Below are 70699 nucleotides of genomic sequence, written 5' to 3'. Positions count from 1 at the left end.
CATTTTTTAACTATCGGGTCACTCCACTAAAGCCTAGTAGCTACCTATCCTCACCATAGATATATTTTTGTCCACTTGATTTAACCATAATCAGTAAGTCGATCCTTTACAAGTTGTTCGTAATAACGGTTGGGTCAAAAGATGTTTTACTCCCGAGATTACATCTTACTCCTTAAGTCCTATTAATCCTATAATGAACAATTGGTTTGTGATCCAATCACCAAACCAAGTTCTTCTTAGACCAATGAGAGAGTGGGGCCCCTTGTTCAAGACCCGGAGTCAGTATTTGAGGGAAAAGCTTCTCTACTATCTCTAAAAGCGGGTAGGAGTGAATTCCATCTTGCACCATATGTCCCTAGCCATCTACCTGATCTTACCTCTGAAATGGCAGGCTTATTGACCCGACGCTATTGAGCCAACCCTCACCTATGCAAATCTAAGAATAATCCCGAATAAATAGGAGTTCATAGTTAGTTCAGGATTAAGGTCAAGTTACTTAGGTCATCGCTCTGAATTATTCAGTCTTAGACAGTAAAAAGCGTTATAAAGTAAGAGTGACTTATTTCTCGGTCTGGTCTTATACAAACTCTTTGCATAGGATGCCTCTACTTGCATGTCTCCACATGAACAATTTAGGATCACATCATTTTGGCTTTTTACAAAGTGGGTCACATCTGATAGTATCTCTAGAATACTATAAGACCAGAATAAGATACCCTTGATAGTATCTCCATATGTGACCCACTTTGTATTGTTTTAAATTCAGATGTGACTTATTTCTCAAGTAGATATACAACATCTGATAGTATCTCCAGAATAAAATACCCTTCCTTATCCGTATACTATAGATCATTTTGGCTATCTACTCGAACTTGATCCACTCTTATGTCTCCACATAAAGTTCAAGTATTCATGTGCCATGGATCTTAGTTTATTGAATTTAATTTTTACAAGTGCAATTTACATATTTAATAATAGTTTTATTGAATAAACCTCAATAACTTCTTTATTGTAAATAGAATATGTTTAATTTTACAAACTGCGAGTTTACGAATAAAACCCAATACATACGTAGTCAGCTCTAGAGCCTGCGCAATACATCGCACCCTATCCTGGAGTCCCTCAACAAATTTCTTAGCCCTCTTTGCCTTTGTGAACACCAAATCAGAGGCGAAACAAGATAGTCTATCAAATTCCTCTTCGTATTCCTCTACGGTTATGGACCATTGTTTCAGGTTCATAAACTCCATCTGTTTCATGTACCTTACACTTGTAGGAAATTACTTATCATAGAACCGTTCCTTGAACTGGTCCCAAGTCACCAGTCCACCATTAATTTGTATCATTCTTTCTGTCGAGCGCCACCAACGCTGGATGTTCTCAGTGAGTAGAAAAAGGGCACAATAGAGTTTCTAATCTTCAAAATGATGGGGTTGATGCTTTAAATCTCATAAGGTTCTATAGTTTGTAATTGTATTGTACAAACATTTTATTTATGTAATAAAATATGTGATATTTTATTTCAAAATTAGTTGCATTAACTACAAACCAATAAACTAACATCCAAGGTTATCTTATAGCTTAAACATGTATATAGAGACATACAAGTGGATCATGTTTAAGTGATAACCTAAATGGTCTGTAGTAAATGGACAAGCCTAGATACCTTATCCTGGTGACACTATGAGTATGGCCCACTTTGTAGATATTATAATTATTGTAAAGTGCTACAAATGATCTGATCTTGATCATTCATGTGGAGACATGTGAGCAGGAATATTATATATAAAGGAGTTTGTATAAGACCGAACCACGAAATGTTTAGTCTCATTATACAACGCCGTTCATAACAGATACTTTTATTTCACTAGGATGACTATAGGTAACATGATCTGAATCCTGAATGAGTTGTGAATTCCTTCCTATGAAAGCGGTCCTTTGATTTGTATGGGTGAGAGTGGCCAGATCACCGACTCAACAAGCCTACCATTTTGGGATTCATCTGATTGGGGAGCTGAGAATATAGTTAGACCAGAAGGAATTCACTTCTTCCCAATGTCGGGGCAAGTAGGGGTGTACATAGTCCGAATTGGGCCGGGTTGGAAGATTTTTGTGGACCAACCCAAAAATTCGGGTTGGCTAATAATGAACCTTATTAGTTCTTTTTTGGAGGGTCAACCCAACCCAAAATTTTCGGGTTGGGCCGGGTTGGGTCACCGGTTCTGTTTTTTTTTTTTTAATTTGACTGTTTTTTTTAACTTTTATATATATATATATTCGGGTCGGGGTCAGGTCGGGTTGACCCGACCCTGAAATGGGGTAACCCGAGACCCAACCTGAATTTAATATTTTTTAACATTTTTAACCCAACCCAACCCTTGCAGTTTGGGTTGGGTAGTCCAGGTTGGTCGGGTTACCGAGTCTTTTAAACATCCCTAGGGGCAAGTAGATAAATTGTTCCCTTAAAGGTTGGCTCCAAGGCTTGAACAATGTGGCGCCACACCCTCTCCTAGCCCGAGAGGGGTTTGGTCATAGTTGGACTATGATTGATATTCATTAGACGGATTAGTGGTACTTAAAGAGTTAGATGTAACTATAAGGGCAAAACGATAATTTTGCCCAATTGTACTTATGAGCAATTTGTGAAGGGTCATCGTACTGTTGACTGGTTAAATCCAATGGACACAAAAATATATCTGAATTACAAAGAGTGCAACTGTCGATCTTTAGTGAAGTGCCCGAACGGATGGTGAATAATTTAATTAAAGGAGTTTAATTAATTATTCACATACCGTTGAAGCTTCATGTTACAGGTCCATGGAGTCCCCTCTGTAGCTTGATGATGGGCAGAAATGCACATCATCTTAGGTCTTTTATTTAGAATTATGAAGGTTCTTAAGCATAATATGCGGCAATTATGTTAGGAATTCATGAGAAAATGAGTTTGCGTCGTTCAGCCTTAAGAATCTCGAGTAATCCACTATTATGCGTTATTATGCATTGAATTGTCTATCTTTATAGTTGACGCAAAAAACGGACGCAGACACGGAAGCCGGGTTATCGCATAGACGATCGCATGCGGAGAAATTCTCCATCGCAAACGCGAACGCATACGTTCAACGCATGGATGTTGTTGTAATCAATCGCATGCGTCCATTATATAGAAGTTACGATCGTCAAGCGATTACGGTCATCATGTAAAAGTTGCGGTAATCAAGTGAATGCAGTCATTGCAAGACTGCGGTTACATGAAGATAACCATAATAGAGGGATGAACGCAAGGTTGGTGGAATGGAAGCATCAACGCATATATCGGGAAAACTAAAAGAACATTTCACCTACCATGCCGTTAGTAGCAGAGATTCAGAAAAGGACCAACACGTCACGAATGTCAAAATCAGAGCAGGTCCATTAATGCTGTCGGTGATCAGACTCTATAAATAGAAGCTACTAAGCATAACTTTAGACCATCCAAGGTTTCCATCCAAGTTTCTACCTTCGAGTGGATCCTTGTGATCCAGACGAACGTGTTAGAAGAAAGCTTGAGAGTTCTTCATCTCCTTCATCCATTCTGAGTGACTACTGGAGCCTTCGACGGAGTTAAATCTCGAAAGAGTCAATTCCACCGCCCTTCCATGGTACAACCGGCGGCCTTGACACACATCTGCTGGAAGCAAGACATTGCTTCCAGCTGGTCCATTCATTTTCTCTTCTTTTCTTATATTATATTGTATTACATTTTGGATTAAGAAATTAATACATTGTTTGTTCAATGCATTTCTATGTTTCCTTCGATTCCATCTCCATCTTTTTTTGCTTAGCATCCTTAACTTTCATTGCATCACTTAGTGAGATTGTTAGAGTATCGTATACTTAATCATGCGACATAGGAATATGAAGCATGTAGCAAACCATCGGGAGGTGTGCGTTGCGTGAGTGTTATGAGAAAACCTTATTTTCTTAGTGTGAAGCTGTAGCAACGTCTGTCTATAGGCGGACGCAACGCTTGTCTATGAGTAAAGTTAGTAACAATTAACTGCCCGGGAGGGTAAATGGTTGGTCGCATTAAGCAATGTAAGCAAGTATTCATTAGAGATAGGAATAATCTTACGTCAGCCAAGTTTATGTGGTTACCTTGTCTTATGAGCACATCATTCATCATTTAGGCATACTTGAAAGAGTAGTCTAAAAACCAAATCTAAGACTTGAGAGGGCGGATTGGAACGCATAAGCAAGAATGGGGAACTTAGGAATAAGCTCTATTTGCTATTACACAACGTATGTACCCTACGGATAAGATATTACATGCGTCCAGAAGTAGGATATGGTGGTATGTGGTCATCACGCTTATGTGTGAGAGCACATGAGCGGGTTATGGAGGCTTAGGCATAGGCCTCTCGACACTATTGCACATACATCGCATGCGTCCTAGAAATAGGCACAAGTATGTGTACCATGATCGCATAGTTTGTGTTGGCTGAGATTTCCCTTGCGGTCAAGCTCAGTGTTGCAGTGAAGACATCCTCACATTTTATCTATTTTTTCATGCATTTACTACGCGTCAACAGTTTTCATGTCTCTACCTCTCATTCATACTTCCAATGCTTTGCCTGTTAGTTAGGAGTAGGAGTAGTTTGTAGCTTAAAACCCCCCATCATTCTTTTATTCATCCGCCGCATACACATTATCGCATACATCTAGCTACAAGTCCCTGAGTTCGACCTCGGTTCACCTGAGAAACTTGTGTTCGCGTTATACTTGGCGCGAGCATAAGAAAACTTGTGACGGGAACGCATGGTCATCGCATACATTCGTTAACGCATAGTTTCATTCCAACACATGACCACCGACGCATGAGTATTAACACATAATCTTAAGACATGCATCGCATAATTGTGTTCACCAAATTTCATCATCATAGCTCAACAGGAATTAATGAGAATCAGTTTTTGGATTAATTTGAATTGTTCAAAATAATTTAGGGAATTAATTATATGTGATATAATTAATTTAATCTAATTATATATGATATAATTACTATAATGTATTTTGATTGATTATAATATAAAAAATATTTGAGAGAAAATAAATATTTGAATATGATTCAAATATTAATTATATAAATTTGATTCACATAATTAAATTTAATATAAATGAGATTTATATTAAATTTCATTGGTGGGAGAATATAACTATAGGTTATATTGTATTTGATACAATATAAAAACTATAAATTATGTGTTATATTTGATATAACATATAGTTTAATATATATATATATATATATTATATGATAAGGTAGTTATCATATAAATATATATTAAATTGATTTATGAAAATAAATTATTTTATTTTATTTTATTTTTAAAAATCATTTTGGGAACTTCCCCTGTTTTCTCTCTAAAACGTGCTAATGGGGCAAAAGAGAAGTGGTTCTTCTCCTTCCTGGTGTGATTTCACAAGGTGTGAGATTGATACATAGAAAAGTGATGAGAAAATCTAAATCCCATCTCTTCCTCTTATCACTTTAAAAATCTCTCTCTTCCAAAATAGTTAGAGCCCACAAAACTTATGGATTCTCACTCAGAGAATACAGAGGTAACATTCATGGTGGTGTCCTTATTGACGGTTAGACGGTTCATGATTGTACGCGAGAAGATTCGGAGAAGGAATCTCGTGAAGAATGGTTCTTCAAGGGTAAGGTTTCTTAACTCTTTTCTATTATGTAATCTTTGTTCTTAAATCATGCTACAATTATCTTTTAAATGCATAATCTGTATGTTTTTGCTGTAAAATTTATGTTCTGTAAATTTTGGGTATTTGATTCGATCTCATGCTTCCGCTCAAGGACTTTCAATGGTTCCTTCACAGAGCACTTCATATAACGAAAAATTGTCTCCACAGTGGATAACCACAGTTCCCCCTTAGTTGGGTTTTTCAGTTGCCCATTAAACGTAGGAGGGTTAAACTTCTTGAAATCCCGTAAATGTTTGGCCTCCACTGAAAGATCCGACATATTCGGGTTCTGTATTTGGTTCTGAGTCTTCCCTTGCGACGTCTAAATCTGTAGGGGTGGTATGTATTGTGTCTGAGTCTGTTGGTGATAGTGTTGACATTCAAAATGCGAAATTTATCAGGATCTTAAGCACTCTAACTATATTAATTTTAGATAACGAACATGCATGTTCATTCATACACACCAATATATTGTAGACTGTCACAAACGTCTTCCCTACTATCCTTTGACATTGGATTGGATTGTGGGATCTAAAATGAGCATCAATTTGAAGGAATTTTCACATCAATTTGAGGAAATTTTCTAGTTTTGGTATTTGTGATGAGATGAAGAACTATTTTTTCATCAAATTCTAATTTTGCATGAATTAAATTTCAGCACATTAAACTTCCTTTTATTCACATATCACATGCAATCAAATTATATGATAAGGTGACACCAAGATCTCTATCAAATTAGTAGAATTTAAGGTGGATTAAGTGGGAACAATCCACTTAATCTAATTCATTTTTTCTTATTGATTTTTCTTTAAAAATAAAATTAATTTAAATTCCAAATTTCAAACTTAAAATGAATTTAAAATTTATAAAATATTGATTCATTAATTAATATTTAAATAAAATTTATTAATTTAAAACAAAAGTAATTCTATTAATCAATTTTAAATAAAATTAATTCTAATTAATTAATTAATTTAATATAAAATATTAAATTAATATAATACCTATTCCAAACACGAATCCCTATTCATGTAATTAATATTTAAATTATATTTAAATATTTTATACTACTCCAATTTCGTTTAATTCGAAAATTAAATGTTTAATTATATCGTATATAATTAATGTTCCCTTAAATCAAATTTGAACGTTTTAAACTTTCTCATCACACTATTCTAAGACTTAGTCCATTTATGAGCTAGTAGGGGGACCTAATGAATCTACAGATTATGAGCTCCAACGATCTGAGATTAATTGACTAAATTCTTTTAATCGAGATAACCAACATTCGTTAACTATCGGGACACTCCACTAAAGCCTAATAGTTGTACTCTCCTCATTGTAGATATATTTCTGTTCACTTGCTTTAACCATGATCAGCAAATCGATTCCTCATAGGTTGTTTGTATTTACAATTATGTCAAAAATTACCGTTTTATCCCTATAATACATCTTGCTTCTTAAGTCTCTACTGATCCACTAATGAACAATTGATTTATGGTCCTACTAATAAACCGAGTCCCTCTCAGTCATAGAGAGGGTGGGACCCCTTGTTCAAGACTAGGATTCAATACTTAAGGGAACAATCTATCTACTAACCCTAAAGTGGGTATGAGTGAATTTCATCTTGTAGGGCTATGTCCCCAACTATCTACCAAGTCTTATCCCTAAAATGAGAGAATTATTGAGTCGGCGCTGTTAAGTCACTCTTACCCATGTAGATTATCCGGAATAAACAGGAGTTCATAGTTAGCTTAGGATTAAGATCGAGTTACCTTAGGCCATCGAATTGAAATAGGCAATTTGACAATAAACGACGTTATAAAGAAACGTGACTATTTCATGGTCTAGTCTTATGCAAACATCTTTTGTATAGGATGCCTCCACTCTCATGTCTCTACATAAATGATTTCGGGATCACATCGTTTGTATTATATACACAATGGGCCGCATCCATAATGTCCCCAGGATAAGGTACCCAACCCTATCCTTATACTTATAGATATTTTGGCTTCAAACTTGATCCACTTTTATGTCTTCACATAAAATTCAAGTATTCTTGCTATAACCAAGGGTTCCTTAGGTTATTGGAGTTAGGCTTTTAAATTTACATATTCAATAACAACTTTACTAAATAAACCTCAATAACATCTTTATTACAAATATATAAGTTTAATGTTTACAAACTGCGAGCTTTAGAACATATAACCCAATAGTTAGGCTATATACTCTACTGCTATATCTTTTATTTATCCCAACAAGACCATTTTAACAATTTCACCTATCACCGCGGCCATAGAAGCATACTTGGCTGGAACAATTGGGGGATTCTGCATCTGCAGAGGCGCAATCGTATCTCAAGTTTGACTTCGTATCTGAGTTCTTTACCACCCAGATCTAGATGGATCTCTGGGCGGCAGGGGATTCTTTGGTACAAGAAGGTCTTGATCTTCTAGATCTGGAACTTGCAGATCCTAAACTGTCGGGTTTCTTCCTTCAGGATTCTGGCCTTTTCTGATAATCCTATGACTGCCTCTTCCTCTATCACGGTGAAGGAACCCTAACGATATGATCCTTGAGCAGAAGTGGATCGTCCTAAAATTCCCAATTTTACTAAAAAGCAGAAAAAATATGCATTTACAGAGAATATACAATAGCATGCTTAAAGAAGAGGATAATAAAAGGTCCAAAAGGACTTACCCTTGAAGATCTCAAAACTTCAAGTTAAAACCCCTTCTCTATGAAATTCACAAACAAAAATCAAATTGCCAAATGGGAACCACCAATAGGAAACCTCAGTATTCTTAGGTAGAGAACCTAGGAGGTGTGGGCTCTGGTGATTTTGGTGAGGGAAGGGAGAAGAGATTAAGAGAAAATAGGAGAAGAGGAGGAATTTCTTTTTCTTTTTCTTCTTTGAACACTCAACTCTATGTGTTGCAGGAAGAAGAAGAAGAAAGCCCATAAACTCTGTTGACCTCCCTACATCAAACGTGGCTGGATAGAAAATTGGGGAGGGAAGTTAATTCCCTCCCAATTAAATCAAATATTAGATAATTAATTAAAAAAATATTTAAATTAATTGATTAATATATATATATATATATATATATATATATAACTAATTTATTATACATATATACATAACTATATGTTACATCACATATAGCATATAACCTATAGTCTATAGTTTCGATTTTCTCTCACCAATGGCTTTTAATATAAATCGCATTTACATTAAATTTAATCCAATTCATATAATTAATATTTGAATCATATTCAAATATTTATTTTCTCTCATAAATACTTAATATTATAATATATCAAAAACATTATAGTAATTATATCACATATAATTAAAAATTAATTAATTATATCATATATAATTAATTTGAACAATTCAAATTAATCCAAACACTTATTCTCATTAAATCACGTTGAGCTAACGAGAGGACCTCATGAACCTGTAGCTTGAAGCTCCGATGGTACGTGACTAATTAATTAAAATCTTTAATTAAATTATTCATCATCCGTTAACTGGCGGGCACTTCACTAAAGACCAACAACTGCACTTTTTGCACTACAAATATATTTCTATGTCTATTAGATATAACCAATCAACAATAAGATGACCCTTCACAAATTGCTCGTAAGAACACTTGACCAAAAATTACCGTTTTGGCCCTATAGTTACATCTAACTTCTTAAGTTTCACTAATCCCTCTAATGAATAATAAATCATAGTCTAACTATGATTAAACCCCTCTCGGGCCAGGAGAGAGTGTGGCACCACATTGTTCAAGCCTCGGAATCAGCCCTTAAGGGTGCAACTTATCTACTTGCCCCAACATTGGGAAAGGAGTGTGGTAGGTTTAAGTTTACCGTCGCCCGTAAACCCTTGCTACACGAATAATATTTATAAGTCATCAAATTAACTACTTATACTAACTAGTAGTACAAGCGGCAACTTCGGGGTCGAACATCAGGATAGCACAAAATATTAGTTCATCAAAGCTCGTTTTTAATTAAAGAGATAAATTAGGGGGGGTGTGGATTGATAAATGAAATTGCATAAAATAAAATGCAAGAAAAGCAAAGATAACAACACAATTAATCGAGATATCTTGGTTTAGAGGAATGGGTTCACCCAATTTAATTTAGATCATTGAACTAATTTATGACTTAAACTTCTTATTTATGCTTAGCCCAATTGATTGGAATCCCAGCCAATGGTCCTAATTATCTAATTAATCAAAATACACAGAAAACGAACTCGCTCCATACAAATTAACAAATCACATTAAGTTCTAGAGATTATGCTAAACTGAGTGTTTAACTTCCAGCATCTAATTAAACAATCAATATGGTTTTTCTCTAGGTTGCTAGGAGCAGTCCTTTTTGCCTAACTAGCCTATTTCTTCCAATGGGATTAACTTATAATTATATGTCGCATATTACAAGTTAATCACAAAGCATTAGAATTACACAACAAAATCATTGGACATCAATCGACAATTAAAATCATGCAATTCATAAATGTAAATTCGGATTAAAACCCATAGACAATTTGTGTACATCAATAAATCAAAATCTCACAAAATTACATCGAGTTCCTCCGAATCCCTAAGCTAAGAAACGAAAATCTTACATTCCCATGGAGATGGAGAAGCTATAATCTGACATCTACTCAATTAACTACTAAAGAAACACCCAAAATACAAAGTGGAAGAGAAAAGAGAGGGAAAATTTGACTGGAGGCCGAATGTGGGCATGAATCCCCCTGACCTAAAGTGAAGAAATGTATATATAGGGCAGCTTCACAGCGTCGCAACGCTACACAAATGAACATTTACATCTTCGATTTGTAGCGTTGCAACGCTGCCCTGTTTTGCCCAAAATAGGTAGCTACTACTTTATAGCAATACGCAATGCTCCGTCCAAGGGTGTTTTCATCCGTTCACATCCTTTTGAAGCCCTATTGCTCAAATTCGCTCCTAATTTCTCTAAATTATTCTCGAATAGCTCATGACTACTAATTCTACCTCCACGATGCTCAATACCTATAAAATCATTAAATAAACACATTAAACATAGTAACGACCTAGAATTAAGAAGAGAAAAATAGCACATTTTTTGTGCTATCAAATACCCCCAACTTAATTCTTGATCATCTACGAGCAAGGTAGAATCACACATTCACACAAAAAAAATATTATGCTTGCTCAATCACATGGGTCGTTACTCTAGTCTCAAAAGTCTATAAGAATGATATTTGTAATAAAAAATGCAATCAAATTACAATCAAACAATGAAGCACATTTAAAAATGATTCTAAACATTTCATGCATGAGTGAGTCAAAAGGCTTACTAATTAAGCTCGTAAAGCCCAGAACGGTTTTATAGAGCCCTCAATTCTTTTTCCCCTACACTAGCTTGAAAGTTCAAGAGCCAAGGTTCCTAGACTCAACTTTGTAAATAACACTCTTAAGGAAACCAAACTTTTATTTTATTTTATTTTTTTTGGTTGTTTTTTTCCTTTTTTTTTCTTTACATAAAAGAGGAAACCTTATCTAGACACATCACCTTCGTTTTAGCTTGCTCACACGGGTGTCATACAGGTCATCCAACTATGAGCAATATCTCTTAACAAGGTGTCGAAACTTACTCATTCCTTAGGGTACTTTAGCTCAAAGGGAAACTATGGGTGTCATAGCCGCCCCAGGTTAATCATAACCCAAGAAAGAGGAGTAATCCCCTTAAAAAATAACATACAAACTTGCTTTTACATTACAACACACTCTGCCTTTTACATATTTTCCTTTTACATACTCTATACTTGGCTTTTACAATACAAAACAAGAGTTTAGCAAAAACTTAGGCATGCATTACTAGGTTGAGCTTTCAATCATTTAACACGTATCACCTAGGACTTTCGGGGTGACAACAAAAATATAAGCCCAATAATACAACTTTAAGCATGTAAGTCCTAATTTCGTTGGACAAATGACTTAAAGATGCATGAGAGATAAGATTTTTTTAAAAAAAAAACGGGTTTAAAATCATGATCATGCTCTTTAAACATAGTTTCATACAAACCTAATCACAAAAAGGGTGTGTCATCAACTACTCATCAGAACAAACCAAGCAAGAGAGAAAGCAAACAACTCAAGCACACAAACATCGTCCAAGCACAACACTCAAGAACCCCAACAGTTACAACATACCCCACCCTCAACTTAAAATGATACATTGTCCCCAATGTATCTCTAATCTAAGCCCAATAAAATAAAATAGTCAAGGGAACAGAAAACCTCCCCTGATGACGTTTCCGCACACGGGACAGTGGTAAGAGGGCTGCCTTGAATTGATCTTCTTCTTATTTAGGGCAGAAGGAAAGAACCTACAAAAGAAAAACAAGAAGTTAAACTAGAAAGTAGTAAACGAAAGTAGTAAATGAAAGCAGTAAATTTTTCACTTGGCTCCCTCTAGGAAAGGCAAATTTTTAACGTCGATTACTCGACGTGACCTGTCCTCTATCAAGTACAAAGAAATTCTCGTATTTCTTTGGTTCTTTCTTGGATGAGTCAATATAGCACGGTAAGGCTATAAGGTTTCTCATCTTCTGAAGAAAACCGGGCAGGTCGAATTTGGGTTTTTTAGAATATGGAAAAAAAGGTAAAAAGAAAGAATCAAATGACTCAAATGACCTAAAAGAGTCGAAAGAAATAAAAGATGCAACAGACTCGTGAGGATTATGGGGAAAAAACTCGAATATATATGAAATACCAGGAGTCGGAACAAGGCGAGGTCTTTTGATCTTTAACTCTATCACTATAATCTCATCAGATTTAGGCTTGAAATTCTCCTTGATCTCACAAACTGGAAAGCATAATGACGTCCTCCTCATCACTAGAGCAGTAGCACTCTGCAAGGAACCCGGCCTCCGAGGTACATACGATGTACTGCTCTGGTGCGCTCGTCAATCTCTGCATGGCCTTAGTCAGCTGGGTAACTTAGGTGATCAATCCCTGTAGTCGAGCTTGAAGATCCTGCTGAGACTGAAGAGTACTATTAGCAAGTTCATAAATTGAAAACTTCAATTTCATACCTGGACACGAATCTCCTGAAAGTGGTTCCTACTCCTCCACCTTGTCGAAATGGACTATCTCATGCCTCTAGGCCTCTGAAAAATCATAGGAATGGTCTGGCAACGGCTCGTCCGACCTCCCAACTGAAGTTGCAAGCCGAGCAACAAGGTCACTCAGGCTTTATGAGTTAGTTCTAGCCTCTGCCTTGGGGCGAAGACTCTCCTGCTAGAGCACTCGAACTCATGCTGCCTACGAAGGTTGTCATGCTCAAACTTAAAAGCTCTGTCAGCAAGCTCAATAACTAAAGCCTCTAAAGACTTACCTGACCCTGAAGATTAAGCATGAGTTGACTGGTGTGGTGTTGTGAAATCTTGGCCGCCAAAGCTCTGTTGCCATCCTGAGTATCCATGGTTAAAGGACTCCCCCCACCAAGAATGGTGAGGCTCATAGTCCCAAGGACCATAATACCCCTCGTCGACGAATCCACATGGTGCTGGCATCCACTAAAACCTCTAGCATGCTTGCGTGGGATGCCCCTCAAGTAGGCAACTCCTACATACCTCTACTTGTTGCGATCTTCTTTTCACCAAGTGGCCAACCAAGGAAGTCAACTCGGAAAGCTCGTGGTGAAGGCCACTTACCTCGCCATCAAAATTTGCAACTTGGCTTTCGGACGTCCAAGATTGATTCAAAATCCTGTTATGCGTAACTGACAATAATAAATAAATAAATCAATCAAAGCAAAAGAAACTTTAATTAAAAACTAACTAAGAAGAACTAATTAGCTTCCCCGGCAATGGCGCCAATTTGATAGGGTCGAGTTTACCGTCGCCCATAAACCCTCGCTACACAAATAATATTTATAAATCACTAAACTAACTACATATACTAACTAGTAGTATAGACAGCAAGTTTGGGGTCGAACCTTAGGGAAACACGGAAGATTAGTTCATCAAAGCTCGTTTTCAGTTAAAGAGATAAAACAGGTGAGGGGGGGCGGGAGTTGGTGTGGATTGATAAATGAAACTGCATAAAAGAAAGTGCAAGAAAAGTAAAGATAGGAGTGCAATTAATCGAGATATCTTAGCTTAGAGCAATGGATTCACCCAATGTAATTTAGATCACTGAACCAATTTATGACTTAAACTTCTTGTTTATGCTTAGCCCAATTGATTTGAATCCCTACCAATGGTCCTAATTATCTAATTAATCAAAATGCACAGAAAATGAATCCGCTCCATACAAATTAACAAAAAGCATTAAGTTCTTGGAATTACGCTAAGATGAGTGTTTAACTTCTAACGTCTAATTAAACAATCAATATGGTTTTTCTCTAGGTTGCTAGGAGCAATCCTTTTTGCCTAACTAACTTATTATTTCTAATGGGATTAACTTATAATTATATATCACATATTACAAATTATTCACAAAGCATTAGGTTTACACAACAAAACCATTGGGCATCAATCAACAATTCAAATCATGCAATTCATAAATGTAAATTTGGATTAAAACCAATAGACAAGTTTGTGTACATCAATAAATCAAAATCTCACAAAATTACATCGAGTTCCTCCGAATCCCTAAGCTAAGAAGCCAAAATCATACCTTTCCATGGAGATGGAGAAGCTACAATCCGGCATCTACTCAATTAACTACTAAGAACACTCAAAGTACAAAGTGGAAGAGAGAAAGAGGGGAAATTCGGCTGGAGGTCAAAGGTGGGTGTGAATCCCCCTGACCTAAAGCGAAGAAACATATATATAGGATAGCGTCGCAACGCTGCACAAATGAGCGTTTTCGTCTTCAATTTATAAGGTTGCAACGCTGCGCTGTTTTGCCCAAAATAGGTAGCTACAACCTTATAGTGTTGCGCAACGCTCCGTCTAGGGGTGTTTTTGTCCGTTCATGTCCTTTTGAAGTCCAATTTCTCAAATTATCTCCTAATTGCTCCAAATTAATCTTGACTAGCTCGTAACGACTGAATCTACCTCCAAGATACTCAACATTTCGTGGCCATCCTGGTGAAATGTAACTCTCTATTATGAACAGTGTTTTATAATGAGACTAAATATTTCATGGTCCGATCTTATACAAACTCCTTTGTATAGAATATCATCACTCACATGTCTTCACATGAATGATCATGATCATATCATTTGTAGCACTGCACAACAATTGTAATACCTACAAAGCGAGCCATAATCGTAATGTCATAAGGATAAGGTATCCAGCCTTATCCATCTACTACAAACCATTTAGGTTATCACTTAAACATGATCCACCAGTATGTCTCTACATACATATTTAAGCTACAAGATAACCTTGGATGATAGTTTATTGGCTTGTGATTAATGTAACTAATTTTGAAATAAAACATCAAATATTTATTACATAAATAAAGTGTTTGTATATTACAATTACAAACTATAAGACCCTACAAGATTTAGGACATCAACCCCAACACAAGGACCATTTCCTAATAACCATTCGTAACCAAACTTTAACAACTACTTCATCAGGAAAACATGTCAATCATGATCATAAATTCAACATAATCTTGTGCATATTATTTTAGAGACTTTTCTTAAGGGACATACTTTGCTACGACGAGGAATCCGTAAAATAGCATAAAGGGAAAACCTTGACTTATATAGTAAGTCAGTTTACAGAACCCAAAACATGGGCTTTGGTACCAATATTAACGACCCGACTTCCTAAGATACTTTATAAGGTCATTACTTTATGCATGCACAAACTTGCACATAAACATTTACATTTAAAATAAGAAAATTGTACTGTTTTATTAAACAAAGAATTCAAACGGAATTCCAATTCAAAATTTCATGACGATTTGGTTCGAGGTACGCCTAAAACTTAAATTTTCAAATAAGAAAAGTTAACTAGAATTCAAAATCTCTAACACCTAGAATTTTTCAAAATCAATTTCATGAAAAGAAAATTGTAAAACATGAAAAAAAAAAACATATGAACCCAAATGCGGAAGCATTTTTCTGGTCCCATTGGCACTATCACAAATTCCTCTTGTCAGTCACCTGCGTATTCTTGCCCTTACCTAAAAAACATACACTGTCTCTACGTTCCTCTCGGTTTTATGCGATGGTACTTGTTGTTCTTGTACTGACTGTGCATCAGTGTGTTCATCAAAAGAATATTTCTATGTCTCATTAGTAGGCTTGCTTGATTTTTCCTTCAGATCTTTCATGATGTGACCACTTGTTAATGTCGTTGTGTGACATTGTCCTTTTCCTGAATGTACTGCATTGTGAGGAATTTCAGTGTTGCTTGGTAGTGAGCCTTGTGGTCTATTTTTCAATTCTCCAATGATCTACCCTATTTGAATTTCAAGATTTTGAATGGATGTCGCTTGATTTTGCAGAAATGCCTCATTTTTCTGTATGTATTCTTTTAACAATTTTTCCAAAGATGAAGTTGCTGGTTCTTATGATGAGCTTAATGCATGTTGGTGTCCATTATTTCTTTGATGGAATCCATGTGGTCTTCAAACCTTATAGGTACTGTGATAATTGGCTTGTGCTTGCTGATTTCCTCCCCACGAAAAAATTGGGTGGTTTCGCCAACAAGGGTTATAGGTATTTGAAAATGGATTATTTTTTACAAAGCAGACAGATTGTGGGTTACGTGCGTATGCCTTAAATGAGTGAGGTTCTTCGCAAAGAATGCAACTCTCGTTGGCCATGTAGGTGACCACATTCACTTGTCCATTTCTGACACCAACTTTTGTCATGGTCATCGCTTGCAATAAACTCGTCATTGCATTTACCTCTTTCTGAAGTGATGCGATGACATCATTTTTTTGTCTTTTCTCGTTTGTTCGTGAACTATATTCGCTTTCCTTCCAATCCTTATGGTTCTTTGAGATGAGATCAAGCATGTTTTTAGCTTCAATATAAGTCTTGGCAGCATTCACGATTGTTTGAGATGCTGAATTCAGGCCATAATAGAAAATCTTCATTTGTAAACAATTAGGGAGTCCATTGTGTGGACAATCTCTTACTAGCCTTTTGAACCTAGCCCACGCATCGCTTAGTGTTTCATTTTCTTCCTATTGAAAATTTATGATCACCCTTCTCCTTTTTGTATTTTATGTAGGTGCAAAGTATTTCTTCATAAACTTCTCCACAACTTATTCCCATGATGTGATTTCACTAGGTTCAAGTGAATAGGCCCACTTTCTAGTATTTTCACATAATGAAAATGGAAACAAGTTGTGCCTAACTTCTTCAGTAGTAATGTTGGGGAATACAAATGTGTGTTGCAAATTTCGATGAAACTCCTCAACTGAGCATAAGGATTTTCGTCTCATCTTCCTCCAAATTGACCAACTGTCTGAATCATCTGAAGCATAACTGGTTTCATTTCAAACCTAGAACCATTTAGTGTTGATCGCATGATCCCAGGTGAGAAATCATATAGGATTGGTGAAACATAGTGCTTGATGGGTCTATTACGAGCATTAGTTAGAAGAATGGGGTTGGTGAGAGCATTCACATTATTATTGATTACTACATGTGGCTCTTCTGGATTATCTCGTTGATTAGCCATCCTTTGAGCTCTATTCCTTTGTCTCTTTTTTTTTTAATTTGCTCTCCTTCTTCTGTGAAAGGTCCTCTCAATCTTTGGATCGTATACAAGCTCAGGTGTAGATTCCTCTCTCATAAAATGTTTGTACCTTTTTAACAAAGAAAGGTACAATACACCAAAAATTGAGACCTTCAAAAATAAAAAACAATAATCTTAGTGCACTTAGTTACCGCAATCCCTAGCAACGGCGCCAAAAACATGATGCATTTTAAATATGTGATGGATTCAGTGCTATGTGGTGTCTTATTAACACATTGTTTTGCCTAGTTAAACCCAAGTATAAGTCTAATTAGAGTCCTAGTAAGTCTAGGGTCAAAATCAGGGATTGCGTTCTATATATGCGATGTCAAATATTGTCTTGATCTTGACGCGAGTTGTTGACTAAATATGCGATTATTTCAATCTTATTCTATTGTTTAAAGAATAGTAAATGCGATAGAAATCACACTTGAGAGTAAAACAATCTATGTGAGAAGTACAAGATCCGAATGAATGAAGGTAGGGTTGAGAAAAATATTCACTAACATTCCTAAGTAAAAGCATAAATCATGTGTTCAAGCAAACTACTAAAAAAAAGTACAACCTGCACTTCTCAATGTGTTCAGCCACAATATCCTATCTCTAGGATGCATGCGATGAGTATTTGATGCAAAAGATGTTACTTTATTTCTAAATATGCTATCTTCTTGTTTTATGAGGTGTAAATTGGTCTTTTCAAACCTGGATTTAATCTACTTAGAATAATCTTTTGACTTATTCAAATAGTTTATAAAACATGCATAAAACAAATTGAACACATGATTAAGCCTTGCTTAGTTCAGGTTAGCTGCAATGTTTCTCAACCCATAAAGAAATTAGTTGCTCATGGTAAAAGTTGAGGAGATGGATAAGAGAAACTATAAATGCTTTCATATTAAGATAAAGAAGCCTTTCAACATTTACACAATACAAATAATAGTTGTAAAAAAAAAAGATAGAGATAGAAAGTCAAGTCGTGGAATGCAATTCCTTACTCCCTCCGGCTCTATGAACGACTTATTCATAAAGAGTATGTTGACAATGAGGTTCCCTTGTTACTTCTAGAGATGAGTCTTAAGCTTTCACTTAAGATTCTAGGAGGGCTTGAAGGGGAAGTAAGAATTTGGGCAAAGTTTTTCTCCAATGTCTTCGTTATTGTTGCATGGAAATCTCGTTGGGTATTTATAGGCGTCAAGTGGCAGCTTTTTCTTCTCTTTCTAATGATTATGCTAATAAGGTGCACTAAATTCAATACCTTGATGTTCCGCGTCAGAAGTTCATTGGCTCTACCGTGAAGCTTTCTTGTCAGCTACCAACTTGGTCTCTGATTTGACTTCCACCGCCCATACTTCATGTCATCCTTTATTGCATATGACTACCAACTTATTCGACTACGCGATTCCAATGATGGTGTTGAGAATTTTTTGCGATCGCATAAGTAGATTTCCTGCACACAGAAAAAACACGATTTTTATAACTTTCGTAGATAGAGACTTTGTGCATGTGTGATCGCATGATATAATTATTTTTATGAACTCCTTATCAAGCCGTCGCATTTTCATAGCACTTTTTTCTAATTGCTTTAGATAAAAGAGATAAAATAACTTGTATTTTTATAAGTTATCATCTACCCACAACAAACTTTTTAATGGGTTACTATAAACTTTTTTAGCTTAGGAGTTTTAGGGTTTGATGGTAACAAATTTTTGTTCAATGTCCATTAGTGGCCGCCAATTCAGCTCTCCCACAAAAAGGATGCTAGAAACACAACGAAGAAGAAAGGACGGGTAGTGAATTCTTCTAATTTACCATTTTGTTTCTTTTAGAGTGATGGAGATGAGAGAGAGAAGAGGAAAGATAAGAGAAAGGGAGAAAATGAAAATAAAAAAATTTAAAAAGAAAAGTCCACTCAATATATAAAATCAATAAAAATTATCACATAATGTAAAATTTGTCAACTCAACATGTTACGTCACTTTTCCATTAGATAACTAACGGTCAGATTTACTCAGGGACCATTTAGAAACCTAAGAGACTAAAGTGTCTCTTTTGAAACTTCAGGGACCAAATGGATACTAATCTCAAACCTTAGGGACTAAAAGTGCATTTTACCCTTTGGTCTGAGCTCATATGGCTGTGTTTGGGGTGTAGAGTTGAGTTCATAAATCTAGAGTATCTGGTGTAGTTTTGTGAACTCTAAATAATTGCTTTTATGATGACTATTTTTGTTTTGAAACTTTTTTATTTAATAATTCTACCCATCTTTGTAGTGAATAAAATATGGATTGTAATTTTTGTTCTTTTTAATTTCTAAATTTTTTTTCTTTCTATTTTTCTTTTTCTTTTTATTATTATTATTTTTTTTTTTTGATAATGAACAACAATTAACCCATTATATTTCTTGCAGAAATATAGTTAAATAAAATAGAAAATCAAAAGGAAATAAAAACTTTTTATTCTTAATTTTTCTCCATAAATTTCATCATCATCTTCTTCTTTTTCTTCTTCTTCCTGTTGTTGCTCTATATTTTACTTTGTCATGAATTTTTTTAATTGAATATCTCTCATCATCTTAGTAGCCAATGGAACGCCACCATATTTCTTTAACAATTTCACTTACAAGTCCTCCAAATTTAGAGGATCATTAGAGAACAAATATCAAATTTTCACTATTTCTTGCTAGAAAATGTTCTAGGAAAAAATTCTCCGTTTTATACTTTTTTTTTATTATGTGTTACATACTATTTAACTACATACATACTTTTCCAAATATTAATGACACTCGTTTGATACGTGAATTCAGTTAAATGAAATATATTTTATAAATTTCTACATACAAATATTGCACTTAATGTAAACAAAATACTATTATTTGTATATTCAACAACCCTATAACATACTTTAATAGTTTTTAGTCTTATAATAGCCGAAAATGATTGTCGAAGTTTATTATCAAAGATGATTTTCACTAAGGTTTTGCAGTTGAAAGTGGTTGTCAGAGCCTGAAGTTTGTCACATGAAGGTGGTACTGGAGTTGGTAGCCAAAGTTTGTTGTCAAAGGTGATTTTCGGAGCCCAAAGTTGGTTGTCGGATTTGGTCACATGAAAGTGGTTGTTGAAGTTGATCGTCGAAGATAGTTTTTGTTGGAGTTCGTAGTCAGAGATGGTTGTTAAAGCTCGAAGTTGGTCGCATGAAGGTGTTATTAGAATTGGTTGTCAGAGTTTTATTGTTGGAGGTGGTTGTCAAAGTCCGGAGTGAAGGAATCTCGACATGAGGATATCCTTGAGCGGAAGCGGTTTGTTCAAATTTCATTAATTATTTAATACAAAATTTACAGTAAACAATAAGAGATATGCATTTAACAATTAAATTACAACATGCTTTTACAAAGAAAACAGGTTTCAAGAAACCTCACTTTTGAAGAACCTTTCTTCAAGTAATCCTTCGTACTAGCCACGAACAGAACTCCGTCCTCGCAGATTTCCTTCTTCACGCACGGATACCACCAGTCGAGAACCCTTTGTATTCTCTTTTGGGATTCAAAGATTCAAGCAGGAGTTGTGGGCTTTGCTTGAGTCCGGGGAAGAGGGAAGAAGATGGAGAGGATGAAAGGGAAGTTTTCTTCAGATAACCTTTCTCTTTCAGATAAAACTTCTCTGTGTGTGAATTCTTGGAAGAAGATGATTTCTCAACTTCTTGTTATTACAAGTTAGTTAATTGAATCATATTCAAATTCCTCTCATAATGTATCAAATATATTATAATTAATTATATCATATATAATTAATTCTCTCAATTAATTTGAACACTTCAAATTAATCCAAAGATTAAATCACTGTTGAGCTACAGTGGGGACCTTATGGACCTGTAGATTGAAGCACCAACAGTACTCGGATAATTAATTAAACTCTTTAATTAAATTACCCAACATCCATTAATTTTCGATTACTCCACTAAATACTGACAGCTGCACTCTTCGCACTACAGATAGATTTCTGTGTCTATTGGTATAACCAATCAACAGTGCGATAATACTTCACAAATTGCTCGTAAGTATGGTTAGGCCAAAATACCGTTTTTCCCCTGTAGTTATATCTAACTTCTTAAGTATCACTGATTCCTCTAATTAATAATAAGTCATAGTCCCATTATGACCAAGTCCTCTTAGGTGAGGAGAGGGTGTGGCCACTATGTTCAAGACCCGAAATCAGCCCTTAAGGGAGCAAATTATCTACTTACCCCTACGTCGGGGAAGGAGTGAATTCCGTCTTGTGTAGTTGAGTTTCCAGTTCCCCAGTCAGACGAATCCTCAAAATGATAGGCTTGTTGAGTTGGCAAGGCTACTCTCACTCATACAAATCAAAGGACCGCCTTCATGAGCAGGAGTTCACAACTCACGCAGGATTCAGGTCATGTCACCCATGGTCATCCTAGTGAAATGCAAGTCTCTATTATTAACGACCTTATATAAAGAGACTAATCATTTCATGATCCGATCTTATACAAACTCTTTGTATAGGATACCTCCGCTCACATATCTCCACATGAATGATCAGGATCAGATCATTTGTAGCACTTTACAACATTTTAAACACCTAAAATGGGTCGTATCCGTAGTGTCACCAGGATAAGGCACCAAATCTTATCCATGTACTACAGACGATTTAGTTATTATTTAAATAAGATCCACTTGTATGTCTCTAGTACTTGTTTAAATTACATGAAATAACCTCGGATCTTAGTTTATTGGATTGAGTATATGCTTATAAAATAACACTTATTTTATTTACAAAAATATGTTTATACAGTGTTTATAAACTACGAGATTACAAGGAGATGTAGGATACCATTCCCAATACGGAGTTGGTCGTCAGAGTTACTCCCTCAAAAGTGATCATCGAAGGTGATTTTCATCGAAGTCTGTAGTGGGAGGTGGTTTTTGGTGCCTACAAAGATAGCTTTTGGAGTTGGTCATCAGAGTTTGTTGTTGAAGGTGGTTGGCAGAACCCAAAATTGGTCGTTGGAGTTGGTCACACAAAGGTGGTCGTTGAAGTTGGGTCACCAGAGTTGTCATCAAAGGTGTTTGTCAGAGTCCAGAGTTAGTTCCCAAAGTGTGGCATCGATAATCATCGACAGTGCCTGATGGGTAGAGCCATCGAAAACATTGGAAGAAATGAGAGTTAGGGTGAGTTGGTAAAATATACCAACTCAACTCCACCAACATTTAAAGTTGGTGGACCAAACATTGAGTTTGTATATTATACCAATTCAACTAAACTCATGTTGATGAGCCAAACTGTAGACCCCTAAATCTATTTTATTAGTTAATTACTTTTAAATCATTCTAATTACATGTTTAAATTCTTGTAAGCATGTAGTTATAATGTTTGTAGTAGTGAAAATTATATGGAGGTTATAATGAGTATGCATGTGAGGTACAGATGAAGAAAAGTTTCTAAGTCTTGAAATGGGGTGCTCAGGTAGTCATGGGCAACTAACACTTAGACAAAATTTAGGAAAGTAAGACAATGAAGGTAGGTACGACGCTAGATTGAAAGGGAGGTAGGAATTTGCCTAAGTGTTGAAAGTTGCGCTTTCGAGTAAGATAGGAGAGCTAACGCTTAGAAGAGAATCAGGAATGTATAAGTGAGGAACGCATGAGCGACTGTAGGCTTAAGAGCCTATGAGTGGAAATTGGCTAAGTCTAACAGAAGGTATGCGTCAAGAGCCATATGGAGGTTAGTAAAGGCCTAAAGTGGATAGTATGTGGGCAATTGAGGTTGCCTAAGTGAACGGATGGTAGTTGAGGAGTACTGAGGTGTGTTAGAAGTTAAAGGATACGTTATGAACAGTAGGCCTAAGCACGAGTGTATAAGGGTAAAGTCAGCATATTCGCTGGTTAGGGATGCGTGAGCAAGGGAATTGAAGGAATACATCAGCATGCAATGGAAGCAAACAGAATCAATAAGCACTCTGATTACAAATAATTTGAGTTCTAAAAGCATGCTTTCACAAGAGGGTTTGAAATAAACATACCTTTGATGAAATCTTCCAATTCCGAGCTGTTCTTCACTCCAAATCGGCTCTAAATCGACAGTGAACCACCAAGAGATCTTATCTAATATTCTCAACCTTGAATTTGAGTGATGGAACTCGGATTTGAGTGAAGTTGGTGAGTTTATGTTATGGGTTTTAGGAGGAAGAAGATGAAGTCCACAAAAAACCGATTTTCAGCTTCAATCCTTGTTCATTCCTTCAAATTAGAGTGTTTTGATCTACCACCACCATGCAAACACTTCAGCATTTGGACAAGGCCAGCAACTGCTTAAACTATATGGTGGGATTTGTGTGTCCTCCTCCTTCAATGAAGTGGGGTGTTTCCATTTTTGAAAACCAAAATTCAATTTTTCATATTTTTCAAAACCTTAATTTCCATTTTAATTAATTAAAATCTATTTAATTAATACATAATCAATCAAATTCAAAAAAATTCAAAAACCAATTTCTCAAATTGAATTTAAAATTGGAAATCAATTTTATTTTTAATTAATTAAACAAATTTAATTAATTAAATAATTTGAATATCAAATATTAAATTAATCATACACTTAATTTTAAACATGAATCTTATTTATGTAATTGATATTTAAATCAATATTTAAATATTATACACTTTTCAATTTTGTTTAATTTCAACAAATTAAATGTTAATTATATCAAATATAATTATGCAAACCCTAATTTGATTTTGAACTAATTCAAACTTAAAACCCTAATTTCAATTTGAACAATTTCAAATTGATATTATTCCAAATTCATTCAATTTAATAATTCAATGTGTTCATGTTTTACGAGTTAGTAAAGGGACCTTATGGACCTACAGATCATGAGTTCCAACGATTAAGATTAATTGGCTAAAACTCTCTAAACCGAATTAATCAGTATTTGTTAACTATCGAATCATACCACTATAGCTCAATAGTTGCACTCTTCTCACTGTAGATATATTTGTGTCCACACGATATAACCATAAATAATAAGTCGACCCTTCACAGGTTGTTCGTGATATCGACTGGGTCAATGTGTTGTTTTACCCTCGATATTATGTCTTGTTCCTTAAGTTCCAACTGAACCTCTAATGAACAATTGGTTTATGGTCCAATCACTAAACCAAATCCCTCTCGAGCCAGTGAGAGGGTGGGGCCCCTTGTTCAAGACCTAGATTCAGTACTTAAGAGAACAACCTTTCTTCTATCCCTAAATCGTGTAGGCGTGACTTCCGACTTGCACCCTACGTCCCCAGCTATCTATCCGGTCTTACCCCTGAAATGGGAGGCTTATTGAGCCAGTGCTGTTAAGTCAGCCCTCACCTATGTAAATCTAAGGATAATTCTGAATAAACAGGAGTTAATTGTTAGCTGAGGATTAAGATCGAGTTACCTAAATCATCTAAGCGAAATAGTCAGTCTTAAATAGTAAACAGCGTTATAAAGTAAGAATGACTTATTTCTTGGTCCGATATTATGCAAACTCATTGCATAAGACACCCTCACTCCTCATGTCAATACATGAACGAATCTGGATCACTTCATTTGTAGTATTTTTACAACACCTTGTAACAACTACAGAATGGGTCGCATCCAATAGTGTTACCAGAATAAGGTACCCAACCTTAATCATGTACTATAGACCGTTTTGGCTATTTACTCGAACTTGATCCATCTTTATATCTCTACATAAAGTTCAAGTATTCATGTAATAGCCATGGATCTTAGTTTATTGGATTTAGTCTCTTTGAATACAATTAATAGATTCAATACCTTTATTGAAGAAATGTTGAATAACATCTTTTATTGATGATAGAATATGTTTAACTTTTACAAACTGGGAGTTTTAGGACATAAAACCCAACAGGAATGCCGAGTTAGCCGGGGTATGCGTTGGTTGAGAAGAAAGACAACTGGGATGCAAACCTGCGACTTGATGAAAAACTTAAGCATTCAGCTTAATCACCTAATTAGTGGACTAAATGGCGTGTTTAGAGGCCATAAAAGATGGATTAGTGCGCCAGCTGTCACTTGAGAAACATTATGAGCATGAAGTTGAAAAAGCTCGGTTTGAGCATTCTAATCATGCTAAGGAAGAAGAGTTGTAGTTAAATCTGAAGCTTGAACGGTGAAAGAGTTTATCTAAGGTTGCCAAAGGAAAATTTCCAAGGAATTGAGCTGAAAGTTGAAGAATTTCTTCAACTATCCAAGAATCTAAGGCCAAGCGGGTGAGTTGAAAATCTGGATAAATTCCAAGCTATTAAGGAAGAATCGAAGACTGAGATTCTAAGATAAGCTAGTTAAGACGTTTAGGAGTAAGTTCTTAAAAGAAAATTTCATGAGACTAAGTCTGGAATTTAAGTTATTCAAGCTGAAAATGAAATATGAAATTTTGATTGGATGAACAAGCAAGCAGCTGCAACCCACACATAAGCAAATAGCTAACCAGAGACGCTAAATGCGGGCAAGTGTCCATCGCATAGGCAAAGCCAACATGTTCTGACGTCTAAGAGTGTGCGCGCTGCCACATACTAACTAGTCGCAAGATAAAAATTTGGCTAAGTGTGGTAATGCGTTAAGTACCAAGGTACTGAGGATGCGTCGAGTAGAAAGGGATTAAAGCGATGCGTCGAACTAAAGTTGAGGCTTAGCATATGTTAGCTTGAATAGTAAGTTAAGCTCGAGGGGAAGCTAAGGCATTAACCAAAGGCTCTTGTTATTCTTAAAGGGTAGACGCATATAGGGGAAGCTTACAATCCTTTATGGAAGTAACCTAAAGACAGTGAATGAGTAGTTTTCAAAATATTTGCTGAGTGTTTTACTTATAAATTACCAATACATAGTTACTTTTATCTTGATGTTCCAACGCATGTTTTAAGTAATGGGAGTCGACTATGAACGCATGTTAATGATTTAAAGACAGTTTTTACTTGTAATTTCTATGCATTCTACTTGAATTTTATGTCATGACTTAGCATTAAAATGAGCTATTTACCAATTCTCGTAAGCTTGATAAATATGTTGCTTTATGATGTTAACATGTATGCTTGATATGTAAAACCTACTCCTAAGCTTTGGTACCAAAGGTATGACAAGGTACCCAGTTATATGACGGTCCTTGCTACCAAAGGTATGGTAAGATAAGCAAGATCCTATTCATTTCTACATGCACGTAAGATCTATGTTATTGACGTTGATGAGATCGAGCAAAAGATCTCTCTCTCAACTAAGGTTATTAGAGATTGAGCAAAAGGGCTCTCCCACATGTTCAAGCAAATGAGTAGAGAAAATTTTACAGGAAATGATAATGAGCTTTAATCTAGGGTTTTACATGTTATGATTTCATATTTTCTAGTTTTTATTTTTGAACCCTGGGATGTGAATGTAAATGTTTTATTATAAACATGTTTATATCATGAATGTAAATGGACATTTTCAGCTCACCATTTTTAAAATTTTCCTCCCCAGGTAACGGTCACGTCTCGAGGCCTAGCAGTTCTACCAGTCAGTCACTTCTCAGAAACCTTAGAGAATTTGGAGCTTAGGTGGCTCATCATATCTTGTTTAATTTGGATCTCATGTTCATATTGTGGGAGTCATAATAGAATTTTGAGTCGTTATTGTAAATGTAGTATCCTACTATGTGGAAATTTGTATGCTAAGTTGTATAGACTTTTTGATAATAAATTTGTTGTGAGTTATTAAACTGTTTATCAGGTACTAAGAGTACACATTCATGGAAGTATGATGGTAGTAGTTGTCATAAGAGAATTGGTAATTATTGTCTTCACACTTCTTCTCGAATTATGAGGGTAATCTGGGAAGGGGTGTAATATAAACACCCCCTAAAAGCCCTAACAGTAAAGTCATTAGGGTTTATGCTCAAAGTAGACACTATCATATCATTGTGGAGATATTTGGAGGATTGTTGTCCTTAACATCCTCGGAAAAAGTTATCAAATTACAAGTTATTTAGAGTTATGTATGTTAAAGTTTTTAACTTTTAATTTTTTTCGATTAATAAATAGGTGAAATTAAAAGGTATCTACTAAGTGCTCTAAACATGATATTTTTACGTCTAATAGGTTTCTAACATAATTTAGTTTAACTCTACGAAATTTGTATCTTGTAGAAATAGAATGGAGTCTTTCAATTTTATGTCGAACGTACTCCTGAAATTATATATATATATATATATATATATATGGACAAAAATTATGCCAATATCATTAAGCCAAGCTCACTTTGACTAAAAATAACTTGTTAGATATTTAAAATATTCAAACGTATACATAAAATTAAAACAACTATAGGGTGGGAAGTTGAACCTCCGACTTCTAGGGGCAAAAGTTATGCCAATATCATTGAGCCAAGCTCACTTTGCCTGAAAGTAACTTGTTAGATATTTAAAATATATAAGGACTTATAAATATAAAACTGGAAGTTTATAAAGACCTACTAATCATCCCCTAACAGTTCAATGACCAAACTCATAATTTAACCCCAAAAAAGGTCAAATATCAATTTATATCCCTAACCTTTAGGGGTTATATCAATTTAAGTCTTTAAATAATAATTATATCAATTTAAACCTTGAACTTTCATAAGTCTATCAATTTATATCCTTCTCCATATTTCGTTCGACCATTATCGTGTGAAACCTAGAATTCAAGTCAATTAATTTTCTAAGTTTTCATAGCTAATTTAGATCATTCATTAGGATTATCTTTGAAAATCCATTCATGCATTTATTCTTAAACGTGTGTAGACTTCTTGAAATGTCGATTTAACAAACTAGATTTATTAGAGTAAATGCATGAATGATTTTGAAAGGAAATTTGGTCTAAGAATCTTAATAATTGATTCATTAAAGAAAGCTTGTGGGTTTAATTGATACAATTATAAGTTTCACATAAATTTTTCCAAATGGAACGTGGAAGGTGCAACTTGATACACTTGTAAAAGTTTACGGTTTAATTCATTACAAATTTTAGTTTAAAGTTTAAATCGATATCACCTCTAAAATTTATGGATATAAATTGATATTTTAAAAAAAAAAAAAAAAAATCTCATCATATGAAGGCTGTCATTCTCATATTATTAAATACGTTACTAAAGTTGTTCTAGAATTTATTTTTTTATATATCTAACGGTGTAGAGGTGGTGATCACATTACATGACTTGTGTTAGTCTTAATTTGTCCATTTGACACAAAAGCATGATGGTCACAATCCATTCATATATATCCGTTAAATTCTGCCAAATATGTTTGAATTTTAATTTTATGATAATTTTCAATTATGCTTCTAAATTTGTAAAACTTCCCTTTTAAATTTGAGAGTTGAATTATTTGGTGAGTTTTTTCATTAAAATGAAGGATTAATTGATGGAAAGATTATTATAAAAAGTAAAAATTGTACATAACAAATTATTTACAAGTGAATTTAAACTATTTAAAAGATTGTCATTAACCTTCATTTCAACTCAGAAGATAGAATTGGCTTACAAAATTATTTTACACATTAATTTCTTTTTCAATTTACATTAATAATATTATAATGATGTCACGTATGTATTTCAAATTTTACAAATTAATTGTCGTGTCAATTTTCTTACCACATCAATCTCGAAATTTTATTATTTTTTAATCGTGTGAAGTTCAAAAATTAAAATAAAAAATTTTCAATCTAAAAACATAATTGAAACATTGTACAAAGTTCAAGAGTAATTTGTAAAATACTAAAATTCAACTATAAAGATCAGTATTTAGCTGTAAACAATGAACCAAACTAATGCCAAGAAAACATCTCCCCACTCTACTTGTACTTTTTATTTTGGTTTAAATATTATTTTAGTCTTTATACTTTAGATTTTGGTTCATTTTGATTTCTATATTTTGAAAGTATTCATTTTTGTTCCTATATTTTCAACTTTGATTCATTTTTTGTCTTTATAGTATCAAAATGTTCATTTTTATCTTTATACTTTAAAAAAGTGACCATTTTGATCTTTACATTTTCATTTTCATTTTCATTTCATTTTTTAGATATTAAAATTGTTACTTTTTGAAAGTTTAAAGACTAAAATAAATTGAAGTTAAAAAGTACAATGACCAAAATATACATTTTAAAAGTACATACACCAAAATGAACCAAAGTTAAAAGTATAGAGAACAAAATGAGTAATTCCAAATATAGAGTCCAAAATCAACTAAAACTCAAAATTTAAGGACTAAAATAGTATTTAAACATTTTATTAAAAGAAAATTAACAAAAAGAAAAAAGTTTATAAGTTCAAAATTAAATTTAAAACAAATACCTTATAAAGTCGATAGAAGAAGACAAGCTAAACGTGGTAAGGTTGGGATGGCAAAATTTGATATTGAAAATCCAATTGCTTCCTTTATGTTTCCATTAAAAAATAAATAAATAATTTTTTAAAAAAAAACTTACATTTAAAAAAGTTACTAAAACTTGGACAAAATGTAGTATTTGATCTTTAAAACTCACCTCACTTTTAAAAATAGGAATAATTTAATATATAATAAATTACACGTAATCGTAATTATTTTTGTGATTTATCAAACACATTTTTAACAATAATTCAAATTAAAATCAAATTTCTAAATTTTCTATTAAATAATTTTTATAATAATAAAAAATACAACTTTATTTTTTATTACAACCATTGTTTTTAAAATTTCTATGTTTAGACCACTAACCAAAAGAAATTTTATATTACCCCTTCTAAAAATGGCAGCAAAATAACATGTTACATTATGTTTAGGTTAACATTAAATTAAAATTGTCGTCTTTTTTATTTGAATCTCTCGATCTTTTTGATTAGAGGTATATATTTTAACATGTTACGTTATGTTTAGATTAACATTAAATTAAAATTATCAATATGAACATAATTTATTAGCATAAAAATTATATTGTCGATCTCATGATAGAAGATTTGATTCACTCTTTTTTCCTATAGTTTAAAAAAAAAAATCATTAAATAATTAGAAGGAGTAAACCATATATTTTCAAGAAATTGCAAAAAGAACAAAAAAAAAAGTTTCTTTTTAAGGAAAAAAGCTGTTGTTTATAAATTATAGGATTTGTAAAGGGAGAAAAAAACGAAATTAATGAGCTGTAGGGCGCATGGCATAGGTGGGCGTGGGGTGCATTATTGAATATTGACGCATGGTTGAGGTTGCGCTACCGGTGGCTTATGGATAGTACTCTTAACACATATTATATGTTGAGTTACGATAATTTTGATATATATATATATATATATTTGTTGAGTTAACAATATGTATAGTAAGAGATTCGACTTATAAGTTAAGAAGCAAATATTTCAATATTTATTTTATCATTAAATTTTTATTTTTATTTTCATATAAATAGTTATGACTTTGTCGTATTCTTTTTTAGTCTTCATATTTTCAAATGTTTAAATTTATGGTTAAATTACAAATCTCGTCCCTATGGTTTGGAAAAAGTTAAAATTTAGTTTCTATGCTTTTGGATAAAATCTCATTATGGTTTGATAAAATTCTCATAAATAATCTTTAACATAAATATTATTTATGAGGGTTTTATCCAACCATGAGAAATAAATTTTGATTATAGACCATATAGATTGCATTGTAAGTTTTTTAAAAGGTTGTTTTCAAATATAAAAAATGAACCAAAATATTTATAAAATATAACAATATGTCAATTAAGTTATGTTCTTGTTGGCACTAAACCATCAAATTTTGATGGATATCATTTAAGATTAATAAATGCAATTTAACATAGAATTGACTTCATGAAGTATAAGTTTATCTTGAGACTAACGCATGTATTTAATTGAAATTCACTCCATCAAAGTATAATAGGAGGCATTAAAAAATATATATTTAAACAAAAGTATAAATTGGTTACCGAAAAGACAAATAACAGCCTTGTTTTTCCGGTCCATTAACTTGCTATTAATGTTTCATTAATTGCGATCAATATCTTGGACGGTTCCAAAAACTACCAAACGCTTGCATTAATTTATTCTTCTTATAATTTATTACATTATAGTCAAGTGTCGTTTGGTTCAAATTCATTTTAGTTGTTAAAATAAGTTTAGCTCAAATGATATATATATATATATGTATTTTGACAGAAAGATATATAGTTGGAATTTTCCTTTTTCATAATTCTGATAACAATTATTTTAATTTTTAAATTATAATTATTTTATGTTAATTGAGCTATACTCGCTTTGATTATTTTTATATATATCATGTGTAATATAAAAAAAAAATATGTAAATTTTTATATATATCATGTGTAATATAAAAAAAAATATGTATAAATATAATAACATGGAACCTCCTATTCAAAGCATATCACAATTTGAGAGATTTCACATCGATGGGCAAATTTTTTTCTCCAAACTTTGGGAGAAACTCTTATATGAAATTTTATTTCAAAATATCATTAAAAAAAATATTTAATCTTTAAAAAAATTAATATCAACGAATATAACTCAATTACTAAAAAATATGTGTTATTAATTGCGATGAGAAGGTTTTCAAATCTCTCACCAAAACTAGAGAGAGACAAATAACTAACTAAATTCAAAATTGTTATCTATTCTAAAATTAACAACTAAATAATACTAATTAATTTATACAAATTACAACGTTATGGTTGAGGGAGTTTTTTTTTTTTTTTTTTGAAGGTTCAATCTTTCATTATCACTTTTGTGTGTTATGGAAAAATTAAATAAGAAAAATATTAAATTACATTCTTAATTTTTTATTCTTTTTTTTTTTTCTAAAACAGTGTGGTCTTTTCGAATTACATCATTTTAATGTATCATTTTAAAATATTAATGCAATGAGTTTTTTAAATTTGTTTTTAAAAATTTGGAACTAAAAAGGTATATTTTAAAAACTTAAAGGCCAAATAAACTTATTCTAAAAAAATTCAATGACTAAAAAGATATGTTTTAAAAACTCAAAAACCAAACACACATATTCTTCAAAACTTGAGGACTAAAAAATATTATTTCCTCTTGAATATATATACCTTAACCAATTAAGTAATACTTAGGGGATGATTCTTTCGAAAAAAAATTTAAGTTCATTTTTCCAGTACAACTATGGAAATAGGGCACTGAAACTTCAAATTCTAGGAAATGAGATCATATCCATTATAATTGAGTAGTCACATTGACATAAAGTTTAAAATTTTGTTTGAATTTCATCCCTCCGGAAAAAAAAAAGGCTTACCTACGAAATAATTAAGTTAGGTGTACAAAAATTCAAATAATGAAGAAAATAGAAAGGAAATAATCATGGGTTTTAAAAGGGAGGAAAACACATAGTCGAGTGCAGCCGTTACCAGTTAGACCGGTCCCCGACTAATCACATTCTGCCGGTACCAGTGCCACCCCTATAGTATCTATATAATAACCTGTTTTTCTAAAGAAAAATAATGTATTTATATAATATTTGTCTTGTTTCTAAAACCTATTATTAAATGTTTTTTCCCAAAGGCATTGAATTATTATTTTTTTTTCTAAACAATAACTTATTCTTAATATATAATGATTTTGAAATTTGTTACTAAAATATTATAGCTATTAATACACATAGACATCTCCATCTCAAATGATCTTAATTCTTAAAATGAAAAGATATCTTTGTCTCAAATAATCTTAATCCTCAAGAAAAATTGGACTTCTTTATCGTAATTAAATCTTTTTTTTAAGTATAATAGAGGAAGAAGATTCAAACTATAAATCTCTCAATCAACAATGCATTCGTATGTCAGTTGAGTTATGCTCACTTTGTTAAACTAATGAAACTTGAACTTATTAAATATTTTTTAAAAAATCATAAACTGAAATAAGAAAATTGTTTTAAATGTCAAACAACTAAATAATTTTAAATATAGTAAAATGTTACTGTCGATTACTAATAGACACTGATATAATGTCTATCAATAATAGACGATAATAGTGAACACTGACAGACACTTCCATCATCTATAAGTGTCTACTCGTGATAATAAGTGACATTTTACTAAGTGGATTCATTTTATTTTATTTTATTTGAAAATAGTCGTAAAAATTTTGTTTTTTTTATTTGATTTATAATAAAAGAAAAATAGAAGAGACATCGGATGGTTGAAAGATGGGAAAAGTTCTGTAATCCGTCAAAAACAAGAAACGAACGGGTGAGATTATCTGGCGTGCCGTTGATGGTTTGACGGCCTTAAGTAATGGACACGTGGCAACTGGGACCCACAATCCCCAAGCGTTTTGGGGCGGAGAGGTTTCTCTTTTCTTTATGTTGGGACTTTACCTTGCAATTTGAAAAGGGTAAAAATAATAATAATAATAATAATTAATAAGAATAGAATATATAACCCAAAAGCCATTAGGAAGAGCCAAATCCAAGTCTGAATCAATCGCCATGGCCAGACCCTAAGCTAAAGAAATGAGCCCAACGCTCCAGGCTCCAGCCATAGATAGACATCACGAACTGAAGCGTTTTTAGAAATTCAATTTCAATTGCAATTGCAATGAATTAGAGAGAGAATTACAAGTACGATCCTCGGCGGGGATGCATGCCTTCTGCGTTTTTTTGCCCCCAAATTCATCCGTTTCATATACTCTAACTTCTTCCTGCTAAACCTTTTCCTCAGCTCTCAACTACGCTGAATTAGGGCGTTCCTTTTCCAATTCCGAGTTCAGGGTCTGTTTTCTTTTTTATCTATTGGGTTTTTCGCGGTTTTTCATTTGGTGATCTGGGGTCTGAGGCCATAGAGATGGAGGAAGCTCGGTTGTGCCAGTGGACTACCATTAGATCTCTCTTTGCAATTCTTCAATGGTGGGGTTTCAATGTCACCGTCATTATCATGAACAAGTGGATCTTTCAGGTCTTGCTGAATTTTCTCTATTTTCTTCATTTCTCGATTAGGTTTGCTTTGGTTGTGAAATTGATCTGTTTTGTTTTTGTGTTTCTGCAGAAATTGGATTTTAAATTCCCTTTAACGGTTTCTTGTATTCACTTCATTTGCTCTGCTATTGGAGCGTATATGGCGATTAAAGTATTGAAAGTTAAACCGCTGATTTCTGTTGATCCTGAAGATCGGTGGAGAAGGATATTCCCCATGTCATTTGTGTTTTGTATTAACATAGTGTTGGGAAATGTCAGCTTGCGTTATATTCCGGTTTCTTTTATGCAGACAATAAAGTCTTTCACTCCTGCAACAACAGGTGCGGTTTTGAATTTTAATTGTTTGTTCATTATCTGTTTTTCATTGTTCTATGTTTTTTTATTTCGAAATTTTCAATTTTAAATTGTGTTGTTACATTTTTTTTTTTTTTCCTTTTAACAGTTGTTTTACAATGGCTTGTATGGAGAAAGTACTTTGACTGGAGAATATGGGCATCTTTGATACCCATCGTTGGAGGAATTCTTCTTACTTCTGTGACCGAGATGAGCTTTAACATGCTTGGGTTTTGTGCTGCCTTATTTGGTTGTTTGGCTACCTCTACAAAGACCATCCTTGCCGAATCCTTATTGCATGGATACAAGTTCGACAGGTACTGCCTTTTTTTGCGTGGCTAATTCTTTTTGGATTCAATTTTTCTTGTAAAACTAAGTTTCATCCTGCATTCCTGGTTGTTGCATTCTTTCTCTGGGTTTAGATTGATTGTTGTTGCTTGAAAACCCCATTTAGAGATACCCTTAAAGTACAAATATGTGATATGTTCAGTATTGTTCATGCAATTAGTAGGATCATAGATACTAAAAAGCCAATTCCATTCTTGGCCATGTAGTTCCTCTTTCTTCTTATAGACATATATAAAATCTAAATTAAAAATCTGCAAGTACTTCCAAAGGGAATGTGTTCATATGTAAGCAGAAGAGGTTAGTTTTGGTTGAATGAATTGAAGAAAATTTTGAAAGTGTTTCATAGTCGACAATGAATTATTTATATACTCTTCATTATTCTCCAGTCTTCCCCACTTGCTAACTCTAGTGCCTTTTTCTCTGTTTTTTTTGTTCTTCTTTGGGTCTGTAAAGAAAATTTTACATCTCCGAAGATCAATTTCCATTACTAGTATTTTATATTTTTTCGGCTGCAGACTGTTTTAACACTCTTTAGCAATTCAACCTTTTTCATTTTATCAAAATACCATGCTGTCAGTTACCTTTCTCGCATCCTTTGGTGGTGGATTCTTATTATGGGTAGCTCAAGTAACCTTAGTTTAGGTAGTGTGTCAGTGTCCACCTCCACCAGCGTTGACATTCTGATACAAATCAGTCGCTCAAATTTTAATATAATTTATTACAATTTTTTTCTTCTCAGTTGCATAAGTTGTGATACCGAGGCAAGTTTTGGCCCTCCTTCACAACAATACACAAAGAAAACTAGACAAGTAATGAATAGTGAAAATAATTATGACGCCTTTTAAGATGACATAATTGTACGAATACACAGATTTTGAATTTTCGATATTTTTTTATATAGATCGTTGAATCATTAAACATTTACTGATTTGATTTTCTTTTCTTTACAAGTATTTGTCATCAGTTCAATTATTTGGATGCATTTCGTATAGTACGTTCATATTATTCAGTCTTCTTGTTTGTAATCTTGGTTTTATGGTCATAATCCTTATAAACATGAATATTTGAATGACTCCAAGTGTGTACGGTGATATGCATACATCCTACTCCTTTTCGCAGCCATGTTCTTTTTGTTTAATGCTACACATTTATGTTTCATGTTGTATCCTTCTTCAATTGTACATGTATTATCACTGGCATGGATGGTTAAATGAAATGACTTCTTCCTCCCTCATAAATTATAATGACATGTTTCCACCAAAGATCAAACCCCTCCCCTGCTGGTTGTCATTTTCAATTAATACTCTACCATTCATTGGACAGTCATTTCATGCTAATGGTTCTTTTCGTTGTTTTATATATGTTCCTAATTATGTTTGATCTTTGGTGTTTGTTTTCTTTTGGGCATCAGCATAAATACAGTGTATTACATGGCGCCTTTTGCAACCATGATCTTGGCTGTACCTGCTATGCTCCTTGAAGGTAACGGGGTTCTTGATTGGCTTCACACGCACCAGTCTATTTGCTCGTCACTCATCATCATTTTCAGCTCTGGGGTGATGGCTTTCTGTCTTAACTTCTCCATATTTTATGTGATTCATTCCACCACTGCCGTGACGTTCAATGTTGCTGGAAACCTTAAGGCAAGTCCTGCTTGATAACATTGGCATGGAGTATAGTCTTATAGACCATTATAATTCCTTGTTCCCTATACAAATTTCCCTTCTTAATACTCTGGTGAGTTACATTTGAATTTCATTATGCGCAGGTAGCTGTTGCTGTCCTTGTTTCATGGTTGATATTCCGAAACCCAATTTCAATGCTAAATGCAGTTGGATGTGCGATTACACTTTTGGGTTGTACATTCTACGGTTATGTAAGACATCTTATCTCACAGCAGCCACCCGGAACCCCTCGAACTCCTAGAACACCTCGGACCCCTCGGAGTCGGATGGAGTTGCTCCCCCTTGTAAATGACAAATTAGATGATAAGATCTAATTGGTTGCATTGCGGTTGATGTGTTCTTGGTAGTTGGCACACCAATAGTAGAAAAAGGAAAGTACAAAAGAATACAAAAGCATAATACTCGGGGCTTGTTTGTTCTGTCCACTTGCTTTAGGCGATTTCAATTTTTCTTCTTCATAATGCTATCTTTTTATCTCCCCACCACATATTTTGTTGTTTGTAGATTTAGCATATCAATGAGAGACTGATATCACCTTTTCTTTTACTAGTTATCTCATGTCTCTGATTAAAGAGGCAATCATTATTAGAGTTCCAATCATTTTTGTTCTTAATCTTGCTTTCTATTCAAATTATAAAAACCAAAAAAGAAAACAATTCCCAGGTTTCTGACGTCCTAAAATTCATCTCTACCTTGCTTTTTTGCTTGGAAACGATCTCAGTTTTCAAGTTCATCTGAATGGATCAATTGTTGTATCCTGTTGGAATGAAAGTTCTGAATTTCTGATTATTAAAATGCTGACGGGAGACATTCAACTTTGATGAAGAGTTCTACAATGTAAAGAGCATCTAGCTTTTAGTTACAGGGTTAAGATTAAGATTAGAGCTAACACATGAAGGATGATGATAGGTTGAAACATCAGATCTTGCATTGGTGAATTTTTTTTGTTTGTACAACTAAGCAAGGAGCCAGAAGTTCTTCTGCCATCTGGTGTTGATAAGGTAACCTCCCATGCCATTGGTCTGTTTTCTAACCCCAATTGTACAGCAATCTGCATGGTTGATGCACTGTTCCACAAGCTGCTCTGAGCTGCTGGTCCCACAGAAGCTGCAAGAGAAATTACCATGTCTACCAGGTTAGTAATCATGACCATTCAAACTTTTTACTGTTTTTTTTTTTAAATGAAAAAAAGGCCTATATATGATGATGGAAGAGGTTGGGACCCACCAGCCAAACAGAGAGGGCTTTTTCTGGGGAACTACTAAAACAGATGCCTCAAGCTTCTTCACTTGGCTCAAAACTGTCTCTACTTTTGGGCCTTGAATCACTAGTGCTTCAACTTCCACCTGAAATTTTGCACCAAAAATTAGATCGGTCACAGAACCCAACACTGCTCTGATGTAATACTTAAAAAAGATGGCTTCACCTCACTTTTCCCCCTTTCTGGGTGTATGTTTTGAACTAAATATGAAAGAGTTCAATTTGTTTTTGTATGTTTGATTGGTATTTAATTTTGAAAATAAATCATTTAAAAAAAAATGTAGTATTTGACAACCGTTCGGAATAGCTTTAAAAATAATTTCGAAGTGCATTTTAAATGGTTTTTATCAAAAGAGTTTAAATAAAAATGATTTTGTAATAAACCTTTTTCCTCCATTAAATCCAAATAAACCTTAGAAACATGTTTTTAATCATTTAAAATTAATTCAATGTTCAATTTCAAACATTCAATCACACTTTTAAAAATATTTTCTAATTTCACAAATGACAAAAGTGATTTTCACAATTTGAAAATCACTCTCAAATATCTCATTAGTCATTTACAAAGATGGCCCTCCAATCTAGATATGGGAGAGAGCACTAGGAAACGGCTAGCTAGTAGTCAGTGGCTTGGAGATTTCTCTCTTTTCTGTTTTTAGACACTTTCTCTCCTTACTATGCTTTGTTTTTTCCCCTTATTTTATTTATTAAAACATGCATTAAACCCAAGGGATTAAATTAGAAGTCATTCCCCATATGGCCCATATCCCACACATCCCAGTAAGATAGAGAAGTAGAAACTAAACTTGATATACCCTATATTAGAAAAATAATAACAACAAACCTCAAACAAAGCTTAAGAAGTTCAATGTTGTTTACACAGAATTGAATACAGGTGGGGGAAAAGAGTGATAGGATAGAAGATCCAAGTAGAACCCATGAAGGACTAGGAGGATATATAATAATTCATCCAAAGACAAAATTGCAAACTAAAGGCTAACTAAAGAATCAAAACAGAAGTGATACCTCAGGTCTAGAAGCTTTGCAGAGGTAGCCAAGAGAGTTAGCAAGAAAAGAGGAAGAAGAATCAGAAGGCATTTCAGAGAGCCTGTTTGAGTGAGAAACAATATGAAGAAGAGTGAACAAGTCACCCTTATTAGCAACATGGGTTAGAGCCCACATCATAGCATGCTTGGACTGAGATGTATGATCCACCACCACCATCACTCTCTTCTTACCGTACCTCTCAAACCTTTCCATTGACGCTCAGTTTAAAGCTTTTTGCTTCACCTAACTTTCTTCTAGGGTAAAAATCAAACTCCACTGTTAGATAGTCTTTCACTTTTGGTTGCCTTAAAAAATGAACCACTTTTTCTCTAGGGAAGATGGTTTGGTTTGGTGGGTTGGTTGGTTATATAGAAACTTGAGTTTTTTACATTTAGAAGATAGAGAGAGAGAGAGAGAGAGAGAGAGAAAGAGAGAGAGAGTTTGAAAGATGGGACCGAGTGATAAATACAAAGCCATGATTTATAACTTTTTTGAGTCACGGGAAGCACTGAGATGATGGTGGCTTTACAGTTTACTTATAACATTGATGCAAATAAAAACAGTACCGCTACTGCCTATTTTGATGATGATAGGAAAGACTCTCTGTACTAGAATGGCTTGCATCTTTTTCAGAAGCTTTTTTTCTCTTTTCCTTTTCTTTATTGTTTGAAAAATCTATCATTACCAAGATATGGTTTGTGAAATAAAATAAAAGTAAGCTTTTCTAGGGGTGAGAAAGATGTTTTGAAGAGATCAAGAAAGAGTGTAGAAATAGCCCATTCTTATTGAAAGTACTGGTTCGTGATTCCGTCCCGACTTGGCCTATTTGTTGACCTTTTCTGGAGGCACTTTTATCACGAGTTGGCCTATTTATTGAAAGACTTACTTTTATTATTATTATTATTATTTTATGAAACTTAGCTAAGATTTTAAAAAAAGAAAAGAAAAAAAATCAAATGAAACTCAACTGAAATTATCATAAAATTGTAGTTGTATTAAGAAACAAATCAAACATACAAATGTGGTAATTATTTGATTTTTTATTTTTAATTTTTGAAAATTAAGTCTATAAATAATCTTTTTTTTTTTTTTTTGCTTTGTTAATATTTTTTACCAATATTATAAAAATCAAGCTAAAATTTAAAAACTTGTTTTTAAATTTGGAATTTGATTAAGAAAAATTGATATAAAATAGGTTTAATTTTTAAATTCTTTTTCTAAAAAATGGAAGAGTTGCAAGCGGCCTTAGTAATTAGTATGAAATCAAGTTGGTAAATAACCTTTATTATTTAATAGGTTTGTAAACTTGTGACTATTTAATCCCTTCAATTTTACAAAAGTGTCCATCCTTCCAACTGTGTCCAATAGACCTTTAAAATGACTGTCCAATCGAGCTTTAAAAATGTTTAATTGTGTCTAATAAATACTCTGATTTATTTAACATATTTTATAATTTGAGAATATATTTGACACTAAATTGAAAATAGATACAAAATTTAATTTTGTATTTAATATATCAATTATAAATTTTTGTGAATTTTTATAAGATTCAAATATTACAAGAATTTATTAAACACAAAATTGAAAGTTGAACATATTAGACTTTTAAAGTTCATGAATGTATATTGATCACTTGATGACAACAATTCAAATATAATTTATTCAAGTTTATTCATTTAGAAAAAATTATTCAAGTTTTATCTTTGAAGAAATTGTCGATAATAAAAGGGAGTTAGAATTTCTGTATATAAATTAGGGGTGTCATAAATTGAATCAGATCGAATTAAGATACTTTTTAGATTTGGATTAGATTGGAATGATCAAATTTTTGGGATCATCAAATTTTGTAAACATCCCCAAGGCCCTAATATACATGTATGATATGGAATTGTATAATTAGCTCCAAGAGGCCATCCGGATTCTTACAATCTAAAACTAAAATTTCCCAAAAATGATTCTTACAATCATCAAATCAAATAATATACATATATGATTTGGGATCATCAAATTTCTATATTGCACGACGAGGCTACTACAATCTAAAACTAATTGCAAAATCTGTTCAATCGCGGGGGGGGGGAAGATGTGGGGTGGATTATTTTGAAGGAAGATTCAAAATACCATTGTGGAAAATTGATGGCTTCCATTTTAGAAGTGCATTTCTCCTTAAAATCCACGAATCCATTAGACACAATTGAAAATTGAAATTTTCATTAGACAATTTAAATTTATATCTAAAAATCAATTAATTAAAAAATGACATTTGCCAAAAATAATTGAAATTTAAGGAACCTACCCTTTTTGAAGTTAAGATACCAAATAGATACTAATCTCAAAGTTGAGACAAAAAATTGATGGATTGATTTGTGTGTTCAGTCCTGCTACTCATTTACAGCTGTAAAACCCAATTTCACATTTTTACGATTTACCACTGCATGTGCCAACCAAATTGTGAGTAATAGTCAATTAGGAACCAACTTTCAAAACTACAAAACATTTGTGTGGACAACGACGCAATCAACCAAATTGTGAGTAATAGTCAATTAGGAACCAACTTTCAAAACTACAAAACATTTGTGTGGACGACGCAATCAAGTTCATGGAAAATGCGAATGTTCCTATCATGTCGAGGAAATTTCTTTTTAGGATTTTAAATCAAGGCAAAAAAAAAGTGATAATCTGGACAAATTTGTTGTTAAATACAGATTTTCTATTAATTACTGCTATAAGTTACAAAAACAATCAGTGTAAGCAAGCTTGATTATGATGGGAGGCAATTTAATCACAAGCATAAACGACCTACAAACCTAATCTAAATGCAATCGAGACCTCCCTCTCAACAGCCTTATTGAGCTATTTCCTAGAGCTATTCATCGTATCATAGTAACATAAAGGTGTTAGTGAATTCTACCTTGTTAGCATTCCTTGGGAATGAATTGCTGAAGATAGCATTAACATCCTTGAATATCTTTGTATGGAAGGTTAGATTGTCCCAGCAATGTTATATCTTCAGGGGAGAACAGATGAGAACCAGTACTCAAGTAATGTCGCGCAATTCTTCCCCTACATTACAAATCAATCAAGAACAATGAAGGGGTTGTAAAAGGTAAAAGTGTTTATTAAAAATGTGCAAGGAAGCCTGTTCTCAATTCTTGTTATAGGTACAAACCTTCGTCTTTTTGTCTTGTCAGGGCCTTTTGATAGACGCAAAGTTTCTGATCTTGAAATGCAGCGCAATGAAGAAAGATATTCGAAGAATCGAACACCTTTCAGTGACAAATAAGATCTGTCTGGAGCTACCTGCTGAATTACATCGAAGAGGCGTGATTTCATATCTCTGCACAGAAGACATTCAGAACCATGAGAAAAAGAACCAGCCCACTTAGAACAGGTGTGAGAAGATTTGCTTCAACAGGGAATGTGAAACTGAATCTGTAAACTATGTTGTCAGTCTTTTAAAAATGCTAATTTTGTTTTTGGAAAATCTGAGAATTACCATTACCATAGATTTTTTCTTTAAAAAAAAATGCACATCTTCGTTCTGTCATCTTACGTAGTCAAATAGGATTTTGAAGGAGTCTATGTGTTCCCCATGATATTAGATAACCTAGGTCAGCCAGCTGGAATCCTAATCATCCTAGCAGCTATTCAAAAAAATCCATGTGAAAGGAGATTTCAGTGTCTTACCTCTCTGGCATATTACTGTTTCCTGGAAGGCTGAGTTTCAAAATCTTCGTAGTGGAGGAGTTTTCCATCATATTATGCCTCAATAGTTTACCCAATGCTGCTGGATTAGTTGCAGAGGCTAGCATTTCTGATACGATATCCACACTGCTACCAAAGCCTACACGAGAACCCGTGGTAGCAATATCATTTGCAATGACGCTAAATCCATGCTGAGCAATTGTAGATGCCATCTGCAATTGCTCACCTCCCCAGGAGAATGAGTCTGATTCCTCGGATACAAATGTTGGCATCTCAAACATATCCTAAAAAGAAATATAGTTAACATTATGGGAGTATTCGTGATATACACAATTTAAAGCACTTACTTGTGGCCGGCAGGAAGAAAGCAGGTCCGCATCTGAAATTAGATGGCTCATTCTATGAACTAGTTCGATGATCTGAAAAGTTTCTTTTTTTTCTGGCGGGACATGATGTCCTAGAAGATCTAAGTGACCAAGGCGAAATTGTTTCCACAATTCTTGCACTGAATCACCCAAAACTTTCAGTTCAGGTTTCTCTACAAACTTGGACTTGTTAAAGTCTATACGGCTGCACTCATCCATCACAGGATACCCTCTGATATTGTTTTCCATATGTCCATTACAAGAAAATCCTTCCGTCTCTTGGCAAGATAAATTAAATATGTTGCAAGTATCTTCCAAAACAGCTGTAGTTTCTTGTACAGTATGTGTAGGTGAACCAAAACTATTGGCTTCAACTGCTAACACATTCTGAAAAAGCTCATCCATAGAAACTTCTAGACTGGCACCAGCATCACCATGAGATACCATTTGGGGAAACAACTGCATATCATGAATTTCCGTCTCAGGAACAAAAATTGATTCTGGTACGTATGAGGTAGTGACAGACATGGACATCTCATTCACACCTATACCCCCTGCAGTTTCTGAACTTGGATAATGATCTTCAACAGTATTATTTGCCATATGATAAAGCAGCCCATTTAATGGGCTTGAGTAATTTGGAGATATCTGATGGTGAGATGATAATATACCGTCATCTTTATTTGGTACTAGAGAACATTCCTTGTTGATAGGAACATCTTCAGAGTCAGAAGACACCACTATATCCAGCCTTCTTCGGTGCTTCTTCCTAGGTAAAGGAATAGGGGTTCCTGAAATATCAGAACACTCGTGTGCAGCATTAAACTCAACTGCAAATTCATTGTGATCTTGAATCGAGCCATTCCTACTCAACATTGCTGCCTTCTTGGCTTCTAAAAGATAGGTGTCTTCATAATTCTGGTAGTGTAGACCATTCTGCATTCCCTTGTCATAAAATTCACCTTCACTTGCCTCCAACAAGCAAGTCGTTTCCATTCTTAATAACGACATTGTTATCTCTTTGTCAACTAGCTCTGATAACTGAGACGGGAAACTCCATGGCATCATCGCCGGCAGTATCTGATGGCCAGCATCAATATCGAATGAAAGTGAGCCATACTTTTTCTGAATTTTATCTGCATGATAAAATACATCCATCAGATAAATGATCAAAAGAATTAAAAATCATTTCAAATCTCTCTCCAAAAACACCAGGACCTGCATTTGATGAAGCTATAATCTTGTTTCAATTAAAGCATCGCATAGGCCAATAATAGTAAGGAAAACTCAGGAATGGTAGAAGAGTAGAGATTGTGTGGGTGGGTAGGGATGTTGGGGCATAGTTGCACGTTCAAATTGCATTGTATATGTGCTTGGAAAGCAAGACTGACCTCTAAATCTTGTACCCTGGCACCAGAACTGAAGATGCATAATGGTTTTCCGTATATCTTTGTGGCAACAATGAATAATGCGCTCAAGTAAGCATGGTTGGATGCTGACTCCTTCAGCAGTACAAATCTGAAAGGGAAGCAATAATGAATCGGGTGAATGGAAATTCAAGTGATATGTCATTAGTAGAGAAGCCAGAAGCACACACCTTATATAAATGGCTAAGTAGTTCCATTGATGATGGTCGGTTAAAAGAGACCTGTAGCCTATTCAAATTATCAGGGAGAACAGGATCGCTACCTATAGTTCAAGAATAAAACAAGAATGATTCATTGTAAACTGTAAAATTCCTACAACATGAAGTCAATTCCACAAGTAAGCCCTCTTACTGTTGCTGGTCAAAACTATGGGTCCCTTCCCCGTGTCAGCAATCTCTTGAATTGCAGAAATAAAACCACGATCCTCAAGAAAAATGATATCCACATCCTCTAAAAGAATTAAAGGCTTAGCTTCACCTTGGTTGCTGAGGCTTTCGGATGCGATGTATTCAAATTCTCCAGCACCTTTAAAGTAATCTTTAGAATCATCGTCTGATAAAGGGATGAGTTCAATCACCTCACTAGCTAAACATTTGGCTGCTGTACTCTCTTGAAAAGAGGAACATTTCTCAATAAAACTGTTCCTTGATCCCTGGGAATTTTTTACTGACCTATAAGATACCACCTTTTTTCAGTCAATTCTGAAAAGGATTTATGGCCAGCAAAAATAAGAAATTGACAAAGAGCTACTATGATGGTTGAACCATATCAAAATGGACATGCAGGCATAAATTAATGCTCTTTTTTGAAGGAGAAATTAGTAATAAATATGCACCAGACATTGAAATTTACTTTTCTTAAGTAGTAACCAGAATCATGCAGAATGAGCAATATATATCATAGAGTTTAAGAAAGAAACTATAACATGGAGGGAATCTAAGCCAAAATTTAAATAGTACGGACCATTTTAGCTGATGAGATTGTAAAGCCTCTCCAATCATCTGCTTGAGAACAGCTCCTGATCGAATAACAGATGCACTGAACTGAAGGACAATATAATAGTCACGGTAAAGTTTTTTTATATATATAATATTTATATTTTTAATCTATTAAGCAAAAAAGGAGTTACTACAGAGGATGTGGGTAGAGAATACCACCACCATAAGGAATTTATTGCAGGAAAAAGCCATAACTAACCAAGTTTAAACACGAGAATCATGTTTTTTAAAATTAAAAATCAAAGTCCCTTGATTTCTTTGTATCCATAAAAGCAATAATAGAAGTGCAAAAGTCACAAAAGGTACTCCAATCAAGCTGGAAAAGGTGCAAAGTTACAGAAACTATTCAAAGAAATTCCATTTTGTCACAAGAAGCTCATTTATTTATCAATAAAAATTACAACAAAAGCTCTCAACATGGATCTTGGCTGAAAGGCATACCAAAATATTCGTTAAGAAAAACTACACTTTGGCTACAAACTGATGCGGGAAAGTTGTTTTTGGAGTTTCATCAAGAAGATGAAATCAATACAATAAAGAGCCCAGTTTTAAGCCAATTATGGATATCTTAAGGTTTTGAAGGCAAGGGAACAAAGTATAAGGCAACATCAATTTAGAAGTAATAGGAATGAGATTCAAAAAAAGTGGACTAAGTGATGGTACAGAATTTTTCAGGAGTCAAAATCACCCCATCTTGGTTAGAACTAAGACCAAGCCACTGCAATTTTATCTCTAAGTCCAATCAAATTGTCAAGTTCTCTTCCAAAGTGGTTCCTCCTAAACCCCAAGTCCCAATTTAGACATAGTTAACTTTCTAGATGGTTTCTTACATTGTCTTGATCTCTGATAGATGAAATCTATAGTCATTTGATTAGTTAGAAAGCCAATTTTCCATACATGAAGGATATTCCCCAACATATCAACAAAATTAAAGGCTCCTGTATCATTTTGATCCCAAAACAACATCATTCAAATTTAGCAGCAGCAAATTACATATTTAAATTCAGAAACCATCGTTGTGATGCCAAAGTAGCATTACCTCAAAAACCCTGAAACCATGCTCTTCAGCACAAGCATAAATCGCTGCAGATTTCCCACTCTGCAACCATATGGAAATATTTTAACCAAAGAGAAAAATCATGAACAGCAAGGAGAATAAGTTCCCACATTCATAAATAATAACCTGCAACCTTAAGAGAGATAAGGAAGTAATTATAATATATTGCACAGTTTAGATGGAGAATAACAATGGACTCTCCTAAAAATTACTTCCCAGAGGTAACAGAATATTAAGAGCTCAATTAAAGAGGCGAGCAAGAAAATCCAATTTAACTGTAAACCAAATAAACCACCAACTTGAAATTCAAAGAAATCTATGAAGTTGCTGTAGGAGGAAGAAACTGAAACAAAGACTTACATTTTTCTTCTTTTAAAAAAGAAAAAAAAAAAAAGAAACAAGACTTCTCATTGATAAAATGAAAAGAGACTACACTAAAAAAATACAATGAAACAAAACAAAAGAAAGCATAAAACTATCAGGTGATACATGTGAGTTTCTGCATACCCCAGAAGATCCTGTGACAAGGAGAACATTTGTCAGACTATCCTTTCCATCTGGACTTTCATAGTCAGAATCACTCTGAGAACAGTAACCATCGTTATCTTGCTTCTGGAACTTATTCCCTCCACCAAAATCTTTGTTGTTCTGTGAATTTCTTTCATACCAGAGGTGTAGCCACTCACTCAAGAACTTGACTGATTCAAGATTACCACATACCTGCAAAACCATGTGTCAAGGAATGGATAATAGAAGAAAACAGATACCAGAAAGCTTTGTTGCTAAAACAGATTTGGTACCCAACCTCCATAGCCATCTTCGGCTGATATTTGTATGTCCATAAGCAATTTTTGGGACGGCTTTGACAACGAAGGTAGTAGGACTGCATTCTATTTTAACAAAACAATTGTTAAAATTGCAGTATCAAATAATAGGAGAGAAGCAAGAAGAAAATTAAGCATCCATGGTTTGAGGAAAAGCATAATCATCTCTTCAGACAGCAAAGATACCTATTGAAAACTACCACTGAAATGTTCAAACATTTAGAAAAGCAAGGAGCCAATCATAAGGATGAATGATGCATTAACCAAACAACAATAATGTAATCCAAGACATAACAAAATTATGAAGGTATAGAACTATGAGCTCCCTCATGAATCGACCTCACTTCAAGTTTGCTTATCAGTAGTAGTAATAAACTGACAGCAGCAATTTAATAAGCTGAAGTAACCAAATTATATATTAAAAATCCCATTCCCTTAGATGGAGAATATTATACTTGTGAAAAGAACAAGTGAAATGAGCACATATTTGCAGGCAGCATCATATACTGAAGCCATAAATCTTGGCAGCACTCAAATCATAGCTCAACAGCTCTACATATCATGCTTCTTCCACCTCTCACATCAATTAATTCCCACGGTAATATAAAAAGAAAGATTTGCTATAAAAAAAGAGGCAGGGAAAGATGGGGGAATATACTAACATTCAACCCACAACCCACAACATGCAAAACTTTAAACTAAGTTGTAGAACCTCAAATTTTCTAGTAAGAAAGTTTATTGTTTCTGGAGTTTAAACTAGAAGTATGGAACTGGTAGCATTTGACATCATAATTAAGGCAGGCAGAGTGAGAAGGAAGGGGGGTAAATGTAAATCAAACTCGTGGTTCTCTAAAAACAAGAAGAGCGACCAAAGAACTTAATAGTTCATAATAGTAATGACCTGTCCTCAAGAAATCTATTTTGATGCTCAAGAATTGGCCTTGCTTCAGAATCACTAAGCCCGCGTGTTTTATTCAGGTTATCATCCTGACAATAATTCATGAGAAAGAGATGATAAGCTCAAGAGAAGATGTTTGCAGTACAACTTGAAGTTGAAACGAGTTCAATAAAGTAGAGAAAGAAGGAAAGAAACATTTGAATTCAGGATGAAATATACCATTTCTGCACTACTTGGGAGGTGATGCAGCATTATTTCCTTGTCAGCATCCACACTGTATACAGTTGACATTAACTCTTTAATGCCTTCTTGATTGATGGAATTATGATCCATGGGCTCCTCAATTGTACCAGGAGTAGAATCGGAGGGTGGCAACACAATTGGAAGGTCATCTAAACTTAAAGACTTAACAGAGCCTTCAAATACTGATGAAGAAGCTTCTTGTAATGAATGGCCATTATGTATACTATTTCTGTCAGTGAAAGTCCAGTTTTTCCAGTCTGGAGATAGTTCATCATCCTGCATGGTATTATAAAAAAAATCACCCTGGATGAAAAACAAAAGATCTACTATTCAACATTTTGAGGAGAGTGCTTAGTCAAGAGCAGTGGGCTACCAAAGCGTTAAATATGTATTATTAGATAGTACTATCATACAGACATATTTACATAATAACTTGAGATGCTCCGAGTTTTTCTTGCATCCACTAAACTTCACAAATGATCGTCTGTGACAGCACTTTATATTTTTTGCAGCTTGACATAGAGTTAAGTCGAGAAAAAACATACCCCAGTTCCTTCATAGACGTGGATAGGATAACAATCAGTTCTACTTTCCTTTTTCTCAACAGTACACCCTCTCTCTGCCGATTGAGTTGACTCTTGATTTTTCTTCCCTGCTTTTAGGGATGAAAAGAAGGGATGTATTTGCCTTCCAGCAAACATCCGTGAATTTTCCTGATCATACGAATAAGGGCTTAGAGCTGGAGATTTAATTACTTAATGTATTAAACAAAGATACATGCAATAATCACTTCATACACAAACTCCTAATTTACGGGTGGAAATTCCAAAACCGACATATACACTCAAATCTCTACGAGTAGCACATCATGAGAACACAATAGCAACTAATAGAACAAAAATTCATCATGTAAGAGCGCAACAACAAACTATAAAACTGACCTCCCTAGTCATTTTGGCCTCCAGACGCAAGTCGGGAATTGTTGGAGTTGCCTCTTCAAAATGCAAAATTTTCTTTGGCGTCAAGTTTACTGCTCGCTTTTCCTTCGCCTGCTGTATATAAAACGTAATTATTTCATCTTCGATGTGATTATAGTTTGATGTAGAGGTGTAGACCTTTTCCAATTTGAATTTCCCAAAAAAAGGCATATCATATATCGTATTTCAATACCTAATTCCAGCATTATCCCAATTCCCAACACAAGCATCGAGTAATTTAGCCTAATTGAACTATTCATGCTACAACTATTCTCAAGCATATGGACAACCATTATGAAACTAGAGTAGCAATTTATCTAATTAAATCCAATTCACCTTCTTTGAGCTTCGTGATTGAGGCGTTGCCTTCCCCTTCGACTTCCTTTTCTTCTTGCCCTGACTCCCGCATAATTCCTCCTCCTCGCCGCAATTGTTCTCCTCCTCTTGATCGATTCCATTCTCCTCCTGTTCTTGAGGCTTGTGAGGAAGCAACGTAGACTGTACCAGTTTCCGGCGAACACTCCGGAGCTCCCGTTTTCCAGTCTCAGTGGCGCCAACTTCCGTCACATTCCCCGATTGCTCAGCCGGAGTCTCCATGAATCTACGCCCAATTGTGAATGATCTGATGGCTGAAAATTGGGAACTAGGGTTTTGAGAGAATTGGAGAATCAGAGAGTGAGCTTAAGCATTGTTCGTAACGAAACGTGATCCGAAGTACAACAGGAACCTCGGAGGGGAAAAGGAAACATAAAATTGGAGGGAATCACCTCGTTTGTTCCCGCGCTCGCGATGATAATCTTTTAATATCCATATCTTAATTAACTTCGTATTAATTAAATCTATAGTTTGTTTCTAATGATACTAATTAGTAATAAATAATAATAATAATAAGATCTCCCAAACTTATCTTATATTTACATTTTATTTTTTAACAATAAAAATCTAGCGAGATTCATGGAATAGAGGAAATCGATGATATTCGTTTAAATTCTAAATGCTGGGTTTGTGTGTGTGTTTTTGGGAATTAGGAAAAAGATATAGATGTTGGATTAGGAAAAATTAGGATAATATTGTAGTTTTTTAAACTATTTATAAAAATGTGGTTGTTTCAAAACAATTTAGAAAAATATTGTACTTTTTTTTTTTATTTAGTTTGTCGAGTCTTGGAAACTCGAGTCTTCAAATTTCGACAAGTCTAAATCGAATTTTGAAGACTCGACTTCCATAATTTTTTTTTCCATTATGTTATTTTAATATTACACCTCCCTTTGTTATTATTTTTTATCATCATCTTCTTAACTTAACTCTAAAAAATATCATATCCAATAATATTTCATTCACGTTTTCTTCCATAATTTAAAAATAATAAAGTGTAAATTAAAATATTCATATTAATACAACTATTATCTCATTTATATAAAAATAATTTAAAAAATCAATGTGTCCCACAAGGCGGACGTCGTCGATTTCGAGCTGATTGTCATCATCGACTTCGAACTTGAGGTTGTTCTGGTTCCTCTTGATGTTGCTCCGGTCCCTGTGCAGGTGCTTCATAATATGAAGATGATGGATCAGCCTCTGAATCATAATATCTTGAACTAAATGCTGGCATAATCATCAGGCTAATATAATCAGTTTGACTCTGTGTCTATATCACAAGGGATAATTCTTCCACGTTGTGAGCAACCTCATCAAACTTATTTTATTCTTCTCAAATAGGTCCTCTATGTCTATGAGCTGGTGGAGGAACAATATCTATATCGTACATATAATATATCTCCTCCATATAGTTTTGGTTGTCACTATATATAGCAAGAACCTGGTTTGGATCATTCGCAGCATCACGGAATCTTTTGTTGTTCAATCTCTGTGAATTGTAAAACAATTAGATAATATTTAAAATAAATTTATATTAAAAATAATTATATAATATTCATTTATTTACCAGATGACCCACATCTGCTCCCATATGAGTAATGTATCGTCTTGTGATATTAATATACCAGTTGATGTAGTTTTGAGTGACATACCTGTCAAACTGCTCAGTAGAAACCCTCACTACAATAAACTTTGCACGATAGTGCCATCGCACTACCAAACGTACAACTTTTTCAGACCAATCTCCAGTTCTTAAGTCAATGTCATGCAGTAGGGGTTTAGTATTACAAGGCGATGGGACATCTTGCTGAAAACCAGATTGTCTCGTTACCCTGTCAGGAAGATGTCACTCACCAATGTGAAAACATATGAGAAGACTTATCGTCCGCCGTATGTCTTGACCATTTGTACATAAATTGGGCAAAGTGTGCATAACAAGTTTGTAAGGCTCCCAAATAACCTGAAACACTATTATATTGAAAAACATTAAAGACAAATACAATAAAAATCTGTATAAAATAATCAATCTGGTTCAGTATTAATGTACCTTATCAGGTTGAAACAGATCAAACATGTAACTATACTGGCTGACTACATGTGTAGTTGTCATAGTCACGCAAAATTTGTCTCTCCACCTAAATTTTTAAATTGATAATTTAGATTATGAATTAACTAGATCAGTCATATAAAAATTAAATTGAATTAAAATAACATACCGAGAATCATAGGCTCGTCCAGCTAACTGAGCATCATTTACATGTTGTGGTTGTGGAGCCATTGTTGGAAATCGCTCACAAGCCCATAGTTGTAAAAGTATCAGAGGCTTAGCTATCTCGTGAACTTCATATTTGGTTGTTTTGCACAGTTGTCCATACAACTATGTCAAACATGCTCCACTCCAAGAATATTGTCCCGCATCATAGAGGTCAGCTAACAATGACAGGAACATCAAGTGAACAAAATGACTTGATTTGTCGGAAAACAAACTTCCACCTATCATTTGCAGTATATATACTCGTGCATATCTCATGACGGTTTCCTCATCTGCATCATCGTCAAGCTCATGGAATTGTGTCCCTAACCATATTAAACTTAACCTTGATCCTTTAATTTTGTCGACAGATAGGGTCACACCGAGGTACAGTTGACAGATTTGTTACCAATAATCATACATCACTCCGGAGACTGGCTCACCGTCAACAGGTAACCAGAACAACACTTCTATGTCCTGTAGAGTGATAGTGCACTCTCCAATGGAAATATGAAATGTACGCGTCTTAGGCATCCATCTCTCAACCAATGTTGGGATAAGATACCAATCTAACTGAATAAATTCTAATATGGCAACCCCATAAAATCCAGATGTACGAAGTAGCGGTAGTATTTAAAGGTGGAGTGGGATAGTGCGCTGAACAACTGCCTCTCGACGTCTGCAATATATTTTGCCGATGTTACGATCTTGCTATACAGCGGTTGATCGATGAATGGATTGGTCGTACAAAACATGGGGATCAATAGATCCTAGATTTAAAGCCACGATCTAAGAGAAAAAAAAAATCAATTAAATAATGTACAATTTAATTGAAAGAATTATGTACAACTTTATAAATTATAAGAACAAAGTTAAATACACAATAAAAGTATCATCTACACTTAATTAAATATATATAAAAAAAAATATTTATTTCTCAATCCCTAACTGTCTGGAGTATGTCTTAGTAACGAATGACACTTCCTTCGATTATGACCTAACTAATTACAAAACCCATATCGTCGTCGACTGATTGGTTCTGTCTAATCCATCTCGTTATGGTAACGTGAACTCTTTGGTCTACCAGGTTTTCTCACGATGGATCAACATGTAAGACGGACATATTAGGGTGCGTGATCCAATAATCTTCATGTAGTATAGGTTGAAATTGAGGAGAGTAACATTCAGCATATGTTGACAATTTACTGTAGTCCTCGATAAAATCTTCGTAGTTCATGTTAAAATATGAGCAAACTGCCATAAAATGCGAACAAGGAATGCCAAACGCTTGCCACTTGTTACATGAACAGTACCACTCTGACTCGTTTAGCCTCAATATTTGAACATTTTCTCCTTTAGTATTGAGACTGTGACGTCCGGTTTTTACATGAAACACACCTTCATATCGATCGTATGACTGTATTTCATATTTACTAGATCTTATAGCCCATTTAGTAATTTTTGTTCACGTGTGTACCTGAATTTTTAGTATTATAAATATGTTTGAAACAAATCGTTAATAACATATATATAAAAATAATAATATTATCGGGTGTATTTATCCTAACGCTTAAAAGCAACCCTTATTTCTTCTAGTCTTTTCTCGAAATAATTTATACACTCAAAGAATGTTATTTGAGCAATGACATTTATTGGCAACATTCGAGCTCCTTCGAGGATGCCATTTATGCACTCTGATAAATTTGTCGTCTACCCGTATCTGAACCCTCCATCATGTGCTTGAGTCCATTGTTCTATATCAATGTTGTAAAAAAAAACCAGATAGCTTTGATTTATTCTTTGATGTCTTCAATGGCTTTGTTAAACTTTTGAATTTGAAATTGACACCCGACACGATGAACATAATTTTTTAATGTATTAAATTTGTACTTTTTATTAAAGTTGCTAACGATACGACGTAAGCATAAATGATCGTGACATTTTGGTCCTGTCCAACCATTTGTTGGATTGTTCACTGCTACGATGATGGCAGAATGTCGATCTGAAATAAAACACACTTCTTCGTGTGTTACAATTTCTCTCAAGGACCATCCCCATGAAGTTTGTAGACTATTCATCTACAACGACGAATGAAAGTGGAAGAAGATGCTCGTTCGAATCAACTGATGTAGCAATCAGTAATTTTCCTCGATATTTGCCATACAAGTGGGTACCATCTATCTGAATTATTGGCCAACATTTATTAAAAGCTTATATACAAGGACCAAATGTCCAAAATACAGAAGTTAGGATAACATGGCCTTTAGTAAGCGTTTCTTTCACTTTCCACTCTACACGTGTTCCGGGATTGGTCTGCTTAACCATATACAGCCACCTGGGTAACAATTTGTATGACTTATCCCAATCACCGAAAACTTTAGCCAACATTTTTCTTTTGCCCTCCCATACCCTATGGTAAGGAACATGATATCCAATTTTTGATTTTATCTTGGATTGTAGTTGTGCCACGTTGATAGATGGTTTTTCCCTTACGGTATCACAAAACTCTACTGCAATCATTGATGAATCCAACTGCACATGACTTTGACTCAGTTCTGAATAAAAATATGTATGTTGCTCAACATATTTATTGATCTCAAACAAGCCATGGGATTTTTTTCTTTATTTCATGAAGTCTCCATTTGCAATCTTCTTCCCATTTCCTACACCAAATTATGCAAATCGTAGATGTCGATTCCACAACCTCATATGGTATGTGACATTTAATAACAAAACATTTGACTGCGTGTTGTAGCATTTCTTTATGTTGACAAATCATCCCCTTATACAATTGGGTGTTGTCAACATCCACAGATACTATAATTGGGTCGTGTTCTCAAATGCTATCTAGTACACTCATATCCAAATCGTTGAATGTATCTGAAGGCAGATGTTCACAACCATCAAAATCCAACTCTTCAAATTCATCATTCGTTTCTGTTCTGAAATCTTTGTACTGGTTGTTAACTGCCATATCAGCGATGCAACTGATTCCGGATTATGATCAATACACTGAGTTGGATCTTCAAACTGACTAAATGGTGCATTCAAGTTTATATCCAAACCTATTCTACTTACATTTGTATACAAATGCACTAAATTCGAGAGTGACATCGCGATTGAGAACATTAAGTTCATAGCTTGTTCATTCAGAATAGGAAATGACATAAACCTTATTGATTCTAATGGTTCTAGATTATGATGTCTATATATTATTTCTAGCTGTTTTTTCCTCATATCTATAGTAAGTGACATCCAACCATTTCAATGAATTGTTCGAATACAATTGCACTGTTCACATTTATGCTAAAATCCCCACTTAGTGGTTGGTCATAATCAACTCCATACAACATAAATCTCAAACATATGTATGTCATTTTCTCTCTTTCTATATAAAAGAGAAATAACACCTTACTAATTGTTTTACTGATTATCAAACTTAAACAAAAACAAAAAGTGATAAAAAAAAATTCAAATATCATACGAAATATATTAAAAAAATCACAATAAGGTATTAAACTAAACTAAACCTTTTAAACTATTTTTTCAAAATTAATACTAAAGTTTTGCTATTTTTTCAAATTCAATACTAAAATCACAATAAAGTTAATACTAAACTAAACTATTTTTTCAAAGAAAATAAAGTTAATACTGAACTAAACTAAACTTTTTAAACTAATTTTTTAAAGTTAATACTAAAAAAACAAATAATATAAGAAATATATTAAAAAATCACAATAATTTTGTATTAAACTAAAATTACTAAAGTTTTTCAACCATAAACATCAATATTTTAAACATAACAATAAACTAAACTTTTTAAAACTGTTTTTTCAAATTTAATACTAAAAGAATCAAATATCATAAGAAATATATTAAAAAAATCACAATAATTTTGTATTAAACTAATAATACTAAAGTTTTTAAACTACAAACAACAACGTTTTAAACATAACAATAAACTAAACTTTTTAAACTATAAACATCACAGTTAAATAAAAACAAACAATAAAGTATTCACTCTTTTTATTTAAAACAGACAAAATACTAAACTTGTTAACTAAAATACAATACTAAAATATAAAATATCATATAACAAACGACATATAAACACAATTACTTCTTGATCTTCAGTTAAAAAATAATATTAAAAAAATTAACATTAACATGGTAGACTAACATAAACATGATATATCTAAAATATTATTAAATTCAGCGTAATATAGATATATAACTAATATTTAAAAAATATTAACATCAATATAAGGAATAAAAATGATAGATTTAGCATAAACAAATATTAAAAACAAAAAACTATTAATAAATAAAAATTAAAGTTCAACTCACAAATTCGACCATAGTTCTTTTTTTCTTCAAAGTGATAACGTTCACCTTTTTTTTTGTACTTTTTTATCCGGCAACAACTAGAAAAAATAAAATAATATTAGAATATATAACTTATTAAAAATAATAATATAATAACAAAAACGAAATTTATAATTATTCTTAACAAATATAAATCTAGTAGAGTAAATTAACAAACCAGTATAATTTGTGATGAAAAGTGTGGAGGTAATTTGATGAAACAGAAAAATGTAAAATGGAAATGGAAAGTAAAAAATGGGAGGAAATGATTTATGATGGAATGAAGAAGAGGAGCTGGGAGGAGAAGATTTCTAATTCACGAAGAAGAGAGGTAAAATGTTTGTGAGGTAAAATGGATATGAGATTGTGTTTAAAATGACAAAGGTCGAGTGTTGAACACTCAGCCCACGAGAAAGCTGGCCATAAAGTCATGGTCAGCATGATGTGCAGCTTCTGATTTGCATGCGAGAAGACTGGACATGCAGAGAAGCCAAGGGAAGGCAGAGAATCTTGGCTGAATGCTTTGTCAAGTGTTGAACTTTTGATCTAAAGAGGTCAAATGTTGAACACTCGACATACATTTGTCAAATGTTGAACCTCCATTGTCGAGCCTTCAACCTTCGATAATCTGCCATAAAACTAACCACCATATTTTCCTATTTAGTTTTCAAATTTACAATATTTCAATAAAACATCCGTTGGATTACTTACAAATATTCTGTTTTTTTTTTTTTTTTTTTTTTTTTTTTGTTAATTATATCACTATTGTGTTTGGTATAGATTATTTGAGGAATGATGTGATCTTAAATTTGATTTAGAATATCTTCGCCTTTGTGATCTTGATACACAATGTCGCGAGTAAAAAATATGGCTATTTAGGTATAAGGGATGACCAATAGATCATTACAAGAGAATGGTTTAGTTAGCTAAGTATATAGGTCGACCCATAGGCTCAACCATTAGAGATGAAAATATATTAAATCTCATCATAAGATCAACAAGACTCACAGAGATCGACTCGTGGGGTTGCATATGAGAGAAAAACAATGTATAGGTATGGAAGTCGACCATGAAGCTTAATCGGACCAACCCTATGGACAAATTATGACTAAGGAGGTGTTCGAAGCAATGAGTTGGTTTCTATGGTCATAGATTATTATAGTTGGGTTATAATAATCTGTATTTGAGGTGCATATTATTTTAGTTTGGATTATAATAATATGTGTTTGAAATGTAAACTATTTTAATTTGAGGAATAAATAGTAAACATTGTAGCAGATAATAAAAAAAAAACTATGAATGTAAAATAGTAAAAATGACAGCAGATAGTAAATTTGATAGCAAATTGGGGTTCTGAAATAGTGTTGTATGTAGCTAATTGAGGATTACAAAATACTGTAGCAAGAGAAGATTATTATAGTCTTAGAATAATTCTTGCCCAAAATACACCTTAAATGTTCACCTATTAAGCCGATTACATGTGTTTTGATCTATCCATAACGGCTAGATTAAGTTAGGAACGGTCAAATTAATTATCCAAGAGATTAATTAACCAATTGACTATAATGAAACCAATCATCTACATAATTAAAAGAACTCAGACATTAGAGGTAGGCCGAAAAACATCACAAAATTTTATGTTCTCTAGCTATCTATCTACACGCTTGCTAACTTGATCGTCGGAGTGTTAGTGACCAAACAGGTGCGAGGTTGTTTGTTACATAGAGCATTCATTCGACTTCTTCCCGAACATTATAAATTCGTCGTGGGTGCCAATATTTGGTATCAATACGCAATGTATCTTTTCTTCTCTATGAGTCCAAACAATGAAATATGAGTTGATCACGAGTATTTTCTCCAATATGATGTTAAAACAATTCTTCAAATCCCTAGGCGGCGACACGAGATATGGACACAAAGGGAGAAATATATTTTCCTGTCGAGATCGCTTATGTTTTTAGGCTTGAAACTGCCTTGCTCTATTGAGCCCAACTCCTCTAACAAGATTTTTTCTAAACAACTATGGGACACTTTTTGGAATGTTAAGCTCTTCTTCAAAGCTTGAGATATGTTGCTCGAAAAATGTCACGATCTTATTCTAGTCATACTAATTTCGTAATGAAATAAGTTCATACTAATCTTTTGGGTGTTCTTTTAGGAATCATTTAAAAGTTTTTACCTATTTTAGGTGTAAATGTCAATTAACAAGGAAAATTTGGTCTAAAACTAATGCGGACACTCTTTGAGATGACAAGATGCGGTGAAGTAATTAAGATCATTGTGTTTGGATCTTTGCTTGGTGTAGGAATTCTTGATGTAAAGTCTCATAATTAGTTAGTTATTTAATATTATATATATATATATATATATGTTCAGATTAATTAAAGGAATTCTATATTAATATGATTAATATGTAGTATAGTGAATTCTGATAGACATGATCTATAATTCAAACTATATTATAAGAGAGATGTATTTGAATGAAATTCAAATATTAGATTTATATGAATTGGATTCATAAAGAGATATATGCATATAAATATGTGATTTTGTATGTTAATTAAATAATTAACTTTATATTAAATTTGATTTAGTATATAGTTATTTAATTTGTATGCTAATTAAGTAAATAATTAGTTAAAAGGAGAAAAGTGAAAAAGTTTGGAGAAGGGGTTACCCTTTCTCCTTATAAATATATTATTATAACCCTTTTTAGGGTAAAGTTTGTTTTTGTGGAAAGTGAGCTAGCCTCCACCTTTCATCTCTAATCTCTCTCATCCAAAAAGAATTTATCTCTAAAAATTCCTTCATCAAAAGGTCTTGGAATCCAAGAGAATAACAGAGTAGCCTTAGAGGTGGTGTTCTTGTTCGTTGAGAAGTTCGAGATTGTTCGTGACCTTTGGATAGGAAAACGTGAAGAAGGAAAAAGATTCCACAAGGGTGAGTCCATTTCTTCCCTTTTTCTTCATTATAAACATGCTTCGGTCATTTTGTATGTTTATTCTTTGAATATTTCCACGAGTTCACTGATTTTAGTTTCTCACAAAATCGTTTTTCAAAATTGTAAGACGATCATACGCTTCTGTAGGAATTGGATTCCCTTCAATTGGTAACAGAGCTCGATTCTTGCAAATTTGATTTTTCGATTTTTAGAAGCAAAAATTAGAGAAAAATGTGGGTTGTTTTCTCTGCATTATGAATGTGAGTTTGCAAGTAGACGTTTTCGAATTTGGCACTTTAGATTACTGGTTTTACTTGATTTGAACATGTAAGGGCCCACGTTTTTTTGGGCATTTGATTTAATAATCGAGTCTAAGTTTGGGGTTAAGTGTTGTTGATGTTCGAGATGAAAAACGAAGGATTTTGATGCTTTCGAAGCAAATTGCGGTGTTCTATGATGTAGCCACGACGCTCTGATGCAAAGCAAAACGCGAGAATTTTTTGTAGCGTTGCGACGCTAGGGTACAACGTCGTGACGCTCCTGTTGGGGTTTATGTCCTAAAGTATCGTGTCCTATAGTTTATAAACAACTTTGTACGAACATTTGTGATGTATAATATATATGATATTTACTTCACCTCTTGACTTTGCACATTTAAATGTTTTTTATTTTACCACAAACTAATAAACTTAACATCCCTGGTTGTCTTTATGTAACTTGAGCATGTATGTAGTGACATACAAGCGGATCATGTCTTAAGTGACAACCAAAATAGTCTGTAGTATATGGATATAGGAAGGAAACCTTATCCTGGTAACACTAAGGACTCGACCCGCTTTGTGGAATTGTTACAAATGTTGTGACTTATTACAGATAGTCTGATCCTGATCATTCGTGTAGTGGACATGCGAGCAGGGGCGTTCTATATAAAGAGTTTGTATAAGACCTGACCTCGAAGTGTTAATGTCTTGTCATATAACTCCGTTCATGAGCGAGACTTCACTTCACTAGGATGACCATAGGTAACATGACCTCAATCTTAAGTGAGTTGGGAACTCCTGCCATTGAGGGCGGTCCTTTGATTTGCATGGGTACGAGTGGCCAAGCACCGACTCAAACCTACCATTTTGGGATTCGTCTGATTTGGGAGCTGGGATCTCAGTTTCACAAGATGAAGTTTACTCATTCTCTAAAGTAGGGATAAGTAGATAGATTGCTCTCTTAAGGGCTGATCTCAGGGCTTAAACGATGTGGCGCCACGCACCTTCTCATGGTCTGAGAGGTGTTCATACATAGTAGGACTATGTTGTATTTTTCATTAGAGGGATCAGTGGTACTTAAGGAGGAAGAATGTAATTACAGGGGCAAAACGGTAAATTGGCCTGTTGTAATTACGAGCATTTGTGAAGGGTCATCGTACTGATGATTGGTTATATCCAATGGACATAGAAATATATCTATGGCAAGAAGAGTTCAACTGTCGGCCTTTAGTTGAATGCCTGGCAGTTAATTGATGGTGGATATCGTGACTAAAGAGTTTAGTCAACTATTCACGTACCGTTGGAGCTTCAAGCCATAGGTCCATAAGATCCCTTTGGTAGCTTGGATACAGATTGAGAGTTAGTTTTTGGGTCAGTTTGAAATGTTCAAATTAATAAGAGGGAGTTCGATTATATATAATATAATTGAACGAGTTAATTAAATTTGATATAATTAACTTTATGTATGAGATACATTAATTTGGAAGAAATTGGATATAAATATGATTTATATCTAGTAGAGGAAAATATTATAAATAATATATGATATTAATTTATATGTTATGAATATGATGAGATCACATTCATTGGATGGTTATAAAGGAAATGGGACGACGTCTATTCTGTTCTAATAATGGATGAGTGTATTGAAAGATCACTTTGAAATGCATAAATAGCTGACGGTGTGTTAAGCATGAGATGCGCGGACATTGTGTTAAAGATAGTGTCATCGCTTAGAAAATCAGTACCTATACGATAGTGCCTGCATGATCTCTTACATATATGATACTGCTAAGCGATCACTTACCGACTACATCTTCGCGTGCTATTAACTAAACTATCGTTTATCTTTTCCTAAGTGATCGTTTAGCTTCCGATATTTACTAAACAATCATATAGATGATTGCTTAATTTTTCCTACATGATCGTTTAGACGAACGCTCACCCGTTTCCAATACGATCGTTTAGACGATCGCTTACCCTTTCCTACACGATCGTTTAGACGATTGCTTACTTTTTCCTACACGATCGTATACTTCACCTAAACGATCAAGCATCTTGTCTATGCGAGAGACGACCTCCTCTCTCACTTACTTGATCGTTGAGTATGATCTCTCTTCCTCCTTCCCTCTACCGGATCCGAATAAAGCCCACACTTTGGATTCCCACTTCAAGAATACTGAGGGCTCTAAATGGTGGTGTCATATTCGTTTCCTTCTATCCGAGTGGTGATTGTTCGAGGTAGACGGTTAGGTTTTAGACTTGTTGTGAAGAAGAAATCTTCATCTGGTATGATCTCTCAATCTCTTTAGCATTATGAATGCATATTAGTATGTTTTGAATGTATATGTGGTAATTCTGTCACAATGAATTGGAAAGATCCATTTCCGCTCGTAGGTGCTCTTTAATAAGAGTTCCATTAGCTCTGAGGTGAGGTGCGCGCGTGGAAGTCCATCCAAACGATTGCGGGTTTGAGTCTTCATCCGGGTTTTGGCAACAAATTTCCTTGTTTTTTGTATTTTAGTTATTTTAATTAATTAGATTAATATTTTTTTGAGGTGCCAAATTCGGTCTATTTCGTTATTTAATTTAATTTTGCATGTGATGTATGATTAAATTAGTAATATGCACAATGTATGTCATATAGTTTAAAATCCCACCTTAGTATTAACATGTTTCGTGCATCTTTTTCAATATATGTGTTGTATTATATGGTTGCCTGATTAATTAAGCATGCTCATGTATCATACTATAACACAATTATTATATAGTATGATAACATGTGAATTATTTTCATTAGTAATAATATAATTGTTATATTATTTAATGAAAATGAACATGCATGTTTATTTTCATGGATGATGATTATAAGTGTTATTATTATTAGATGAAAATAAACTTTATATTGAGCATGACATTACTTAGATAAATATAATTATTATATTTGATCAATGTCATTAGATGCAAATTATTGGTGTCAATAATTTTATTATTTTACAGTGGTTACAAGTTAATGAACTTGATTAAAATCTATAATCAAGAATTGCATGTAAAACATAGGTCCAAATTAATTTTAAATGGTTTAAAATCGATTCACCCAGACTTATGTTAAAGGTATTTATAATATGATTAGAAACAGGTTAATCTTTTAATTTGTTTTAATGCGATTAAAATGAACTCCGTAAGAGATTAAATTTATAAAATAATTACCTATAAGGGAATTTTATCCAAGAAACGTTTTGTCTAGACTGGGGTATTTAAGTTGATGAAAACGGAATACCCCTGCCTAGGAACCAATTTGAGAGGTGAATTAGTCAAATATAAACAAGCAATAAATTTTTTAAATCACATGTTGTTCAAATATTCAATATAAACGTTGTATTGAGTAAATTAACAAGGACTTGGTTAAATTATTTAGCCGGATTTTTCTAAGTTAATAAACCATTTTTTTAAAAAAAAAAAAAAAAAACTTAGTGGGAGGAAAAATATGTATATGATGTGTTATTTTCTTCACTCACGTTCTCCCTATAAATTCACAATTTGAGATTCATGCTCAGTCTCGTGTTGCCCTGAGCTCACCTTCCCTCAAGAAGGTGTTTGCACGAGTCAATATCAAGGTGAATGAGAAAGTGTTTATAGTAAATAGGAGAATGACGTGTGTCAATACATCCTATGGACTCTTTCATTGATTTGAAATATATTTTTTTTATGCTCGGTCTCGTGGCACCCTGGAAGTATCCCCCTCAAGAATGTGTTTGCATAGGAAAGGGACTTAACAAACTCCAAAAATGTATAAGATCGCTATAATCAATTGCTCCAATTACGTTATACCTTGTGGCAGACTGGTTGGGCGGGATTATAAGGTTGCACTTACAAGAAAACATTAAGGTAGTTAATGATTTCTAGACCAAATCAATGGTAATTAAATATTATAGGAATAAGAGTTATTTTGGTGTAATATTTGATTGGAAATGTCTCATTTTAGTGAAGGAGTAACTGTTCACCTTAAGATGACATTTATTCTAAATCATTAAAGTACCATTGCAAAATACAATGATGTTGGGGTTCATTATTCTTTTGCTAAATTGACTGGATTAGCACAAATTATTGCATAAGTTTCTAATATAAGTAATTTGTATTGTATCAGCAAAATAACTAGTGTTACACTGAACCTTCTTAAAGTTGAAAATTTTACCGGAGAAAATTATATAACTTGGAAGAATATGATAAATATTATCTTGGTCATAGACGACCTTAAATTCGTTATGACAGAGGAATTTCCTTCAGTCCCTTGCATCACGAAATCTTCATGATGCTTATGAGAGATGGATCAAGGCTAATAATAAGACCAAAATCTACATTTTGATAGGCTTAACTGAAGTTCTGATAAAAAAACATAAGGCCATGATCACTACAAATGAGATCATGGAATCACTGTATGACATGTTCGGAAAACCTTCCTCACAAGCCATGCATGATACTCTTAAATTCATCTTCAGTGCACGAATGGTGGGAGGATCATCTGTTAGGGAACATGTCCTTAACATGATGGTTCATTTCAATGTCATCGAGATGAACAAAGGTCATATAAATGAGCCCAGTCAAGTGAGTTTTATTATGGAATCTCTGCCATATAGTTTCCTATAATCCCTTAGCAATTATGTTATGAACAAAATTGACTACAACCTTACCACCCTTCTTAATGAGCTGCAGATTTTTGAGTCTTTAGTGAAAGCTAAAAGGACCAACGGGGAGGCAAATGTTGCCTTATCCAATAAGAAGTTCCACAAAGGTTCAACCTTTAGAATTAAATATGTACCTCATTCCTCTTTCGGTGTCAAGAAATGGAAGAAGAAAAAGGGTGGAAAGGGGAATAAAGTCACAATTGCTGCTACTCTCTAGAAGGGCAAAAAGGTCAAAGCTACAAAAGGAACCTACTTCTATTACAACCAATATGGGCACCAGAAGAGAAATTGCCCTAAGTATTTGGCCGAAAATAAGAAGGCAAAAGAAGGTATATATGATGTACTGGTTCTAGAAACGTGTTTAGTGGAAAATGATAATAATACCTGGATACTTTATTTAAGAGCCACTAACCATGTTTGTACTTCTTTACTGAAAACTTGTTCCTGGAAGTAGCTTGAGGCTGGAGAGATGACTCTACAGGTTGGAATGAGGGAGGTCGTCTCGGTGGTTGCAAATGATAGCTTAAAGTTATTTTTCAATCCAAAGTTTATATTGTTGGGTAATGTTTACTATGTTCCTAATTTTAATAGGAACCTGATTTCAATTTTCATGTTTGTTAGAACACTCTTATAATATATCTTTTATTTGTAATAAAAAGTTTGTCTCAAAAGATGGTGTTGATATATGTTATGCAATAAATGAAAGTAACATATATGTACTAAGGTCGTTGGTATCTAAAATGCTCCATAATGTTGAAATGTTTAACACTGCAACCACACAAGACAAAAGAAGAAAGATTCCTCCAAAAGAAAATATTCATCTTTGAGTTGCTGAAGTGTATCAGCAAGCAGCGGAAGTAACAAGGATCAATAAGCACTCTAATTCATTAATTTTGGTAGAAACTAAAGCATGCTTACACAGTAACAAGTGGATTTCAAGTCATCTTCGTATAACTACTTCAAATCTCGATTCTCAGCTGCAAACTTTTCCAAATCTTGTTATAGACCACCTCAAGATTTTCCCCAGTATTCTCTTGGAGCTGTAGATTGAGTTGTGGGACTCAAAATAAGCTTGAATGAAGGGAACTTAGAGAAGAACTCACAGCAGCAACCCACTTGAAAAACACCTTCTTCGACATGAATTGTTCAACAAAAATTCTATAGATTGCATGCCTCAATTTCACTCCAATCTTCTCAATATATTGCAGACTATCATGCAAAGAAGATGACTGCATAAGATGCAACTCATGCTTGAAATTATTGTTTGCATGAGATTTTAAGAGAAATTTATTTCGTGGAACTTGAACTTTGTATTTGTATTAATTTTGTGGAAAGCGAGTACAATCTCTAATACATAGTATTTTGATGCTTTCAAAATAAATTATAATCTTTAAGTTGGCCGATCTTCTTGAACGATCGCCTTTGGGCTTGTTGATCTTCTTAGGTGATCGGCCTTTGGGCTTGTTGATCTTTTTGGATGATTGACCTTTAGGCTTATTGATCTTCTTGGAGGATTAGTATTCGCACGAGGTTTCTGGAGAAAATTGTTTCGTGGAGTTGAACTTGAGTTGGTGTTGATGTTGAGGTTGATTTAATGTGATGTGGTTCGATCTCTAGTACTTGATCCTCTAATTCTCTCTCGGTTGGGTGGATGTGCTTGACTTGAAGAAGAAAAGCACCGAACGTTCTTGAAGTAGAAGTCTTGGAAGAGTGTTTGTGTCTTAAAGGGTCTTTTGTCTTCTAGGAGTGCAGCTTCAAGAGTCTTGGGAGTCTTCTGCTTGTTGATGAATTTTCTCTAGACTCTCTGAATGTAGAATTGTTTGTACCTTCAAATGACTTCAGTCTTCAAGCGTGGTCAGAATGCTTGTATCTTCAAAGAACTTCAGTCTTCAGAATGCTTGTATCTTTGAAGGACTTAAGTTTTCAAGCGTGGTCAGCTTCAGGAGTCAATGAGTCTTCTGATTGTAGAGAATTCCCTATAAGCTCTATGGAGTATAGAATTGCTGACCTCTCCAAATGATGAGAGCTTCTCTATTTATAGAGTTCACAGGTAGGCTTGGGCTTGGTTGATCCATGGGCCTGGCCTTTGGGCTCTAGTTGGACTCGGGTTTAGTTGGTCCATGGGTCTGGTCTTTGGACGCAATTAATCGGATTTAGGCCTGATTTGACGTTTGGGTCAAATTCAACCTATTTTTGGACTTAGTTGGACTTTGACCCAAATAATAATATCAAATTGGGCCAAATTAATCTTATCTTATTCAACGGTCATGATAAAACCACGTGGTGTCATCGAAATTTGTCTTCAACTTCAATTCAGGACATATGTCAACTTCTAATTGAGCCCAAATTTAATGATTTGGAATTTCGTCATTAATTTAATAAATGACGTGACAACTTGTGATTGATCCAAAATTTCTCATTCAACGATTATTGAAGCCTAAAAGATGTGGGTTTTGTGTGAGCAACTTGATGGTGATAATGGGAAAAATCACAATTCCATTTTGTGTTTTTCAATTTTCAAATTTTATTTAAAATCAATTTGATTTCAAAAATAAAAAATTATTAATTTTACAAAATTAATTTCATAAATTAATTTTCTAATAAAATCAATAAATAATTATTTAAACAATCTAAATAATTCTAATTAATTTAATATCAAATATTAAATTAATTTTACACACATCCACATTCATATATTGAAATCATATTTAAATATTAATTCTCCTATTTCATTTAATTCTTAAAATTAAACGTGTAATTATATCTCATATAATTACTAATTCCTTTAATTCTAATTTGAACGTTTTAAATTAACTTATCACGCTACTATAAAGCTAATCCATTTACAAGGTAGTAGGGGGACCTGCGGACCTACAAATCATGGGCTCTAACGATCCGAGATTAATTGGCTAAACTCACTACACCGAATTAACCTCCATTCGTTAACTAATGGATCACTCCACTAAAGCCCATAGTTGAACTCCCCTCACTGTAAATATATTATGTCCACTCAATATAACCATGATTAGTAAGTTAACCTTTTATAGGTTGTTCGTAATAACGACTGGGTCAAATGTCTGTTTTACCCCCGAGATAATATCTTGTTCCTTAAGTCCCACCGATCCTTTAATGAACAGGTGATTTGTGATCAAATCAACAAACCGAGTCCCTCTCGGGTCAATGAGAGAGTGGAGCCCCTTGTTCAATACCAAGAATCAACACTTAAGGGAACAACCTTTCTATTATCCTTAAAAGCGGGTAGGAGTGAATTCATTCTTGCATCTTATGTCCCCAGCTATCTACCCGATCCTATCCTTGAAATTGGAGTTTACTGAGCCAGCGTTGTTGAGCCAACCCTCACCTATGCAAATCTAAGGATAATCCCGAATAAACAGGAGTTCATAGTTAGTTTAGGATTAAGGTCAAGTTACCTAGGTTATCAGTTTGAAATAGTCAGTCTTAAACAGTAAACAACATTATGAAGTAAGAGTGATTGATTTCGTGGCCCGATATTGTACAAACCCTTTTGCACAGGACGCCCCCACTCCTCATGTCATAACATGTACAAATTAGGATCATTTCGTTTGTAGCACTTTACAACTCTCTGTAATAACTACAGAGTAGGCCGCATCCAATAGTGTTACCAGAATAAGGCACCCAACCTTATTCATATACTATAGATCATTTTGACTATTTACTCGAACCTGATCCACTCTTATATCTCCACATAAAGTTCAAATACTCATGTAATAGTCAAGGGTCTTTTAGGTTTATTGGATTTCTAATAAGCAAAACATATATTCAATAACAACTTATTAAATTTTCAGAATAAGTTTTATTGTTTACAAACCACGAGTTTTAGGACATAAAACCCAACAAACTCCCACTTGGACTAAAACTCCAGTGGTACTCTATATATATATATATATATATATATATATAACTGGGTTTCTGAATTTGATAGAGAAATACAATAAACTAGGGCATCCCATACCCATGGTTTACCATTCGGTATCCCATACCCGATATTTCTCCCATTTGCCTTAGGTTATTTACCTGTATTCCTAGTCTTACTAGGTGATTCTCAAACACTTTAGCCGAGAGAATCATTGTAAACATGTTAATGTACAATAGACTTTTTATTAAACTATATGGGGAATGCATCTTATTCTCGATAATGACTAGGTTCATACTTTCCTCCCACTACATTGAGGTATTCTCAACTCTTTGAGTAAGATGCATCACCTGTCTAAACAACTCTTGTTAACAATCAAATCTATAAATCTTTTAAACTTTCTATATTTTGATCTAATTGATTTCTAGCCGTTTTAAATATCTGAATATTTGCAAATGACTTTTAACTAGTTTGGTTCTTAACATAAGTTGCTATGAGATAGAACAAACATAATTTACGAAAATGAACATTTCATTTACAACAAAAATATACATTTTGTTCTTTACAAGATAACAAAAGCTAGTCAGATTATCATCAAGCAGCAACATCTCCCACTGGTTAAGCTGAGTAAGCGGTCCTCAGGAACTAGTTTGCCTGTTTAGCTTTCTCTGTTCTCTTCTCAACAAGGTATTGAGGGTAGTTTCTCTTCCAATGCCCTTCTTCGTTGTAGTGGAAACACTTTCCTTTGTCTGCAGCGTTGTTCTTGCCTTTCTTCCCAGCGGGTTTCTTCTTCCCTTTCCCTTTGTTCTTCTTAACAGGAATACTCTTACTCTGTGAAGAGGAAGTAACATCAGGCTTTTTGGAGGACGTACCTCCTTTCTCAGTGGTAGTAACGTTTACTTATGATTCCAAACCTTTAGTTCTCAACATAGTCTGGAAAACCTGTAGCTCATTCAGTAGAGTAGTCAAGCAGTATTCAATTTTATTCACGAGTGCATTCGTGCATAACTGCAGAAAACTCTTCAGAAGAGATTCTAGAATAAAACCGACTTGACTTCTCTCGTTGACAACATTGTCGTTTACTTCCACCACATTAAAGTGGACCATTATGCCCAGGATATGTTCACGAATAAAGGCCCCCTCTTTCATGCGGCAGTTGTAAACATACTTTATAGCATCATGCTTGAGGGAGAAGAACGGTTGCCCGAACATCCCTTGTAGAGATTCCATAATCTCTTTGGCAATATCTATATCCTCATGTTTCTTTCCCAAAACATCAGATATGCTGGCGAGGATATAAAAACGGGCTTAATCATTTGCCCTGATCCATCTATCATATGCATCCCGAACATTTTGATTTGTGTTAGAGCTCAGAACGGGAGGACAATTTTCTGTTAAAACAAACCGTAAATCGTCTATCACCAGTATAGTATTTGAATTTGATTTTCAGGTTGCATAATTATCCCTGATAAGTTTATCAGGCGCCAATAATTGTACTAATGAACTCGTCATTCTGAAATTACAAACTTATTCTATAAGTGAATTGCTTTTAAATCCAATCAAGTTTTAGCAAAGTAATAATATACCCAAAATTATTTTTGCGACGATACTACAACAAGACATCGTTGACTAAATACTATCTCCAGAATAACTCATATTCTGATAGTCATTTAGCTACTGCTTTTGGTCAGCAATTACTAACACTTTAGTAATTCTATAAGTGTAACCCTCCATTTTCAGATGTCAGAGGTTGGCCCCAACTATACTATCGAAATGGAGAGTCAAGGTCGGGAATGGACCTAAGAAATCCTATCCATCTCTAGAGTTTTAGTTGTTCTGAATCCTATGTTACAACTCTCCACGGGGATAGCCGTCGTTAAACGACTAGCAAAAGGTCGCTTAAAGCAAACCAGCTGACGCAAAATAGGAATCTCACGGTCTAAACTAACGGAAGAGACCGCATTATATGTTGACACATATCATTCACCCACTTACTATAAACAACTTCCTCCGTTCACCTTGTTATTGACTCATACAAACACTTTTCGAATGGAGGTCACTTCTAGAGTGACACGAAGCGTCATATGAATCTCACGGTGTGACTATATGGAGACGTGGCAGTTGAATCTATATATCATATAATAGACTTATGTTTGAACCACTCCCCCTTATTCATGAAAATCTAGATTTATACTAAAAAATACTTTCCAAATGAAGGTCACTTCCAGGGTGACACGAAGTACCGCTTAAATCTAGATTGTGAACTCTTAGGGACGTGAGAGTTTAAAATAACATATCATATATGT

General features: G+C 33.9%; 3 protein-coding genes across 5 annotated transcripts; 1 reads left to right on the top strand and 2 right to left on the bottom strand.

Annotated features, from left to right (window-relative positions):
* Window positions 1-33868: 33868 nt before the first annotated feature.
* LOC120086376 (EamA-like transporter family protein) lies at window positions 33869-37414 on the top strand. Of its 2 annotated transcripts, none has more exons than XM_039042993.2 (5): window positions 33869-34431; window positions 34522-34771; window positions 34894-35101; window positions 36544-36775; window positions 36901-37414. In XM_039042993.2, the coding sequence occupies exons 1-5, from the start codon at window positions 34321-34323 to the stop codon at window positions 37129-37131; spliced, it is 1032 nt and encodes a 343-aa protein (XP_038898921.1). In that variant the 5' UTR covers window positions 33869-34320; the 3' UTR covers window positions 37132-37414. The 2 variants fall into 2 exon arrangements, with proteins under 2 accessions (XP_038898921.1, XP_090174112.1); XM_090317986.1 differs by having other exon boundaries at window positions 33932-34431; window positions 36544-36779; window positions 36905-37414.
* A 163-nt stretch (window positions 37415-37577) lies between these two features.
* On the bottom strand, window positions 37578-40067 carry LOC120086377 (uncharacterized). The gene is made up of 3 exons (XM_039042994.2): window positions 39104-40067; window positions 38045-38163; window positions 37578-37924 (listed from the first exon to the last, which is right to left on the bottom strand). The coding sequence occupies exons 1-3, from the start codon at window positions 39335-39337 to the stop codon at window positions 37774-37776; spliced, it is 504 nt and encodes a 167-aa protein (XP_038898922.1). The 5' UTR covers window positions 39338-40067; the 3' UTR covers window positions 37578-37773.
* Window positions 40068-41812: 1745 nt separating this feature from the next.
* LOC120086264 (P-loop containing nucleoside triphosphate hydrolases superfamily protein) lies at window positions 41813-50419 on the bottom strand. 2 transcript variants are annotated; one of them, XM_039042813.2, is made up of 16 exons: window positions 49955-50419; window positions 49583-49690; window positions 49187-49354; window positions 48618-48917; window positions 48402-48487; window positions 47482-47566; window positions 47184-47396; window positions 46659-46718; window positions 45585-45664; window positions 44973-45292; window positions 44792-44883; window positions 44586-44712; window positions 43177-44330; window positions 42812-43113; window positions 42294-42461; window positions 41813-42187 (listed from the first exon to the last, which is right to left on the bottom strand). In XM_039042813.2, exons 1-16 carry the CDS (start codon window positions 50213-50215, stop codon window positions 42076-42078), a joined length of 3636 nt encoding a protein of 1211 aa, XP_038898741.1. In that variant the 5' UTR covers window positions 50216-50419; the 3' UTR covers window positions 41813-42075. The 2 variants fall into 2 exon arrangements, with proteins under 2 accessions (XP_038898741.1, XP_038898740.1); XM_039042812.2 differs by having other exon boundaries at window positions 49583-49693; window positions 49955-50404.
* Window positions 50420-70699: the final 20280 nt, after the last annotated feature.

The sequence above is a fragment of the Benincasa hispida genome, chromosome 9 (assembly GCF_027475165.1).
Source record: "Benincasa hispida cultivar pf3 chromosome 9, pf3_genome.v1.1, whole genome shotgun sequence".
NCBI classification, from domain to species: Eukaryota; Viridiplantae; Streptophyta; class Magnoliopsida; order Cucurbitales; family Cucurbitaceae; genus Benincasa; species Benincasa hispida.
The sequence above is the reverse complement of the archived record's forward strand: the minus strand, read 5'-3'. Positions and strand labels throughout refer to the sequence as shown.

What these genes read in the sequence shown, in the direction of transcription:
- LOC120086376 (XM_039042993.2), top strand. Translation starts at nt 34,321, where the DNA reads ATGGAGGAAGCTCGGTTGTGCCAGTGGACTACCATTAGATCTCTCTTT. An exon ending in TGAACAAGTGGATCTTTCAG is followed by an intron (nt 34,432 to 34,521) that starts GTCTTGCTGAAT and finishes GTGTTTCTGCAG; the next exon opens with AAATTGGATTTTAAATTCCC. An exon ending in TTTCACTCCTGCAACAACAG is followed by an intron (nt 34,772 to 34,893) that starts GTGCGGTTTTGA and finishes TCCTTTTAACAG; the next exon opens with TTGTTTTACAATGGCTTGTA.
- LOC120086377 (XM_039042994.2), bottom strand. Translation starts at nt 39,337, where the DNA reads ATGGAAAGGTTTGAGAGGTACGGTAAGAAGAGAGTGATGGTGGTGGTG. An exon ending in GCAAAGCTTCTAGACCTGAG is followed by an intron (nt 38,164 to 39,103) that starts GTATCACTTCTG and finishes GCAAAATTTCAG; the next exon opens with GTGGAAGTTGAAGCACTAGT. An exon ending in AAGCCCTCTCTGTTTGGCTG is followed by an intron (nt 37,925 to 38,044) that starts GTGGGTCCCAAC and finishes TTTCTCTTGCAG; the next exon opens with CTTCTGTGGGACCAGCAGCT.
- LOC120086264 (XM_039042812.2), bottom strand. Translation starts at nt 50,215, where the DNA reads ATGGAGACTCCGGCTGAGCAATCGGGGAATGTGACGGAAGTTGGCGCC. An exon ending in ATGGTTTCAGGGTTTTTGAG is followed by an intron (nt 45,665 to 46,658) that starts GTAATGCTACTT and finishes ATTGTCCTTCAG; the next exon opens with TTCAGTGCATCTGTTATTCG. An exon ending in CATAGTTTTGACCAGCAACA is followed by an intron (nt 44,884 to 44,972) that starts GTAAGAGGGCTT and finishes CTTGAACTATAG; the next exon opens with GTAGCGATCCTGTTCTCCCT.